Raw genomic sequence first — 72,089 nt, 5'->3', positions numbered from 1 at the left:
AGTTCAGTCATCCTTTGTCATGAAAATGTACAAATTGGATTACCTGCAAATTACTCAACCTAAAATATATTATAAAAGATAAAGTATATTATCATTATTTCTCGTAATTAATGGTAGTAATCAATTTACAATTTAATTTGTTGGGAATTCAAGTATAAGTTTAAGTCTTATATTAAAAAAAATAAGAAAATTGAACACTTATAAATTCATTTTCTTAAAATTTTTAGTTGAAAGTAGTGTCAATCACTAATTATAAATTTTTTATTTATAATAATGACTAATATAAAAATCAATAATTTTTAATTTATAAATTTGTATATAAATTAGTCAACAAGTGACCTATTGTTCTTTGTCTCTATTATTTAAAAATTTATTTTAATGCATTAACATATTATACTAATTATATATAGTTTTTTTAATTATTAGCTGATGTATAGTTAAAATTATACTAACATAGGTATGTCTAAAACTATTAGTATACTGATTATATATATACTAACACGCAATTATTATTGTTATACTAATTATAACAATGCGCATGATAAAAATTATTACTGTATTAATTATTAGTACTACTAATAATAAATAAATACACAAAATTTCTTATTTATGACATTCGAGTAAAATGGTTAGATCATTACTCTTCATTAAATAAATTCTATCAATACCAAGAAACAAATATTAGCCAAATTTATTCCGTTGAACTTCGCAATATTATCTTTATCGAGCTTTTCTATTCTCTCCATTTCTTTTCAACCTTATAGCTCATTTCCTATTCACCTAATACTATTATAGATTTCGATAAAACCATTAAGTGTTGATGAAAAATGTGCAAAGATTGTTAAGCCATCTAAATTTGTGAGCCATGGAAGGGATAAATAAGAAGGAAAAACAATTAACAAAATGCCACAAGAATAAAAAATCTTTGAACAATACATAAGAGAAAATAAAAGTTGGAGGAATTGTTGCTTAGGTTATATCATAAGTTTCTAATATTTAGAGTAAAAAGGAGGGAGTGAGGGGGAAATAGTGAAGTGTAGAATTGAAGAACTTTTTTTTAGAAAAGTAGAGTAAGTTCTGTGGATGAAAAGCATTATATATGAGGAAGGAATTAATTAGAGGAGTGCTCATTAAAAAAAAAGGTACTTTTTTACGTCTATTATTTTTTAGCAGTTTAATAAACTGTTAAAGATATTTTTAATTTTGTTCGTCATAAAAAATTTAAAATTATTTCTCTTTTAGTGCGGCCCTATTCATTTCTCTCAGGCGGTGGTGTGATTGCTTGGTTTGAAATGGCAAAAGGGTGAACCATTAAATACTCTTCTCCTTATATTCGTGTCATTATTAGTCTGTTATTTAAAAATCATAAGATGAAACTTCAATTAACCTAGAATTGCTTAATCTGCAAAAATTGGTTGACATGCATGGAGGTTATTTCAGAATCTGTAATTCAGTTGCATTTGCTTTACAGTTAATGTTTATTTAAGTTTTTTTCTTTTTTGTCGGCAATGGCTATTTAAGTTAATAATAAGGTTTTAAATAGTGAATGAGTGGAAAATAGGGTCTGGTATGAATATATCATGGTCGAAATATCTGAATTAACGAATGAAGATGAAAGTCACAAAAGAAAATTAAGAAAGTAAAAAGAAGAGTTGTATTGTTGTATGAGCCTCAACTTAATCAATGAACAACTTAATTACTGCATGTTTCTAGTTTTTCTAGCTTTCCTGTTTCTTGGTTTCTTTTCTGGCTTCCATTTCATTAACTTTGTGAGTCAACAACAATTTTGTTTTGCATGAAGAGGTGATAATTGCTTCTAGATTGAATAAAACAACTTTAATGCAATCACTGCTTTGAGAGGAGCTTTTAATTTAACCAATTTTAAAAGGAAAAACATTGAGAAAAAGAGAATATTTGGTTCAGAAAGGTATCAATATCATTTGAAGGTTTTAGTAATTAATGACTTCCTTTTTTGCTGCCTTATGGGATGTTATATATCCAATTCGGGGAGTAGTCGCTGGATCGTTTCTGCAGCACCACATAAAAAAAAAAAACAGTTCAAATGAATGAATAACATATTTATTATAGGAACGATAAGGTAGCTCGGTGACTATATTTCTTCTAGAAATAATAAGGTAATTCGGTGATTAGATTGTGACTATATTTTTTCTAGGAATGATAAAGTAGCTCGGTGACTATATTTCTTCTAGGAATGATGATAAGGTAGCTCGGTGATTAGATGAAACAGAGCCGTCAAAACGGATAATTTAATCTAGTTCGGTTCAGTTTGATCCATCACGGGTTGATTATTTAGTGAATCAATTCAACCCATCTTATTTATTAGCGAGCTAAATAAATTTGTACCCGATCTTATCCACCGCGAGTTACTGGATTAAACGGGTTGACTCAGTGTCTTACTTAATTAAAAAATTACAATTTTTTTCTTTAGTCTCAAAAAAACTAAATTATAATCCTGATTAAAATCTAAATAAACTTCAATACAACCCAAAAAGATGTTAAACTCCAAATACAAACCAAAATAAATAAAAAAAATACAAATTATCAATGTGTTGACTAAAAAAACAACATAACCTGACTCCAATGCAAAACCCAACATAAGAAAAATAACTTGTATGATCCTTTATTTGTGGGTTGGTAAGTCAACCCGTTTCATCACATGTTCAACTCAGGGAGCTAGGTTCTAGGTGGATCGAGTAAAAAATTAACATGTACTGAAATTTGTAAGCAATTTTCAACCTAACTCAGCGCATAACTGTGGTGGGTCGGGTTGACTCGCAAATTCCAATCCATTTTGACAACTCTAGATTGAAGGAAAAAGAGGGAAAAATTATGGATTTGATTCTTCTCTTAACAATTTAAAAAAATAAGATTGATTTAGGAAGAAGAGTGAGAGAGACTATGTGGGTTCAACTCTTCTTATCAAATATCTAAATATCTCATGAGGATTGGGTTATTTATAATGATTTATAGAGTTAGTCCTTTTTATTGGACATGTAAATATTTGTAAAATATGAACTTCCAAGTTTCTTCCCTTAACCACCACTCGAGTGGAAGGACTTTCATAAATATTTGAAAGTATAATGTTCTCTTATTTTCTCTTATTAGGTGTCGTTTACAATATTTACAAAATAGAATGATATTTGTATATAATACAATTAGACTTTTATTAAGAATATGATGAAATTATTATTATTATTATTATTTTTAAAAATAAATTTAAATAAAATAGATAATTAAAATATTGGCTATAATATGAACAAAAAATAATTGATAAATGTTTTTTCGGAATTTTAAAACATTTAAAAAAATTTCAAAATTTTTTTGACCATTTTTAATTATAAAAATATGATATATTTTATGGTAATTTTTAACTATAAAAATGTTAAAATATTATCAAGAATAAATTTTTAGTAGTTTTTAATCGCTGTTTATTTATTTTTCTTTTTTAACAATAATACCAGTTTTTAAAATATTTTTATTACAAACCATTTTTAACATTTGTAAGCGTGACTGTTATTTTAATTGTCAAAGTTTTTATCTGTGATGATTTTTAATCGTTAAAATTTATAACTTTTATTTTCACAATTTTCTTGATAAAAGGTCATGGGTAGAAGTGATTTCTAAGAATGCAAAATAATATGCTTTTACGTTTTGTGATTTGGACATACGGTTGTGAAAATGATATAACTATAAGTGAATATTTGATATTTGAATATATAATGAATATGAAATCTGGGGGTGTTGGATCCCATTCTGGTGACCTACTTTATGAAATGGTAAAATTGGATAAGGGTTTCTTTATATTCTTATTGTGAATGACCTAACACTAATATAAAAAGTGTCTATAACATCACCTACTTAATATTTATGAAAGAGAACAAAAATGTTAAAAGTTATCGATGACATGTTTATAAATAAAATATCAAATTTAAGATTTGTTTAAGACTATTCTGATGTCACTTAATGTCGGTTTCTTCCTGTCCCAATGTTAATCTAGTAAAACATTGGTCTCCTTTATGTCCAACGTCACTTGATGTGTGTTATTTTACTTATCTGATATCATTTAACGTTGGATAAGCGCAGAACCGACTTTCCGCATGTTTCAAGAACTTATTTTGAAAAGTTTTTCATGAAAATATTTCATGTTTCGAAAAGGAAAAAATTCAGAACACATTTTATGTAGAAGTATTTCGAAAAATTCATTCCCAAAGTATTATATGTGTTACAATAAGTTTAAGAGCATGTTTGGATCCACGTTGTCAAATTAATTTTAATTGACATGAATGAATTAATTGTAGTTGACGAAAAAGTTAGAATTAGTGACTTCTTTTTTAACTTAAATTTTTCAACTACAAATTAATTTTGAAAAATAAACCAAACATACACTAAATAAATCTGTTCCAGTAAACATCTATAATTATATATAAAGGGAATTCCCTCTTTTGTGTCCATATTTTATAACTCCAATTTTACCCTTTACAATTTAATTATTTATTAAATTTTAAAAAATTAACGTTACTTTTACAAATTGTTATAAAACTATTTACTTATCTCCTTCTTCTTTTTTTTCTCCTACTATTCATCAACAGTTATTTTTCTCATATTTTCTCCATACATTTCACTTTAATTTTTATAAATATACTTTTATTTTGTTCATTAACCTAATAACATTATAATATCATAAATTATTAATGTAATTCATAAAATGCGTACACACAGGCGCAATAATTTACTCTAGTATTCTAGAATGTTTCGGGAATTTTATTTCGAAAATCTCATTTCAAATATTTCATGAAAAAAAAATTATTTCAGAAAATTTCATTTCGAAGATTGTATTCCGAAACGTCTGTTCCATAATTTATAATTCGAAAATGACTTTTACAAGAATAAAATGACTTTTTCAAAATTATTGATGTGGCTGAAGAAATTATTGGGTGGAAGAAGTAATTGCCTGCAACATCTAATAGAAAGTTTAACATTGTGCGCAAATACAACCTTTTTATTGTAGTTGTGTTGAACGACATAGAAAGTTTCACATTTGAAAAAACAAACATATTAACGACAATTATTGTCACACTCGATATTACGTAGTAAGAGTATAGATTAGTTTTACTGCAAAAGGGTCTAGAACAATTTTATATATTTAAACTTGGACATGGTCGAATATTGAGAGAAAATGGTAGAATAATAAATAATTAAAGTCATGAATTTCCTAACCCTGATCGTGTATTTGATTTTTCTGTGAAAAAAATTATTGATGACAATATTAGTTGTAATTGAACGAAATAAATAAATATATTTTATCAATTTAAATACCGTCGACAATTTTGAAACGATACATCATTTTATGACATACATGAATTACATAAATCTTCAGGTCTACACTGTCATTAATTTTTTCAAAGAAATTATTGACAAATTTTTAGAAGGACATGTTTGGGAATAGGCCAAACTTTTGCTTTCAAATCACGTATGGCTGCAAGTCAATCAAACACGCCACTAAGAGATGCAAGTCGAAATCTACATGCTCATCGTCAGCTTCAAACCATTCATCCTCCTTTTTTATTTATTTTTTTCTACCATTGTTTGGTTTCCGAAGAAAACTGATTAAACTTTCACTTTCAGTAAATCCTATTTTTAAAGGAAAATGTTACAGTTACTACCCAATTTGACTACCGAATTGACTACCTTACGTGGAATTAAATTTTTCATTTTTTTTAATTGAAAGAAGTGGAGTGGCACGTGAGTGAAGAAATCTGAACTTAAGTGTCCCTTTCACGTGTTGCCGTCAACTAACGGGCATTTTGTGAAATAGAAAAAAGAGGGAAAAAGTTTCACTTCGCAGACATTTGCAGAAACTTCACGGGTTCCATACCAACACTTTTGTTCTCCACCGCTCCATCGCACCTCTGAACTGCCACACCTCTTTGAAGTCCACAGCGCAGGCACGAAGTCCATCTTCCATTTCGAAAATCCACCACCACGACGAAGTCCGCCGTCCTTGCGAAGACCACCGTGCCTGCGAAGTTCCCCGTCCCTGCGAGGTCCCCCGTCCATGCGCAGTCCACCGTTTTGGTGGTCTCCTTCGAAAATCCACCGCCCCTAAACACGGAAAGGTAACTTCTTTGTGCTGCTGTGTGTATGGTAAGTGTTTAGGGTTTTCCAGTGAAAGGGATGATTTAACATGACAGTGTTCTCCATTTGCAGGGTATTCTTCCATTTGGTTCAAGGTATGATTTTTTTGTTTTCCCCAAATCATTGACGTCGTGGTTGTATCGTTTTGGTGTGGCCTCGAAAAATGTATGTCTAATAATGGTGGATTTGATCAAAAATGTCTCTCTAATATCACTGTTCACTTACTTTTTTAAGATTTTCATGATAATCATTGTGTTGAATGTAGGTTTTGATTGGTAGTGTGTTATTTAATTGTAATATTGACGGGATGATTTCTTATGAATTTGTGGTGACTGCATTTGTGTTGAGAAGTATTTTACTGTTGGACTTAGCATCCTTATCCTAATACCTTCATAATTCATGCAGTTCACGAATCTGTAATAGAATAAATAGTAGGAGCTGTGACTACCAAGTAATTTACTCATTTTCTGTTGTTGTAAGCCTTACACCATTGTCAGTGATAGGAAATCATACCAATTCATGAATCATCAGAGAATTGAAATCCATATTTATGCTATCAGTTGGTATATGTAGTTTTGAATGAAAAAGAAAAGACTGATTTTAATTCTCCCAAATAGAACTAGTTCAAAACTATTATTTATTCATTCATAATGAAGTACCTTGTACTTAATCTAATTTAGTCATTGATAATGCAGTACCTTTTATAAAGAAGATAATCTAATTTTAACTTTGATATAAAAAATCTCAATTGTTAGTGTTTGTGGATTTTCACTTTAGATTATAAGTTTTTGATCCCATGAATTTACTTGAATGAATTCAGTAGTATGGATATTATTGATAATTAAAAGTATTATGTAACATTTTTTCGTGCTTACTTATCTATTTTGGTCTTAGTTATTAGAATTGATTAATAGTTGAATTAGTTATATGGCAGGGAAAAGGGAAGTGAAATCTTCTCCGCATTCATGGAATAAGGGTAAGAAGACGAAGATGGAGAAGGATGCCCAGGTCAATTTTCACCCCTTAGGACCATTTAAATGAAATTATGTTTACTAATTGTTTAACTAAATTGTACTGTCATGTATTATAGGTGATGATCGTGCATCGTTGTGATACAAAATACATTGTTGAAGTAAACAATGTACTCAAAGCAACCCACCGTAAGCGGATTGAAGGAACACCATTTAGATGGTGTTTGTCTCTGGACAAGGTGTTGGAAATAAATTGCCCTTTGATTAGGGAAGTTTTGAATCGGTGGGTTGTAGATGGGGAATTCATTCGTGTTGGCCCGCACTTAGTTCGCTTATCAATATATGATGTTTGTATATGCTTAGGTCTTACTATGGTTGGTAAATCTGTTCCATTTGATAGTGAAGTTAGTGGGTTAGTAGGTTCACTTTTTGAGAACAAACCTATTTCGGTCCGAGATATAAGTAAGAAGATTAAGAACTATGTTAGTAGTGATGATGATGATGTACAAAGTGTTTGTAGGTTGTACTTGTTACTTTGTTTCTCTGTCTTTTATTACAATAAAACTTACCATGTTGTTTATATCTCTTCCATTCATTTCTACACCAGTAGATTGTTTAGTAGAAGTCCCAAGGTCACCGTGATGGACTGAGATTCCATCCCTACATGCTTTGTTCCTTGCAGCCTTACGGTGACAAGAATGACCCTCAAAGCATGTGTGTAAGGGATGTTGAACCTAATAAATATTGGTGCCACATAATTGGTCCACATAAATTCACCACACATAAATTAGGTCTGTAAGAAATATCTGGTGACCACACAATTGATAACTGGTGACCTTCCCTGAACTTTTTGCACAACTTATTCACCCCTGCTATGTTGTAAGGATGTCCACAACTGATACCTTAAGGATGTAAGGGAATACCTCAATCACAATTAGAGTAGGTATATACACTCATAGAACAAAAAGGTCAGAAAGAATTAGCCCACAAGTGCTTCAGCACACACATCCTAACATTGACTGAATTACATGTTGACCCCTGATGTTTTATCTGCTGACCTGCCCACAACATTTTGTACAAACAAATTAATTGGGGTCTGTTGTAGGGGCAGCAAAAATTTTCCCCACTTACGGTGACAAGAATGACCCTCAAAGCAAGTGTGTAAGGGATGTTGAACCTAATGAATATTGGTGCCACATAATTGGTCCACATAAATTCACCACACATAAATTAGGTCTGTAAGAAATATCTGGTGACCACACAATTGATAACTGGTGACCTTCCCTGAACTTTTTGCACAACTTATTCACCCCTGCTATGTTGTAAGGATGTCCACAACTGATACCTTAAGGATGTAAGGGAATACCTCAATCACAATTAGAGTAGGTATATACACTCATAGAACAAAAATGTCAGAAAGAATTAGCCCACAAGTGCTTCAGCACACACATCCTAACATTGACTGAATTACATGTTGACCCCTGATGTTTTATCTGCTGACCTGCCCACAACATTTTGTACAAACAAATTAATTGGGGTCTGTTGTAGGGGCAGCAAAAATTTTCCCCACTTACGGTGACAAGAATGACCCTCAAAGCAAGTGTGTAAGGGATGTTGAACCTAATGAATATTGGTGCCACATAATTGGTCCACATAAATTCACCACACATAAATTAGGTCTGTAAGAAATATCTGGTGACCACACAATTGATAACTGGTGACCTTCCCTGAACTTTTTGCACAACTTATTCAACCCTGCTATGTTGTAAGGATGTCCACAACTGATACCTTAAGGATGTAAGGGAATACCTCAATCACAATTAGACTAGGTATATACACTCATAGAACAAAAAGGTCAGAAAGAATTAGCCCACAAGTGCTTCAGCACACACATCCTAACATTGACTGAATTACATGTTGACCCCTGATGTTTTATCTGCTGACCTGCCCACAACATTTTGTACAAACAAATTAATTGGGGTCTGTTGTAGGGGCAGCAAAAATTTTCCCCACTTACGGTGACAAGAATGACCCTCAAAGCAAGTGTGTAAGGGATGTTGAACCTAATGAATATTGGTGCCACATAATTGGTCCACATAAATTCACCACACATAAATTAGGTCTGTAAGAAATATCTGGTGACCACACAATTGATAACTGGTGACCTTCCCTGAACTTTTTGCACAACTTATTCACCCCTGCTATGTTGTAAGGATGTCCACAACTGATACCTTAAGGATGTAAGGGAATACCTCAATCACAATTAGAGTAGGTATATACACTCATAGAACAAAAAGGTCAGAAAGAATTAGCCCACAAGTGCTTCAGCACACACATCCTAACATTGACTGAATTACATGTTGACCCCTGATGTTTTATCTGCTGACCTGCCCACAACATTTTGTACAAACAAATTAATTGGGGTCTGTTGTAGGGGCAGCAAAAATTTTCCCCACTTACGGTGACAAGAATGACCCTCAAAGCAAGTGTGTAAGGGATGTTGAACCTAATGAATATTGGTGCCACATAATTGGTCCACATAAATTCACCACACATAAATTAGGTCTGTAAGAAATATCTGGTGACCACACAATTGATAACTGGTGACCTTCCCTGAACTTTTTGCACAACTTATTCACCCCTGCTATGTTGTAAGGATGTCCACAACTGATACCTTAAGGATGTAAGGGAATACCTCAATCACAATTAGAGTAGGTATATACACTCCTAGAACAAAAAGGTCAGAAAGAATTAGCCCACAAGTGCTTCAGCACACACATCCTAACATTGACTGAATTACATGTTGACCCCTGATGTTTTATCTGCTGACCTGCCCACAACATTTTGTACAAACAAATTAATTGGGGTCTGTTGTAGGGGCAGCAAAAATTTTTCCCACTTACGGTGACAAGAATGACCCTCAAAGCATGTGTGTAAGGGATGTTGAACCTAATGAATATTGGTGCCACATATTTGGTCTACATAAATTCACCACACATAAATTAGGTCTGTAAGAAATATCTGGTGACCACACAATTGATAACTGGTGAGCTTCTCTCAACTTTTTGCACAACTTATTCACCCCTGCTATGTTGTAAGGATGTCCACAACTGATACCTTAAGGATGTAAGGGAATACCTCAATCAATTTTAGAGTAGGTATATACACTCCTAGTACAAAAAGGTCAAAAATAATTAGCTCACAAGTGCTTCAGCACACACATCCTATCATTGAATGAATAATCTGTTGACCCCTGATGTTTTATCTGGTGACGTGGCCATAACATTTTGCACAAAATTATGAAGTGAGGTCTGCTGTTTGGGTTCCATTGCAAAAAATTATAAAATACAATATGTTGTATTCACTTCAATATTATTTCACAAACCAAAATATGTATCCTAATCAAAACAATTGAATATCAGTAACAAGAGTTCACTAAGAATTTCAACAAAGTTGTATGAAATACAATTGTTTCACAATTACCATATGTAAATGTCAAATTAACATATTCCAAGCTGAACTCTTAATAACACAAAACAACATTCATCTAAATCAACTATTGACTGCGTTTCCTCCTGCTATACGTTGCAAACGGAGTTCTTATTGCAATACTCTTGAAACGCTTCCTTGGACCATCCCTGCGTCTTACATACATATTGCTTTGTTGTATTTCCTTGCCATCATGATGTACACCATCTTCTTCTTTGCCAAGTTGATCCGTCGATGTCTCAACAAAATTACCTTCATCAATATCCCCATATTTATGTTCACCAATCTCACTGAATTTTTCTTCACCTATGTCAGCAACACTAGATTCATCCCATTGATAATAATTATCTTCAACCTCATCATGTCCTTGCTTCTTCCTGTCACTCATATTTGCTTTCAACTCAAAAACTTCTTTTTGAATTTCACCCAAGATTTGTTCTTGACGTTCAACAACTTCCATTAACTCATCTTTTCTGCCACCCTTACTTCCACGTCCAAATTCCTCAAAACCTTTTTTCACAAAGGTATTGTTGAGCTCTTCTGCAGAGGCAGCAACATCTGAAACAACCTGCAAGAAATTCAAAAAAACTCTCAATAAGTACTAATCACATAATTAAGAAAAGCTTAAGATCAATGATGTCAAACAGCCTACCATGTTTCTATGCACACTCCTTTTAATTACATAGTCCCCTACTTTCACTTCCATCCAATGCAAGATTCTAGGGAACTTGGTAGTTGGACGCCGTTCCTTTGAGTTGGACATCAGAAAATGGTCGAACGACCATAACTAGAACATTTTAAAGGAAAATTAGTCACAACTCTTCACCACTTACTTTTATCTCATGAAATGGAAAATCAACCAAGTTAAAGATACGGTACCTGTAACAAGTAAACACATCCCATAACATGGAAGTTTTTTGAACCTGGTTTGTCTCTCATCAACATTTTAGCTTCACAAATGCTTCCAACCAAATACTCATACACCACACCACCCCAATTATATTTCCCAATACTACAAACGTCATCAACAATGTTGAACAAAATAGAAAATACTCTGCCACTACGATTGGCTAACAAAAACTCAGAAATTCCTAACAAAAGATAAAGCTTACAAAAATCATTAACTTCTAGATGTTTACTATGTTTTAATAGGTAGTCATATACCATTTCAACATCAACAACTTTTTTAGGTCCAAATAACTTCTTACAATGACTATCTAAGCCTTCTCGGGTTAAATCAATGTTCTGCCCAACTACCCTCAAACCAAGACCAACACATACGTCTAATAAGCTAAAAGCAACAACTTTTGTACCCATGTCAAACCCCCCCAGCCTTTCAACCCACCGACTAATTAACAGACTCAACAGATTCCTAGATATCTTCACAGACTCTTTCAACTCAACCAACCATGCAAATGGTGTTGCCTCAATAAATGACTTTTGATCGTTTGTTAACTTCTTATTCAAACTACCAATAAATTTGGTTCGGCATGAATGCCTAAAACAAATCTGGATCAACACAAAAAAAAAAAAAAACTAGTTATAGCAATTTTAATCAAACACACATTCAAAACAAAATGAATTAAAAAAATATCATACCTTCCGGTCAACACTAAAATCGCTTCCTTCACTAACTTGACTCATATTTTTGACCTGAAAAAATGCAGTCACCACAAATTCATAAGAAATCATCCCGTCAATATTACAATTAAGTAACACACTACCAATCAAAACCTACATTCAACACAATGATTATCATGAAAATCTTAAATCATCCCTTTCACTGGAAAACCCTAAACACTTACCATACACACAGCAGCACAAAGAAGTTACCTTTCCGTGTTTAGGGGCGGTGGATTTTCGAAGGAGACCACCAAAACGGTGGACTGCGCACGGACGGGGGACCTCGCAGGGACGGGGAACTTCGCAGGCACGGTGGTCTTCGCAAGGACGGCGGACTTCGTCGTGGTGGTGGATTTTCGAAATGGAAGATGGACTTCGTGCCTGCGCTGTGGACTTCGAAGAGGTGTGGCAGTTCAGATGTGCGATGGAGCGGTGGAGAACAAAAGTGTTGGTATGGAACCCGTGAAGTTTCTGCAAATGTCTGCGAAGTGAAACTTTTTCCCTCTTTTTTCAATTTCACAAAATGCCCGTTAGTTGACGGCAACACGTGAAAGGGGCACTTAAGTTCAGATTTCTTCACTCACGTGCCACTCCACTTCTTTCAATTAAAAAAAATGAAAAATTTAATTCCACGTAAGGTAGTCAATTCGGTAGTCAAATTGGGTAGTAACTGTAACATTTTCCATTTTTAAATCATATATATATATATATATATATATATATATATATAGTGTGTGTGTAAAGTTGATAAACCAAATTATACTTAATGTGTGTATGTGTAAAGAAATAAAAGAAAAATTCTGCATTTACTTTTTTATGGGAATTATCTGTATATAATTTTTTACATAGAATGGACAGCTTTAAAAAGTTACAAAGTATGAGATAAGTCGTCCGAATAACACGATTTCAACATTATATTTCTTATTGAGGTGAGAGAACAACTTTCAATTTAATTTTTAAATAAAATTTTGGTCACAATATGCACGAATTTTACTTAAAATCTGTTTAATTGAAGTTGTATTAGAAGAGAACGTTTCTTAATTTATTTTTTTGAAATTAGAAATGGTTTTCAGGTTGCACGACTTATGTGCAAATGATTGAACTGAACTCGTTTGCGGTGATCACGATTTCAAGTCAAGTTAATTAACACAAAAAACGTATGAGCTATACACGACGTCTAATTTCAAGAGAAATTGAAAATCGTCTTTTCCCCAAACAACTTCAAGCAAACACATTTTACATTAAAGTCGTGCATTGTATACACCGACTTATGATTTGAGAAAAAAAAAATTGTGCTCTTCTCTGACGACTTTTAAGGAATAGGTGTACATAGAAATAGTGTATATTGCACATGACTTCATACTTTGAAATTTTAAAATAACAGTCATCTTTTAGACTAACAATTTTTATAAATTCCAACGCTGAAGTCGTATTTATTGGACACATTTTACTCAAAAGTTATAATTTGTTTTAAAACCTACCCATTCTGGTAATTTGTGTAGAAATATACACACCTAAAAAGAAAAACGTTTGTTAAGGTTCATGTATGTTAGGTAATGTTCATCATCTTCCCTTAAAAATTAATAAATGGCTTACGTGTTGGTTCGTCCGTCAATATGCATGGTAGAGTTGCATTTACAATAAATATTATATGGTCAATTCTGGAGGGTCAACGTCCAATTGGATCAATATAGTTTTCAAAATTTCAAAGAGGTTACATATAATTATTCTCCATATATCTCAAGTGACAAAGGAAGTGAACACATGAAATTATGATCTTCATTTAGTTTTTGTGTACAAGGAGTAACAAATATAAATAATATTAATTTTCAAACATTTCACTATATTAAGAAAATTATGTAACGGATGGAAGTTCTTGAAGATAAAAGTGATTAATTAAAAAAAAAAAAAAGAATAACAGCTATTGTGATTGAGTTCCTCTCTCCATTAAAAAAGAAAAAGAAGAAGAAGAAAACTTGTGCAGGAATTCAGGATATAAATGATTCTTAATCTGAAGTCTATGTAGAGAGATGTTGGAGAAGGCCTAATTGTGCGTGCTTTTTTAAATACAGTTTCATACTTTTCAAAAACTTACGAAATTGAGATCACATGAATCCACTTTAAAGAAAGCCTCAAAGAAAGGCGTGAGGAACGCACTCTTACAAAACTCAAACTCCACCCACTTGCTTCAGTGCGTGTCTACCTCCCCAATGGCCCCCATCATACTCCTCCTCCATTTCCCTTCACATTCAACACACACATCAAAATTCACACAATTCCAAACACCCTTTCCATGCCCATATCTTCAGAACACCCTGAGGAAATGGCCCTCGCCACCAAGTCCAGAAAATCCACTTCACCTTCAAACTTTTACTTCTGCACCACTCTTTTCTTCGTTGTCCTCTTCACTATACCTGTTCTTTTCCTCCTCCATACCCCAACCACCACCTCCATATGCACCACCCTTGCTTCCTCCAAAACTAAAACTTGGTCCGGTGATCTTCAGTTGGCTGAATTTGCATGGAACCGCCTCTCCTTTTCTGAGCACAATACACCACCCTTTGCTCTCAAAATCGCTGTCTTCTCCAGGAAGTGGCCTATTGGCACAACCCCTGGTGGCATGGAACGCCATGCTCACACCCTTCATACTGCTTTAGCACGCCTTGGCCATCAAGTTCATATCTTTACATCTCCACCCCAAGATGAAAGCACTTCGATTTCATTCGCTGAAAAAGGTGCACCTTCTTCCCCTTACATTCATTTCCATGAAGGTGAGCCTGGGAGGTGGCGCTATAACAAGGCATGGGAGCAATTTGTGGAAGAGAACCGGAGAGAACCGTTTGATGTTGTGCACTCGGAAAGCGTGGCACTCCCTCATTGGCTTGCACGCAACATGTCAAACCTTGCAGTGTCTTGGCATGGCATAGCCCTCGAGAGCTTGCAATCGAGCATTTTCCAGGACTTGGCTCGCCAGCCAGATGAGCCTATGTCCCCTCTTTTCAACAGAAGCATACAGGGTGTTGTGCCGAAGGTGCTGAATGAGATAAGGTTCTTCAGGAATTATGCGCATCATGTGGCTATTAGTGATAGCTGTGGTGAGATGCTCAGGGATGTGTATCAAATTCCTGACAGAAGAGTTCACGTGATTCTGAATGGTGTTGATGAGGATGAGTTTAGAGAAGATGTAGAATTGGGAAGGGAATTCAGAAGAAAAATTGGTATTCCAGGGAATGCAAGTTTGGTACTTGGTGTTGCTGGAAGATTAGTGAAGGACAAAGGCCATCCTCTGCTTCATGAAGCTTACTCCAGGCTTATAACCAAGTACTCTGACGTGTACTTGATTGTAGCTGGTTCTGGACCATGGGAAAACAGGTACAGGGATTTCGGAAGCCAGGTTCTTGTTCTGGGATCGATGAGTCCTTCCATGTTAAGAGCGTTCTACAATGCAATTGACATTTTTGTCAATCCCACGCTCAGACCACAAGGGCTTGACCTTACATTGATGGAGGCAATGATGAGTGGGAAACCTCTTTTGGCATCAAGATTTCCAAGCATTAAAGGGACTATTGTTGTTGATGATGAATATGGCTACATGTTTTCCCCTAATGTGGAATCCCTGTTGGAAGCACTTGAAGCAGTGGTAAAGGAAGGACCGCAGAGGCTAGCAAAGAGGGGCAAGGCATGCCGGGAATATGCTGCCAAAATGTTTACTGCAAGAAAGATGGCATTAGCATATGAGAGGTTATTCTTGTGTATAAAAAATCACACCTTCTGTTCCTATCCTTGAAGCTTAGGTTAGGCAAGACACTCCTTTTACACCTTCCTTTCTTACATTATTTTTCTTCTATTCAGAATGATAAAATTATATTCAAACTATTATAATTTCTTCAATTACTTCCGTCTTCTTGGTCTTGAATGCCAATGTTCTTGTGAATCTAATATTAAAGCCGTGTTTAGTTTAACTAAAAGTTGTAACAAAATATCTACTGATCGACGGGCAAATTGAGTCTCGTTATAAGTGGATAAACGGATGATAATTCATCGATACTTAAAAATGAGCAGTCACTTCGTCTCTTTTATCTCAACAGAGAACGCGCCAATGATTCAGAACATAATAAATATGAGAAATGAGTGGCAAAATTTACAAATAGTCTATCAGGAAGTATAGCATGACGAGTAATCAGAATTTGGAAGTCAAAATCTTCCTCCACCTCGTCGAGTGATACATAGTTAGAATTCATAACAGAACCTGCGAAAAAGGAAAGAGTCTCGCTCAAGGTCATACATTCAGATGAAGCTTGCTTCTTGTGATTCTCAAATACAAAATTGAACTCTCTGATGTCTGTTTTTTCTCTGGAAATGGAAAAACTGAAGAAAAAGAAAACAAGAGGTTTGAAGTAACTTGGGCACTAGAGCCACATGTTCATTGCAAATAAGAGTTTAAAGTATTAAATAACTATAGTTTTTAAAACGTCTTGTCTAATTTGTTGAAAGAACTCAATATCAAAGTAACCACAAAGTGTATGGGAGCAGCTTCTTTGGATCTAACATGCATCAAACTCGGCTACCGCATAGCTCTTGCTTCGACAGCTTTGTTCAAAGCAGAGGAATTATTTGCTAACTGTGAGCCAAATCATGGCTGCAAAACAGGAAAAAATTCTGGCTGCCCAAAATGTCGTTCTGTTTCATTGATGCATAGTTCTTCAGACCACTTCTCGCCGTCTTTTCTCATTTTTGTGTACTGTGAAAGAGTAAAACAAAATCTGTATCATCTTCCTTCTAAATCTACAACTCTCTTCGAAGACAATACATACATGTGTTCCTCAAGAATAGCTATAGCTTTGCTTCTCTAATGTCAACCTCCAAATGCAAATTCATCCTAATACAATGAAGTTTCCGCTACTGTACAAGTGAACCACACCAAGATCTTCATGGCCCATCAATAACAAAAATTAAGACACAATTGATTGTGTTGATTTACGGTGTTTCTCAAAATGTTCATATGCATGCTTGGTTCTTAAGAATAATAGGATGCTTGATGCTAGTCCAAGGACAGATATGCATCCCCACCAGACAAATGTCCAGAAGTAGCACTCCCTTCCGAGGCACACTACTGAGTCAGGCACTATCAAGTTTCCTGGTATTGAGTGTGCATTAGCATCATAAACTAGTGCAGCGAGAAAGCCATAGAGAAGAGAGCCAACAGGTATATTTGTTATGAGGATGTTGTGATTGACACCCACACTATTAGGTCCAAACAGCTCAGATGTAACTGACACGGCAGCTGCGAATATAAAACCAGAGCTCAATCCAACCAGTGCGGTGCCTGTCTGCAGTACCAGAAGACTGTCTGATGCAGCAAGGAGGAAGAACGCAACTGGGGTTGGTATAAGTGCAAGTGAAAGCCAACCAGTCCTTGCAAAGTAGAGTTTACTGCAATTCAAAAGACACAATCATCATATTTGCTACCATTTTATTTCTAAGATTCACTTCCAATTCAAGACAAAGACAAAAGAAGTTATTTTTTGCTATAGAAAGCTCCAGAAGTATAGTATATTAGCAGATTGAAGAGAATACTTACTTCCGAATATAGTCTGGTCCAGCTGAAAGCAAGCGTCCAAAAAAGGAAAAGGATGCATAGAGCGTGACAAGCGTAGAAGTATTTGAGCTCTGGCCCAGAGATTGAGCAATTTGTCCAAGATTATTGCTATAGACTAGACCAAGTGTACCTCCACAGAAGTATGTAATATAGTATAGCCAAAAATCCAATCTTCGAACAATTACTGCAGCTGGGTGCTCTTCTCCTAGCATTGCCAACTGATCCTGGCCAATTACCCTTTCGCAACATACATCACTCTCTTTTGCTTTCTGACTGCCATACATGTATCCATTGTCACTTAGCAGGTTGTAAGTGTCTCCATTGCTAACAAGACTACTGTGACGGCTATGGAGTTCTTTATGCATCTCAAGATCATCATCATGAACAAGAATGAAGCTGGAGCTTTCCATCCGAAAGCTAGAATGGATGGTATTCTGAAACCACGCCCGAGCATATACTATGCCAGGAATACATAATGGGAAGATGAGGAGCAGAATAGCTCCACCAAAACAGAGCCGAGCAGAAGCCACACCAGAAGTGGAAGAGCCAAACAGGAGAAGATAAAGGCCAGTTAAAAGGGCTAGGATGTTCAATATTAGAAATATAACTGAGTCCCGGTTTACTGCATCAGGAGGGAGAGGGTCTAAAGTCGGTTGGCGAAGAATAGGAACTAGTGCTGCTATGCAAATAAGAAGGGGAACGAGAGCATTCAAAAGCAGATAGAGTGCACTGGAGGAAGGGTCAATAGAATTGGCAGCAAGGGTATACAGTGCTGCACTGACGCCATTGAAACTCACAGTGAGCGCTAAGGCAAGGGCTCGGTTTACTGGGAAATTCCTAATGCAGAGAACAAAACATACTGTGTTGAACCAACAGATGCTACAGCCACCTAAAAGGCACAAAAGAAAGACCTGCAAATAAAAATTAAAGGGTAATCAACTAACACTGAGTAAATTTTCTGCATATTACAATCCAGTGATGTTTAAGAGCTTATCATCAACCTCGGTTTAATTACCATATGTAATCACAGAATTACTGAATCTCACCGTTTACATGTGTTATTTTAAACTACGGCATCTTATTATTTGGAATACAGCACATCGTGCAGAGAAATTATGGAAGTATTTTTTTTATATAGTATGAGACTGAGATACTTCCAGCTTAAATCAGATAACTAATTGACTATTTAAAGTTTTATAAGAAATACCATGTGAGATTAATGATTAATAGACAAAGTGCCGTGCTACAATGGAATTATCACCTCGCCACATGCAGCGTGTTCAAGCTTAGATCTCAGAATGGTGAATAAGCAAACTTGAACTCAATCATAACATCTCATGCAAATTTTGTTCTTTTTTATTCTGCCAAAGGCTTGGCATGAAAGTCAAAGGAGTCTGGTTCTCATTTCGCCAACGCATTTTGCAATCAGCAGAAAGAGCATTTTGAAGACATATATCATCAATCCGTTAAAAAATTGAAAACATTGGATTGGACCCTTAATTGAACTATCAGAAATAAGAAATGTAGATCAAAATATATTCGTCATCAATCGGGTCTTTTCTGGTGAAGGTTGATTGCAGAAGTACAATCACAATCCTACATCAATCAGTTAGATGTTTTAACTAGGTATTTGTTTCAAATGTAAGTGGTGAAGCGGAAACTTTTAATTACTAAGGAAAATTACACATACATTACTGATATAAAAATTATGCAGAATTTGAACGGTAGAACATGGCTGCTCTGTTGTTTAAAAGAACTATTTTATTATGCTCATAGAACTATGAATATAGTTGAGATAGGACTGCAAGCAATGAAAACCGCAAACAGTATGATATTAATATGGTAACTATTATAATATAATGCCTTTCAAAAAGTAAAACCTGATAAATTTCAAATATATGTGCCCAAGATACAACATTCCATTCAACAAGAACTTGCTAGCTTCAGATCAAAATTTTGATAATATTTACTCTTTTATATTTTAATTCATCTAATAAACCTTTCAGAGAGTATCATTTAACCAGAACCAAAATACCAATAACATAATCATTCAATCGTTGAAAAAAATAAAAATAAAAACTATCGTAAGGGTGTCATTTCACCAGAATCAAAATACCATTAACATAATCATCAATCATTGAAAAAAGAAATATAATACCGTAATTTTCAAGAAAGAAGTGTCAATATTGTTTAGTGGAACAGAGAATAACTGTTCCGGGAAACAAGGTAATTTGATTCTCGGACAGTGTTTATATAAAGAGTATATCAAGTAACTATATTTTAACCTGTGAATTACCTTAAAATAAGAAGAAAAACAAAATATATCTTTGTTAATTACATTAATACCGTCTTCAAAACGAGTTAAAGTAAACACGTAATGATGATATTTATTTTTAGGACTTGGAAACAAATTTTCCACGAAGAAATAAAATGAAATATTAAACCATTTTGAAAACAAAAATTATATTAGATATTAGAAATTTAGAAGTTAATAGAGTTTTACTCTATCATGTAATAAAACCATATGTAAGCTAAAAGTATTAAGTTTCCGTTAATTACTTTCAAAATTAAATCAATTGCCATTTATAAAAAGAGAAAAAAACCATTTATTTACATATATCACAAGTTATCTAATTATAATTTATAATAAATATTAGACTTATTGCAAATTCTGTCATTTAGTTATCATTTTTGCGAATTTTATCCGTGAAAATATTTTCTCATACATTTTATCCATTATCGTATTTATCAATTTTCTCATATTATACCAATATGTTGATTTTGTGATAAAGTGTTGATGTATCTATAAAATAATTCACATTTACGATAATTTATTTAAAATAGTGGGACAATCGGATACGGATGATAGTTATTCACTGTTCGTCCGTATAAAAAAATTCATCTGACTATTCTCTTGAAAAATATTTACAAATTATTTTGTATCAGTGTGTATCATGAATATTTATCAAAAAATTAAAATTAATGAAATAATTTTTCTAAAAAAAAACTAAATAGGTCACCTTACAAAGTATAAATTTAAACAAAAGAAAATTTGACTTCATAAATAAAACATTATTATTATTGTTTTATTCATCGACTTCACTTTTAGTAAGTTAATATAAAAAAGAAACATCCAAACAAAAATCATTAAACACAGGGAACGAATATTAATTCTAATAAATAATTAATCAAAATATTTGTATCTATAATTATATACATATATTCATAAAAAATATTTATCTCAGGCATCTTTTATCATGTCATTTTGATACCGATGCCGAAATACAAAAATAACAAAATAAAACTTAAACAATAAAAGTGAAAATTAAAAACTTAATAGTAGAACAAAACCAAAAAAAGAAAAAAGATTAAGAAATAAAATTATAATTGAACGGTACTAAAGTGTTATTATACTTAAATACTATAAAATCATATTAACAATTATTCAAATATCACCATTACGTCATTAATATGTATTTTTATGACAAAACATACCAGGAGCATGACTTCTGATATACATCAACGGTATATAAGTCTTAAACTAATATAGAATGCGTAAAAGAAAAATTGTTAAAAGCTTATTAATCTTATATTTTATTTTTCTTTTCTCAGAGACTACAAAACAAAACCAACACTGCCAGGGTATACCGGTTACGTAACCTAGCCACTAGCAAGCCAGCCATGAATGACTATTGTGAGAAGTCAGAAATAAATAATAATTAAAGTAATAACCACTCACTCCATAAATAAATAAATAAATTGGACGTCACTGAAAGAATAAAAAAAAGGCAAAAGTGAAAGAATAAAACATACCAGAAAATAAGGCAAATCGATGACTCCGGTGAGGAGGAGCCACTGGAGGCCGTAGCCGAAGAATCCCATGGCAGCGGCGATGAACAAGACGACCGATAGGGGAAGGTGCATGAGCGCGATGCCGGATGACCAGCCGAAAACCTTCCCCATGTCGTTGGCGGTGGCGAGATAGTTCAATTGCACCTGCGAGATGTTGAGCGCGGATTTGAGCGACGACGAGTACTGCGAGAAATCGAAATTGGTTCCGGTGAAGGCCTGAATCCAAATCGTTGCAACTAGGATCATCCATTTCCGTGATTGCCCCGCCATCAGAGCGAACAGTCGCGGCCTCCGACGCGGCGATTCGGAGCCTTCTGCTGAGGTTTGCAATTCCGAAGCGAATCTGCGCCTTTCACTATCCTTGCGTGGCCTCATGTTAAATACGTGATGTGCTCCTTATATATATACGAGGAAAAGAGAGATTGCAATGCGCTGAGGGAGAAATTTTAAATATCGCCCACCCCACCCAGGACAAGGGGCTGCGTGCGTCTCTTTTCACATCTCGTGTCACCCACTTTCATCGTCTTATGCCATTTTCCTTGTCTTTGTATTATTAACTCCTGTTTTGTTAAAAACAACAAAATTTAAATTATATTATATTCAATTTTGCTTCCTCGCGTAATCCATAACCTTTAAAATTATATGATAAAAAATAAATTAATTAATCTCTATAATTTAAATTGATTGTCAATTTGCAATATTAATTTTGATCATGATCTCACCTAACAAACTATTGAAGTACAGAGTCAACTGTTCTTAATGTTAATAAACGACTCAAGGATGAATTTCATTAAACAAAAATATTTTAAGATGGCTTGATAAAAATAAAAAAAACAAATAAACCTTAAAGATTGAAAAATTAAATTGTGGAAACCGAAATTTTTTTGGTCAAATTAAGTTAATTTCTACCTGGATCGTGCGTAATAATTTATAAGTAGGTGCGAACATCTGCTTATTTTATTTTTGTTCGGTAAAAACTCCTACTTAAAGGAGAATAAATATACTAAGTTAATATACTAGTATCAAAGTAAAGGATGATTTTTATCTATGAGAGTCCAGGAAAGTTTCTATGTTCCGAAATTCATTATGAAAAGGACTAGACGTCACAGATGTGGAAATATATTCGGAACATGCTCATGATAGGATTTTGAATCTTAATTTGTAATTTTGTAACTATAACTCTTGAAAGGCATAAGAGAGACATAATAGGCGCATGATCTTCTAGCCACTCAATACATTTGTCTTGCGTAAATAGGATTATGTATGTGCCATGGAGATGGTACAATCTGATGGATAATTGATTTGTTTTATTGAATCTTTTACGATAATAATGTTGTAAGGAGTATTGAAAATATTCACTAGCTTTTCACATAAACTCATCATTGCCATAACATGAATTTTTTATTAAAAAATAAAAAGAACAAAAAAAAAACATTGGAAACCACACCAAAATCATGAAAAAAATACATCGCACATATAGACAAAAAAAATACCTATTATGAAATAAAACTAAGTAAATACATAGATGAAAAAATAGTAAACCAATGCAACATTAAACAACAAGAAACTAAAACTCAATGTTCCTGTAGGGACTGAAACACACTATGAAGATTACGCCAACTCCTGGTCTTCCTTCTTCAAGCTCCTAATTGAGATGTCTCTACATTCAAGTCTTGTCTAAAGCTGAAACAGAGTGTGCTTGCAAAAGATACTTTGATGTTCAAGTCAGATGCATGCGCTAAAACAACAAATGCTATAATAATAAATGTGTAATTAATTACCTCGTGAACAATGTTACTTATATTAAGTTTATGGACCCTTACTTGATTAGGCCTAGACCATAGGTAATTACTATGATTAATCTTGTTTAATGATGTTAATAATACACTTTAAATCTTAATTATCTACATGTTGCAATGAGGTTGACATGATCTCAACTATCGCAAGGCAAGATGATCAAGGGTAAGCAGGGCCTAAGATCGTCTCGACTATATGCAATACCATAACCATCTCTATCTTGGTTGTTGTAGGCGTTGGAGACGATCCCAAAATGTGAGGTGGATGAGATGCTCTCGGTCACATGTGAAGCAATGATCTTGGCATTCTAGGTTGTGATGATGTCAAATAGGCCTTATACGTTCCTTGATGTGTTGGTCAAGATGCTTGGGCTTATATAGTACACTCAGTAATCAAGTTGCTTAGCACATTAAGAGATTTATCATTAATTCACATTTCATTAACGACCTTCAAAACTCAATAGTTCTTTTAAAAGTCTTTGCTCAGGAACATTTAATATTAACTTTCTTTGACCTACTCTATCGGGTTTCCTTGTTGTTTGAATTGTGGCACATCCTCCTTCTAAGAATTAGAACCTTCTCTCTACAAAGTATATTAGCCCACTTAGAAGCTAAGTTAAATTCATTCACAAAATGAGCTTCTTTAAACATCAAAGAATTATGAACGGCCTCAAAACTACTGTGAGGTGAATCTAGATGTTACAAACCCTGCAAACTATCGATAATTGGAGTGACATCCACCAAAGAAGACATGCCGACAAAGGAATCAAACTCCATTGACACACTTGTTAGTGAAAAATTAACACGACAAGTGCACCGGTCGCACATAGCAAGTAATAAGTATTTTATCGTTCTCTCCCAAGGGACTTGTGCAACGCATAACAACTCTCGCAATTCACGACTCAATTAGACACAAAGTTCACAAAAACACTAAGAAACTCTTTTTGTATTTTATGAAACAGTTGATGTGCAACAAGAAATTAATTAACATAGTGTATTTACAATTTTTCAAGATTAGACTTCAACCACTTCATTCTCATGCATTCCAAATTATTCCAATTCCATATTCATGTTAAAATCAATTCACAAGAATACTCAAATCCTATTCCTAGAGCCTCTGAGCCTATGATCACTCATCAAGTTTCAATTCCTTGAACCCTCAATAGGTGAAATCATACATTAGTTTCAAGAATCTAAGATTACTAATGAACCAAGTTCTATTCCTAGATACAAGCATCCATTAGGTATTTAATTTCAAATATAGATTCTAAAGATGTTTTCCAACACCTCAAGAATCACAAATCAAGCATGGGAGCAATCCACATCAAGCATTAAACATGGAAATCAAATACTAACATGAATTGGAAAAGCATATGAATTAACAACACAATTTTACACAAGAATTCAATGTTTTACATCTAATCTCAACAAATAGAAATTGCTCTCCGTGGTGGAGAACCTAAGGTTTTACAAAATTGAAGAATATGGAAGAAATTGGAACCATAAAGTAGAAACAATCATTCTCCCAAGGTTCTAGAATACTGCTTCATGCTCCAATTGTGCCTCACATTCGCATCTCCACCTCCAATTTCGTAACCCATCATCCTCTCCGACCCAAAAGGGGTAAAACCTCCATGGATGAAGAAGAATACCCAAAAAGGAGAAGGGAGAGTTTCCCAACACCCCTAATAGCCTCCAAAAGTCTCTCCCAAGCACCCTAGATGTTTCTATTCGTGAAAAATGAGGAATCCCCTAATACTCTCATAGAAACATGATTAAATAACCATATTCGCGTATTGGGGTTGGGGTCGATATTCTTGCCCAGTGGCTTCATTCTCGCCCAACGAGGCCTAAAATTGACGTTCTCAGACATGTAACTCGTTGGGCGAGCCATACTTTTGCTCAGCGACTCAAATACTGCAATTTTGGTTTATCATTTTCGCCCAGCGAGCCACTAGCTCGCCCAGCGAGTGACCCTGGCGCCCAATGGTCGTTTTTTGGCCTTCCAAGGGTGGTCTAAGGCAGTATATACATATAAGTGAGTCCTTTCTCCATGTTTACAGTGTTGGACTTGATCTCGATGCCCATCGACATGATTATTTGTGTAAAAGTCAATCTTTCATGTCCAATCATGCTTCCTTGAGTTTTAGCTTGTTTTCCTCCACGAGAATTGCTTCCTATTGTTTTATTTCACACACTCATAATAGAGATTAGAAGTAAAAAAAAGTATAGAACAACTAATATACGAAACAATGCAAAAACAACATAAACTAGAGGATTAAACAAGATAAAAGTTATGTAGGAGTTGATTTTATTCATGAAACTTAACATCAATAAAAGGTAGAAAACAACGTTATCAACACCACAAGTAGAAACATATAAATTATTAACAAAAGAATATTCATTCACAACACACAGATAACATGATTAACCACCACTAGCTCTGGCTATGACTAAACAACAACAATACTACAACAGATTGCACCATAGTAGACTAAACCATAAGCTCCACCACATACTCCATCATAGGTTCCAACGACTTTAAAATCAAACCTAAAGAGTCCTTATTCCCATCCTAGGCACCAACCACATTAGGACAATAATGTTGTACTTTGTGTCAACTGTATCCCCACTCTTTGCTTTGGGATTTTCCATGCAACTTCCAACATTTATCTCCTTTTCCATTCAACCAATAGGCAAAATGCACACTATGCAACTCTCCTCTAACCTCAGGCTTGTCTCCATTTTTTACTTTAGCCATGATGAAAAAATTGATACACACGTGAATTAGGATAAAAATACAACAATAAAAGTTGTAATTGTGTACGATAATGGAGACCAAACACATAGTAAAGATCAGAGGTTAAGTGAGCAACAATGGAGATTGCAATTAAGTTTAGATAACAATTAAGGTTGCTTAATTTTACACAGTCAGAAACACCCAAGGATCAAGAACTCTTATATCATCTCAAGAATAAAAGAGAATAAAATGATTCTCACATACTTTTTCACAATATACACATACATAAATCCTATATGACAATTTTAAAAATAAATAAAATATACAAAAGTAAAGCCTAATAAATACACAATTATAATAATAAATAAGAATTATTATCATAAAATTTCTAAAATATCTCAACAATATATTATCACATAATCAAATATATTATAAAAGTAAAGTGCATGCTTACTTAAGTATCTGATACGTTAATACATTTATTTAAAAAATAATAAGATATAATACGTGATATATGCATATTGAAAAGTATATACAAATTCTTAAAAATACGATAAATATATGATTGTTATTGTGTGAATTTAAATTAAATCATATTTATTAAATGTTGTCAAAATAAAATATATATAAATTATTATCATCATAAAAATACTATTGCTCTATAGACTGATTAATTCATTAATAAATATCAGTAGAATGTCTTAAAGTATAAGATATATAAGATATAGATACATATCAAATATAGATACAAGACTCAAATTAAAATATGGGTGTGCATCTTAGCTTGCCACTCTTGTCCTAAAAAACTCAGTCCAATTCTTTTATTTCTTATAATTTTAATATAAAACCGTCATTTCAAATATATAATTAGATAGTGTATAGTATGTATATTATATATTAATATTTTAATACCTAACTATATTTAATTGTCTAATAATTTCATTATAGAGAAGGAGAAAATACAATATGATATACGATGAAAAACAGGTTGTTATGGGACGAGGAACATGATTTATTTATTTCTTAACCAAATTTATAGCAGAGTTTGACAAATAATTAATACTTATTATGGTCTAATAGGAAAACCAGATTGAAATAAATTATGAAAGTTGTTGTGACGAGATTTTGTATTAACATGGGCACCTAGTTCTTGAATTTCGATATCTGTAGAGACCTTAGATTTTTATTTTTATTGATTTGTTTAATACAAATCGCTTGTGTATTAAACTCATAATACTCGTCTTAGCTAGCATAGCACAAACGGGAAACCGAACCCATGTGCTTCTGATATCACCAAAAGCTGAGAAAATTATGTTCTTTTTTTTTATCAGGAACATGACAGAAAAGCTTTGAACTAAAATTCGGAATATATAGTCTTCATACAATGCATATGAGAAATTGAATTTATTTGCTAGTATGAAAACCAGAGCCTAATGTAATGAAAAACCACTGCCACCTTAAAAAATAGTTATTAATTTTAAAGATAGAGTTTAATTTAAATGTAGAATTAATATTCTGTGTAAATATTGATTAGGAATTCATAACCTTATTGAATAGAATAGCGTAACTTATTAGTCAAATTTTATAGAACGGTTGTATAAAAGTGCTTAATATTTATGGTTTCTGAAAGTTTCATAATTTTTCATTTATTTTGTTCTTCATACAATTTTCTCGTAAACTTTTTTCACTCACGAGATCTGTTTCTTATATAGTTCATTTGATTTTGTTTATTTTATTGGTCGCATATATTTTTGATGGAGATTTGTCTATATATAATTGCTCTAATGTGTTCATGGATCTGATTAGGTCATCTGGCATTATTTTATAAAATTTCAAAAGGTTTAGTCATCATATTATTGGTCAATCAAGTTATTGGTCAATTAAGTGGTGTAAATTACTTCTTCTATCGACTAATTATCTTTAGGGATGACAAATAAATCTGTTTTTCCCAAACCCATTCATGTTTTGACAAAAATTTTTGCATTAACTGGGTATGGATATGGGGAATCCCCAACTTTTTTAACTGGTATAAAGATAGATATGGAGATGTACATATCGACCCAGTTCCTACCGCCAAAATATTTATTCCCGTCATGTCATCGTTTCTGTTTAAATTATTAAAATATTCATAATCAATTAAGTAAATTTATATATATATATATATATATATATATATATATATATATATATATATATATATATATATATATATATATATATATACACACAGAGGCGGATCATCATGGGTGCAGGGAGGGGCCTTGGCCCTGAAAATTTTTTTATATAGATATTTTGATTTTTTTATTATAAATATTAGGTATTTTGATTTTATTTTGTTTTAAATATTTTATTTCTTTTATAAACATAATAATTAATACTAATAAATAATAAAATATAAAATCAAATATAATAAAGATTAAAGATTAAAAAGATTTATCAAGATATTTTTTATTATTTGTTTTCATTATAGATTGTGTTTTTCATAAATTATTTTCATATTTCATTCTCATTTGGTTTCTTTTGTTTCTGAAAAGAAAATGATCTATTATTTCTTCTCTTATTTCTCCTTTATTCTCTTCCATCTTCGGAGAAGAAAAGAAGAAAGTAATTCTTTCGTCTCACTTGATAGTGAAATATTAATTCAATAATTTATTTAATGAGCTTCTTTTATATGTCTAATGTCTATGTCTTGAATTTCTTACAAATTGTTTTTATCTTCCATTCTTACCTATTTTCTTTTCTTTCGGAAGAGAAAAAGATTAATTATTTTTGCTTTCATCTCTCAATTGTTCTCTTCCATTCGAATAAATAAAGAAGAAGGTAATTTTCTTTTGTCTCACTTGATAGTGAAATATTAGTTTAATAATTTATTTAATGAGCCTCTTTTATATTAATTTTTTATTTTATCAACATAGAAGAAAAAATGATTGTACTGTGTGTTTTTTATAATTGAATTTTAAGTGTGGTTTGATTATCATCGAATTTTCTTTTGATATTTATGTCTCTCAATTTTTTATTAGATTATGATAAATCATTTTTTAGTATTATTTTTTTAAATAGGTATATTGATGAAGAATAAAGGAATAGATTATTTAAATAGGTATATTGATAAATCATTTTTGGTATTTATGTCTCTCAATTTTCTTTGTATACTTCATTTTTTATTGTGTGAGTGACAATAATGAAATGTATAAATTTTGGATGTATTATTTGGGCACCCCCAACAATGTTGGTCAAGATCCACCACTATATATATATATATATATATATATATATATATATATATATATATATATATATATATATTACACAATTTCTATTTTCTATTTCCTTTAATTGTTTGGTTTGTCATAAAATTCATTTTCATCATCAATATATTTTTCATTTTATTATAACTTTTATGCAATTATATTCAAATAATGTATGTCAATTAAATATTTTTTACGTCTCACATTTGAATATTTATATTTATTTTATTATTTTTATTTATTATATATTTTCTTTTCACATGAGAACTTTTAACACTCTCAATTTAAATGTAAATGTTCAATAGCATAAACTATTAATTTACTACGTAATATAAAAAATTATTTTTTTATTCTATTATTATTATTTTTTTCTTTTGAATAACTATTTTTTTTTCTAAAACAATTTTCGTTATTTTTTAACTATTGACTATGTTGATATTTGAAAAGTTTGTTTAGATCTCTAAATTATTTTTCATTTTATCACACTTTTAATTATATATATATATATATATATATATATATATATATATATATATATGATTTCATTCAATAGTCTCTCAAATTGTTTCTAAGACAAATATTTGATAATTTTTTAATTATTTCATTTGTTTTTTATTTTTATAATATAAAATATTATTTGATATATTTTATATAATTATCTTTTATTTTTTTAACTCATAATCATAATGTGATTTTGTCAATTGTATAAATAAATTTTATCTAATATAATATAAAATTTTAATGTAATTATCATTAATTTCTTTTTATCACCATCCAACATATATTGAAGTTTAAAAAATACAATATCTATATTAAAATCTTATTATTATTAGTTTAATGTTTGTTCTTTGTATTATTTGGATAGTGATTTATTATAACTTTTATTAGTGTATAAAAAATCTTCATGATTTAACATATATTTTAATCTGAATATTTGTTTTCCTTTTATATTTAAAAAAAAATTATCAATTACAATTATTAATGTTTGCAAATTTAATAGATGTTTTAGTTTTCATGATATTTTATTTGGTGTTCTAATTTAAAATGTATACAATTATAATATAATTTATTTATAAATATTTGATATTGGAGAAACAATCATCATCTTAATATTGAATATTTGATAATATTATTTTTCCTTTGTCATAATTTTTTTATCATTTTATACAAATTAATTAATTAACATTGAAACATGAAAGGGTACGAGTATGAGTACAAATATATACCCATTATCCGGTGAAATTGGGGACAAGACAAAAGTTTGATACCTGTTGAGTTTGGGTATGAGTATAAGGATGAAATTTTTCAATAAGATGCGTATGAGATAGCGAAACACGTCTCTACCCCATTATCATCCCTAATTGTCTTATTGTTCAATAATGTTCTCTTGTTGATTCCAAGTTATTTCTTGCCTTCTTTTTGTATTGTTACAAAGTGTTTTAAGTTGTAGCTCACACGTGTGTTCATTATATTTCTTATGCATCTCTTTCAAGTTCAAGTGAGTTTCAAATTTATTAACTAAGGATTTTGTTCATCTCATTAGTTGAAGAATTAAAACGGTGTGGCTTCTGTCAAAACCATGAGCTTTGAAATTTAGGAAAATCTTTACCAAAAGATCCATGATGGAAAACAAATATTCTTGGAAATGAACGTTTTTTATTGAGTTGTTGATGAGATGAATTTTTTAATTTTATTAATTTAGTTATTAATATTAATGAAGAATTAACTCTACACTAATGATATATAAATAAAAATTGAATACTCTTTACTTACAAATAATGTTCTAATACTTAAGTTATTTGACAAATAATAAAATAATGAACATAATATAAAATATAATATTCATATAAATTAAAATAAAGCTTCTTAAGCTTGAAATATTATTATATAAAACTTTATTCCTAAAAGTTAATAATACACAGGAATGATGATAACATTAACATTGAAAATATATTAAAAGATAATCATGTAGGAGTTACAAACTCTTTCTTTTGATAATAATTATTTTATAAGATATTTTCGTTATATAGATATAGATAGAACAAAGAAACTAATGGCTTTGAGTAATTGCGTGGAATATAACGATATTTATACAAGATAACATTTACAATTTGAGTTATTAGAATTGTCAATTGGATTCTTAATTCATCATTAGGGATTAGGAATAACAAATAAATTATTCATTGGTTGAGTTAGGGAAATATATATATATATATATATATATATATATATATATATATATATATATATATATATATATATATATATATATATATATATATACTTTTTAATTTAGACATGTACATTTTTTTTAAATATGCATCATATTATATTAGTTGGTGAAGATATTGTAATGTTGTTAAGTTAATATACAAAATAAATTTATATTTATTAAAAATAAAGTGAAACGAAGGAAGAAAATACGAGAAAATAATTATGGATGAATAGGGAAAAAAAAAGAAGATCGATAGTTCTATAGAAAACATGTAAAAGTATCCGTTAATTTTAAAAATTTGATAAATAATTACATTGTAAAGGATAAAATTGAAATTATGAAATGTGCACACAAAAAAAAAATTCTTTATATATAGTTATAGATTATTTTATTTATCTTTTTATTTAATGATTATTTGATTTTACCTATTGGTATTATAATTTGTTATATTGTTTATAGGGATGACAATGGGGTGGGACGGTGACGGGTTTTGCTATCCTATACCTATCTCCAGAGAAAAAAAATCATCTCATCCCAATACTCAAACATAATGACTATCAAGTTTTTGTCTCATCTTAATCCCTATCGGGTATCCGTTATATATTCGTACCCCGTATCCACACATGTTTTCTTATAGTTTCAATATCAATTAGATAATTTTTTATAAACTAATAAAAAATTATAAAAAAATACGGTGAAGAAAACATAATATTATTAAATATTAAATATTAAAATAAGTATTTCTTTCTTCAATATTAGATAGTTAGAAATAATTTATATTACAATTATATACATTTTAAATTATAATACTAAATAAAATTTGATGAGAACCAAAACATTTATTAAATTTGCAAGCATTAATGAAACCTAGCTGATAAATTTTAAAAATATTTTTTAAAAAAATATAAAAGGAAAATAAATATTCAAATTAAAAAATATTTTAAATGTTTATTTACTTCAAGTTTTTAAATTCTAATGAAATATATTTTTTAATATACTAAATAAAAGTTATATTACATCACTTGATCAAAATCATACAATGAACAAAGATTAAATTAATAATAACAAATTTTAATATAGATCTTTCACCTTTTGAACTTCTATATATGTTGGATGGAAATAAAAAAATCAAATGATTAATTAAATTATTATATTATAGTAAATAAAATTTATTAATAAAATTATGGTGATAAAATTACACATATGGTAATGAGTTAAAAAATAAAATTAATTGTATAAAAAATATCATAATAGTATTATGCACTATAAAAGTAAACCATAAATAAAGATACTAAAACTAAAACAATAATCAAATGTATCTTTTATGAACAATTTGAGAGACTACCGAATGAAATCGCACAACGGATAACAAATGTATAATTAAAAGTATGTTAAGATGGAAAATACCTTAAGAAAACTTTTCAAATATCAACCTAGTCGATGATTAACATATAACGAAAATGGTTTTAATGAAATAAAAAAGTTCTTTTTATGAAACAAACATTAGAATAAAGAAGATGAATTTTTTATATTACCTAATAAATGAAAGGTTTATGCTGTGGAACACTTACATTGATAATGTTAAACATGATATGTGAAAAGAAAATATATAATAAATACAAATATTAAAAAAGTAAAAATATTCAAAAGTGAGACATAAAAAATATTTAATTGACATACATCATTTCAACTTAATTACATAAAAGTTGGGATGAGACCAAAAATATATCAGAGATAAACGAATATAAGGTTACTTAATAGACAATGAGTATTTTAATAATTTAACCGAGAACATGGACATGGCGGGGATATGTATTATGGCGGGTGTAGGGACGGGATGTACATCCTCATTCCCATACCCAATTGAAAAAGTCGGATATTTCTCATATTCATGCCCAACCAATACGAGGATTCTTGTCAAAACGGGGACGAATTATTACAATACCCACGTACGATGGAATTATTTGTCATATCTTTTTTAGCACTAGATTACATATTTATTTATTTTTATTCAATTTTAATAAAAAAATTTATATATTTATATAACATAAATACATTTTCATTTATTTATTTTCCTATTATAACAATCCTAATTAATATTTTATAATAAAATTTTATTAAGATAAATTCAAATCCTATCTATCATTACATAATCTCTTAAATCTTTAAATAATAAGATTTTCTCCAAAGTAAATTGCAATCTTCCCTATCATAGTTGGACTGAATTCACATTTCTACCTACAATCTTTGCTCGCCAAATTTAAATCCTTTCGAGTATCTACAATCATAAAAGTCGAATTACTTGGTCCTTATAAGACCTTATTAGAGACAAGTTTGAAATACCTCTTTCATACGGGGTTTAGAAAATTAGAATAGGGTAAAATTGATCTTCACCCTTTGTTTTAAAACGAAGTATGGGGTTTAAAGAAGACGACGTAGTGGGCAAGAATGCCAAACCCCTAAAATAGATAAAAAAAAAAAAAAAAACCCGACAACCTTATTATTGGGCCGGGTTCAGGTTTTTCGTGAACCAGATGGCCCGTTTTTGATCCCCTTTTCGTCCCACGCTCACGGTGTTGCCTCGCTTCAGAGGCCAGCCGAATTTGCTGCGTCTTCTACCTTGACCACGGAACAGTTCAATATCAATTCCAAACCTGAGGGAACCAACCCATCAACGTAACCCTTCTATCACTCTCACACCCACCAAACCAATGGCTTCCACACCGCAAATGCACTAAAAACCATTTCCATCGCCTACCTCAAATCCATGCACTCAGCAATGGACTTTACCAGGCTCTCCTCTCCCAAATCTCCTCCCATATTCACGCGCCCCCTCACCTGGGTCACCTCCACCGCCTTCCGCCACCAACCCCGCCACCTTCCTCCGCCAACCCCCCCGCCGCCACCTCACCCCACTCCTCCGCAAACCTCTAACCACGCCCCTCTCACCCTTCTACCTTCTATTCTAACCAACAGAGTTCTAGATTCTTCCAAATGTAAATCCATTTTGCCCCATTTGTCCCCGCACGAATTCGATCGCTTATTCTTCCCCATCCACCACACCGTTAACCCCAAAACGACACTCGACTTCTTCCGTTTTGCCTCTAACCATTTTAAGTTCCGCTTCACCGTTCGCTCCTATTGCCTCCTCCTTCGCTCGCTTCTCGCTTCCGGTTTTTTGCCGCGCGCCAGGTTTTTGCTCAGTCGTTTGATCGACGGCCACGTTCCGACGTCGTTTCACGACCATGAGAACAGGCTCCGCGAAATAGCTTCATCGATGCTGGAGTGTAATCAGGCTTCGGATAAACGACACGGCGAATTGGATTTGTTGCTCCACATTCTCTGCTCTCAGTACAAGAGCTTCGGCTTCCGTTGCGCTTTTGATATTTTTATCATGTTCTCGAAGAAGGGCATTTTCCCGTGTTTGAAAACTTGCAATTTTTTGTTGGGCTCATTGGTGAAGGCCAATGAACTTCACAAGAGTTATGAGGTGTTTGATGTCACTTGTCAGGGTGTTGTGCCTGATGTTTTCACGTTCACCACGGCAATTAACGCGTTTTGCAAGGGAGGGAGGGTTGGGGACGCAGTGGACTTGTTCCGCAAGATGGAGGAGCTTGGTGTTTCGCCGAATGTGGTTACTTACAACAATGTGATTGATGGGTTGTCCAAAAGTGGGAGGTTAGACGAGGCGTTTCGGTTTAAGGATAGGATGGTTAGGAGCAAGGTGAATCCGAGTGTGGTGACCTATGGTGCACTCATCAATGGTTTGATGAAGTTTGAGAAGTTTGCGGAGGCGAGTGAAATGTTGGTGGAAATGTATAGCATGGGTTTTACTCCCAATGAGGTTGTGTTTAACTCACTCATTGATGGGTACTGCAGGAAGGGGAATATGATTGAGGCATTGAGGATTAGGGATGACATGGTATTGAAGGGCATGAAGCCTAATTCTGTCACTTTTAATACTCTTTTACAGGGATTTTGCCGGAGCAATCAAATGGAGCAGGCTGAGCAGGTATTGGGGTACCTATTGTCTAGTGGTTTGTCTGTTAACATGGATGCGTGTTCATATGTGATTCATCAATTATTGGAAAAATCTAGGTTGGATTCGGCATTAAAAATAGTTAGAGAATTGTTGTTTAGGAACATCAAGGCTAGCGATAGCTTGCTAACCCCATTGGTCTGCGGACTTTGTAAATGTGAAAAACATTTGGAGGCCATTGAGCTTTGGTTTATGCTGGCAGGTAAAGGGCTTGCTGCCAATACGGTGACCTCAAATGCGCTTCTCCATGGACTTTGTGAACGAGAGAGCATGGAGAAAGTTTTCGAAGTACTAAAACAAATGACTGAAAAAGGTTTGGTACTGGATAAGATCTCATACAACACACTTATTTTTGGTTGTTGTAAATGGGGTAAAATTGATGTAGCTTTCGAACTCAAGGAAAAAATGGTTCAGCAAGAATTCCAACCAGATACATATACCTACAATTTCCTAATGAAAGGGTTGGCTGATATGGGTAAGATAGATGATGTTCATAGGCTTTTGCATGAAGCCAAAGAATATGGCCTAGTTCCCAATGTATATACACATGCACTTTTATTAGAAGGATATTGTAAGGCTGATCAGATTGAAGAAGCTGTGAAATTGCTTAAGAAGTTAGTTTACGAGAAAGTAGAGCTAAGTTCTGTTGTATATAACATACTTATTGCAGCCTACTGTAGAGTTGGGAATCTGAAGGAAGCTTTCGAACTGTGTGATGCTATGAAAAGTCGGGGCATGCCACCTACCTGTGCTACATATTCTTCTCTAATACATGGAATGTGCTGTATTGGCTGTGTGGATGAAGCAAAGGAAACTTTTCAACAGATGAGAAATGAAGGCTTGCTTCCAAATATATTTTGTTATACTGCTCTAATCGGTGGTTACTGTAAGTTAGGTCAGATGGACAAAGTGGGGAGTATATTAATGGAAATGTCTTCAAACGGTATACAACCAAATAAAATTACTTACACTATTATGATTGATGGATATTGTAAATTAGGAAATGTGAAAGAAGCTACAAAACTTTTAAATCAGATGATAAGAAATGGAATAGCTCCAGATACCATCACTTACAATGTACTGCAAAAGGGATATTGCAAGGAAAGGGAGCTAGAAGTTACTTCTAACACGGGACTACACTTGGAAGAAGAAATTACTTATGACACATTGGTTCACAGGTTGCATCCACATACAGCAGTTATCAATAAAAAATGATGAGGAAACTTCTCAAACTTCTGATGCTTAGTTGATGCTAGGGCGTATATGGTTAAGCCTGTCATTGTTTAGTTTGATTATAAAACGCTAGCTATTTGTAAGATGAAGTTTCATATGCTTGATATCTAGATGCGTGGAGGACTAGCAACAACTAAAGCAACATGCAAGAACTTGGCTTCGTAGTTGAAAAAGGAGTCGTGCATTTTAGAGGTTAGTCATTTAAGATAATTTTTTTTTCTTTAAATTGTATTTTTTTTAATTGTTTTTCCTTTATTTATTTGATTTAATTTGATTCTTTAAACAATTATTTGATAATAGTTTTATAAGAAGATGGATGTTTTAAGCATTTGCTCCATAGGCAAGTATTTCCATTTGGAGTCGTTGATGCCGAATGAATATATGATTTATTCTGAGCTACCTTTTGGATAATATCTTAGTTTTGTCCAATTATTGATTTTAGGGAAATAGTGTTAGATTAAGGTTTGAGGATTTTGACCATCCTGGGGTTATAAACACTTCTTTAGGTTCCCTTTGTTAGCCGTGATTTCACTCTTGGTTAATTAGAGCAATTAATGTGTGTTTTTCTGTTAAAACCAAGCATTCTTGGTTCCACATTGTCTTCTCTTGATATTAATGGTTTTAATTATGTTCACCATCATGTTCTCTGGATGTTAGAAACATTTCTACTTTGTCCATCTTGTATATTTTTCATAGTGTTAAAGATCGATTGGTGCATTGATAATTATAACGGTAATATTACTATTTTGCCAGAGCAACTTTTATTATTTACATGATTATGTTTGGTTCCCTGTGATACCTGATGGAATGATTTCAACTTTGGACTCCTGTTTGATGGTATGTTTATTTTCACATTTTTCTTCCAATTTCAAAAACTAGTTCAGAAAAGGTTGGAAGCTATGTCTTACAATGTAGATTGACTACTTTTGTTGGAACAATTTGGTTGGAATTTATTGCTTGCGATTGCCGTGTCCTACTCTGGAGCAGATTCTAGTGATTATGAGATACAAAGGCAGCATGTAAACATTTAAAAGAGTAGACCTCTACTATTCAATTGGCTGTAATATACATTGTGTTTATGGGTTCCGCAGTATCCTGTTTTTAGCCGTTTCCAAGGGTTATAATTTTATGAGCTTTATTGCATTCTTGTTATCTTCTTGCTCTCTAGACTATAGGCATTGTGATTTTTCAGTTTTGGCGGATAAGATATCCTCCATCGGGTGTGCTTTCTCACCTTATTCTTTAATAACATTTCTTTCATCCAAAACAACGTTTAACACAATACTCCATATTGATATTGCATAACATTTACTTAATTTTACTTACTAAGGCATTTTTAATATGTGACTTTTATTCGATGGTGATTGAACAGATGTCATAGCGCAGGGATTTAGTTTCTGCTTATCCATGTTTCAGGTGATCTGTGGCAATCCACTCCTGCCAGTGGCAGACTTACCCTGATATGATGGGAACAAGAGGAGGGATATAGCCAAATGGTCAAACCGATATCGTATCCCTCTTTTCCGTTTGTTGTCTGGTGAGTGCCCTTTAATTGGATAGTTTCATTCATATCTATATGTCCAATCTGAGTTATGAGCATTTGGTTTTGTTTTGTGTATATCCATTATATTTACCTTCGCCTCTGAACCTGTCATATATCTCAAGGCATTTCCCGGATGGCAAACCTCATGGGTATTGGAGACAAATAAAAGACTTGAAGGAAAACAGCCAGGGGATCTTCAGTAGTAAACATGGTATATTTACTTGATCAACAGCATGGCAATGACGAGCATGACATGTCAGATATAATGTTACAGCTAGAGAAAAATGTTCAATCTGGGAATGGTAACTACGGTTTTATTTGCTCTTTTAATTTGAACTATAATTTTATTTAGTTTGTTTTCCCAACCATCATCACCAACTACCCACACGTACAAAAAGAAAATAATAAGAACTTCAACGAACAGGAATTCATATCCACCGAATGATTTTGCCATCTTAGGGCAGGGAGGGGATCATGATTTAGAAAAAGGGCTACTGGAATAATGCATAGACTATATTTGAAGTTTATACAGGAGAAGTGGAGACACTTTCTACCTTGAATGTGAGGGTTTTCTTTTCCTCCCTCCGAATTTTTCGTTCTATTTGTGCAATTTCTATGTATTTGATCTTATGTACTTATGAATTCATATTAATTTCTTCAGGTACGTGTTGTTGGATTTGGAAGCTTCAAGATGCCCCTCCATGTAAGGAACATGTGATTTTGATGATTGGTGGCTAGCAAACTTACAACTTGGAGGTGACGATTCAGGCTCTGGTAGATAGAGGTTTTAAGTACTAAATTTCTGAATTTAACTTGGCAAATGACCCTTTGGTTACACTTCTTCATTAACTGATCATCATATTCGTTATCAGATGGTTCCCCATCTGAGCCCTTTATGAATAAGGCTGGAAGAATTCTGGAAGAAGACAGAAAGAATCAATAGATATATGAAAAGAAAACCTCCGGGTAATCTTGAATATTGTTTATTTTAACGTTTTTATCCTTAAGTAATTAAAATATTGAGAGTGTTATACATATACCTTTAATTATAAAACTACTTACAGATTAATAAAATATTATACTTTAATTATTTTAAATTCTTATCCTACATAAATGTTGTGTTGAATTTACTTAATAGGGGAGGAAAATAATCTAAAAGATATTTTATTATGAAATATTAATATTCAAGTGGATGAAGCTAATATGAATTGTTTGTATTTAAAACTAAGTTCTAAACATGACCATTATTTACACCCTTGTTTTAAACTTTGAAATCTTCTAGCTTTTCTATTTTAAAAGCTTTCTAAATTATTCCAAAACCTAATTTGAAGATTTTAAGTCTTACTTCCAGTAAAACTTATCTCATATCATTTGGATGAGTAAAACGTGAAAAAAAAAAAATCACTTAGATAAAGCAGAGATATGCTTCGTTTATAATTTTTTTTACTTTTCAAATCTTCAATTTTTTTAAACATTTTACAATTAATATAAAAATTTAATGAAGTTGTGTTATTTCGTCTATTTTTTTTTTAAATGCATTAACTTTCAAGAATCACAGCTTCTTGATTTCAAAACTTCTTGAGTGATTCTAAAATCTAACTTCAATAGTTTTTAACTCCGATTTCCAACAAAACTAGTTTGATATACTTAAGACCAAACAAATGTCTCTTTATATGTACTTTTCCATATTACGCACTCCAAAAACATTCATTTAAAATAGTCAAGTATATGAAAAGTTATAAATTCTATACTGGCAAAGTTTATTGAATATAATTTCTTATGCTTCAATTGGAGTTAAACATATTAAAGAGAACAAATAATTAGTCCAATGCCTTAAAACATGTTAAACCTACAATCGAGTTTCTACTCAAAATAAAATTACATGTGTTTAATATACGCAACAACAACAAAACAACAATAGAATTAAAAAATTCAAATTATTATATAACAATATTAAAAACATCTTCCATTTTGGAAATGCATAATACTTATTTTTCTACTTTTGCCTTCAACCTAAGCTTTCAGCATGAAAGCATTTAAAAATTGTCACAAGTCAAAAATCTTTGTAATCTCAATCACTAAGATTAACACATGCCAGAACCACATCACTTGCAGCCATGTCAGCAAGAAATTTCCTGTTGTTTTAATTATTATAATTATTAGAATAAGAACAATTCAGCATTAACACAATACGATAATTTTTTTCATATATAGGTATGTTCATATTTATCATGATAACATTGTAATAATATTAGAATATGTATTAAAACTTTTTAGTACTAATCTCTATCAGATTTAAGATCTTGATATCTCCACTTTAAAAAGAGCAGATATTGATCAATGAATTTTTGAAAATAGTTGGATTATCAGATGTAGTTAGATCTTAAATATAATTAATGTGCAATTAATTTTATAATGAGTCTATCTATCAATTACACAATTAATTGGAAACACACCAGTTAAATAAACAGTGACATGAATTGAATTATTATATTGCAATGACTATTTTTTTTTTAACACATAACTCTAATAAATAAGAAAAATTATTGAACATCTTCTAACATGAAGCTGAAGTATACTTTTGCGTGGATATAGTTTAAGAAACTATCTTTCATAGTTTAATGGCTTTAATAACACCTACACGAAGATTGGTTGCAATAGCCTTTTCAATGTACATTATCAATTTCATTTTCATATATAAATAGCAACATTAATAAGGTGCGAAAAAGTCCAAAAGTTCAAGTTCATTTCATAATTATACTCATGTAAATCATTTTAACTAAATTTTGATGAATTAATTTTAAATCAAATTCATATTTTTAAAATTTAAATTCAGTCCAACTATTTTATGCTAATATTAATAATTTATTTCATGCTATTTTATTGCATGGGGTATCTTCTTAATCCTATCTTATTAAATTATCATATACTAATATTATTCAACAAATATAAATATAGCATATATATATATATATATATATATATATATATATATATATATATATAACCCTTAAAAAAATAATAATAATACTTTTCTTTTAAAAACAACAAAAAGGAATCCCTCTTAGTTTCAAACACATAAACCTTCTTTCTATAAACTACAATCCTCTACCCCCATCTCAATCTTTTTATCCAATTTCTTACTCTCACTTCATCTTCCTTATAATTAGAGGTAGGGGTTTCGATCGCCGCGGAGCCATCTTCGAATCTACCCGATCAATTTCTTCATTCGCTGCCTAAGTAAAAAATTTCAACCTCCTTCGATTCCCACTGCATTTTTGTTTTGTATTGCGATCTTTCTTGGATTTTATTCATTCTTTTAGGGTTTTGGTTTAAGTTCTATTCTAATCAGTAGTTCTTTCCTCTGGTCTAATCGCTCGTACGTTGTTTCTAGGTTGAAGAAAAGGTTTTGTGAGTCAAAGGGTTGATGAATTTCATAAAGTTGTTTGGGGTTGTCTTTCAAGGTAAGGGAAGCTAATGATTGTGGTTTAGTCTGTTTTTCGATTGAATTATGGTACTGTATGTTTGTTCTTATTTCAAATTTGGAATTTTCATTTTTAGCAAATTTGGGGATTCTTGTTAATTTATAATTAATTCCATGTATTGATAAGAAAAGTTGAGTTTTCAAAATGTTAATTGTTACGGAATTGATGCATCTATTCAAAGATGTGGTGGTCTATTTTATGAGAAATATATTGAATTTGGTGGGTTATAGTGTCATGCTGAAAGTTGATGTATATGAGATTAAATTATGGGTCTTGGAGAAATATGATTCTTAAGTTGAATGGAAATGAAATTGTTTTATTTTGACAGGTGATGTGTAATGTGGTATAAGGTTGCAATTGTTCAATTTGGTATCATTAATAAATCACTTTGAAATGAGTTTGGTTCTTTTTGCATTTGGTTCTTGATTCAACCAACTTTATTTTTAAAATCCCAAACAGTTCGTACAATGTGTTGTTAAGTTGGATTGGATAAAATGATAAGAATTATTGATTTTCAAGAGAGGCATATGTTGTATGGTTTCTAATATGTCTTTCAAATGCTTGTGTGAGAATGTAGGGGATTCCATGGAGGAAATCCTATTTGATGAAATTAGTAGTGTGTGCATTGATGTAAGGAGTCAATACTCGTGGTTTATCCTGATACTCTAATGCTTATTCAAGACTCATGTAGAGTAGAATGGGCTACGTAGTGAGAAGGGCATGAGGTCCTATAATTAAGAACGACCACAAGGTTCTTATGACAATTAAAGGAACTAACATTGTATGTAGTAGGGTGAAACTCATTGGCAATGACTTTATAGGTAGCAATGACCACCACAAGTACAAAAACCACCAAGAATCATACATCAATGACTATATCTGAATAATTGAGTCTAGAATGTCATTATGTGTGATGGGTTACTTGATATTGTTTAGTTTGGTGTATTTGGCGCATTGTTTTGCAATTTTATTCAGTGTTATATATGCGTTTTTTTTTTGTAATTAGCTTACCCTTTTATGTGTTTGTGTACTTGTGTTATTCTCTCCTTTTGCAATGATCACCATTATTTGATATGAACAAATGATAATTTAGGTGTTGGCTACCTTGGCAATGGTAATGATAGCGCAACTGTTTAGATTTTAGTTAACATTTTACTACTTGTTATCTTATAAAAAACTATGTAGTTACTGTCTTTTTAACTTATGTTCTTAAGCTGAATTTGAATTTATTTTGGTTATAGTTTAATCTTTATGGATGAGTGTAAATAAAACAATTTATATACTTTATGTATACCTTTTAAATAGTAATTATATAAGATCCTATTAAGCAGTAGTTTTTGACTATTATTTTTTAGTGTTATATATATATATATATATATATATATATATATATAAAGATATGGAAATCAAGTATTTAAAAGTAAAAAATCACAAACCGATTAGAATTTGACGATTTAGACCTTATGCAAGAATATGAAGAACACGGATGTAAAATAAATTCTTATATGTGGTTATGCACGGATAGAATTTGTAATGGGGAAGAATGAATATTCGTGGATAATGAATATGCGTATCTTTTATACTCGCATATTAATGATACAGACACATGTATTATAGTGGTTGTATAGTGAATATTCGTATTCGCTATACTAAAATTTAAATTAAAAAAATATGATTAAAATATTAACACATTATTTTTAATGGATTTTTATCAATTGGTTTTAAACAAACTTCATTTCTTTATTTAATTGTACTTTTTGTTAACATAAACTCATGTTTTAGACTCATCTACTTAGTAGCGAAACTCAGACAAAAATTCTAAAGGTACCAAATTAGATTTTTTATATAGAAATTATTATTTTTAATTGAAAAAAAATTCATTTTTTTCATTTTCTCTACTTAAAACAATCACACATGATAGTAAAATAAGAAAAATAGGACTATCATTCACTATCATATTATAAAAAAAAAAATCATAAAATAAACACAATCTCTAAATTTCAAATTTAGGATTATACTAATTTGGGAAAAAAATATAAGTATGATTTATGTCGATTTTATAAAAAATTCCTAAAATCATAATTAGGATGATTGATAATATTTTGGGAAAAAACTTAATTTAGGACATATCATATGAGAATGATTATTCAATCTCTTTGTGAAAGAATGTGTTTAAGAATGTGTTATTCAATCTCTATGTGAGATCATTGTGAGAATGCATTTTTCAACATATTTGTTTTTCAATATCTGTTTCTCAATCTATTTCTTTGTCTTTTTTTTTTTCTCTTCTCACAATTTCTTAATGGTTTATCTTATAACTAGATACATAACTATAATTTCTTTTATTGACAAAGGTATTTATCACATTAATTTTTATTTAATTTTTTATTATATTTTTCATAATATAAACTTAATAAAAATAAGGGTTAAATATGTTTTTGGTCCCTCAAGTTTCAGTGAAATTTGGAATTAGCCCCTCATCAAAACTTTTGACCAATTTAGTCCTTCATTTTTCAAAATGCATGAATTTAGTCATTTTAACCAAATTTTGTTAAGTTTATCTGATGTTTCAAGTGCATTTCATGATAGTATTTAAATTATTTACACTGTTTGACACATTTTTGCTTCAATATTAACTTAAATACTATCATGAAATGTGCTTGAAACGTCAGATAAACTTAACAAAATTTGGTTTAAAGGACTAAATTCACGTATTTTGAAAGATGAATGACTAAATTGGCATAAAGTTTTGATGAAGGACTAATTCCAAAATTCACTGAAACTTGAGGGACCAAAAACATATTTAACCCTTAAAATAATATATACATATAATTTTTAAAAATATATATAAATATATGTAAAAACTAAAACAAAAAAACTTTGGAAGAGCAGTCATCACCAAGGTCCACCGATGCATCTACTAAACTCGTGTTCTAAACACATTTACTTGTAGCTAATAGGGTTAACTTTGTGTATATATAACACACTTATTATAACATTTTATATACACTAAATAATATATAATCTCCTTCTTCGTATATTTATTTCTTCGTATATTTATTTGTTCTCTACACAGTACCAGGAACCCCAAACAATTTATGATTGAGACGGAATTTTTGCAATAATTCTCTCTCCTAAACTCTAAGTCGTTGTCACAAATTTGATGACCTAAGTCCTAAGTCCTTCTTCATATTTTTTTTTTGGTTTTCTACACTTTTAAAAATGAATTTATATTTTAAATTATTTTTAAAAAAATATTTCACAAATTACATTTTAAATATATTAATATATAAACAAATTTATTATACAGTATCGATTAAGTTATTTATAATCTTTCCACTCATTTCTTTCCTTTTTCTCTTAATCAAAAACAATTTTAATTTGTACTCTCTCCTCTTTTATTTGTTTTCTTTTTTCCACTTCCTCAACCTCCTCTTTAATCTAAAGTAACAACTAAAAAGGAAACTTATGTAGATTCTGAATACAGTTACATATGTAGTTAAATATTGTAAAACACAAATTCATAAGTTTTTTCTTTATAGAAAGTGGGAGAAAGACTTTTGGTAGCATGTGGGGCTGTTTCCGAACAGGACCGAATGCAACCGAATTTGATTTTGCTTTATTGGATGACAGCTTGGAAGTGAGAGACTCTGCATGCATGCCTTTGTCCGGTAACCTGTTATTTATTTATTGGATTCAAATTAAAATCATAATTTATTCAACAGAAGATTTTTTAATGAATAAATAAGGAAATTTATAATCAGTATATAATGATATGAATTTTAACACAGAAAGTTAGATTAATTGAGTAAAATAAATAATAAAAAAGAAAAAATTATGGGACAAACATCAGCGTTAAACATGTCAAACATGCATGCATGTCAAAGCGCGAACAGTATGAGAATTGTATTTTGGTGGGTCCGAAATAAAAAATAATCACCGACATGTGCGCGTTCCAGGTGTAGCCCCAACCAACGTTCTTCAAACCATAGATTCACGGCTTTCTTAATAAGAACAATGTCGATAAATGTTGACGTTGTGTCATACCTAATTAATAATTATGCATTTATACCTCTCTATTTAATTCTTATCTTCATTTTCTCTCTTCTTCTTTTTTTCTTTTCTTTCACTTTCATAAAAATGTCTTTTTGGACAAGGATGAAAAATTAGACGTAACAATTAGATTAATTGAAAATTTTTCAAAAAGTAAAATAGAATAGGATTAATAAACAAAATAAAATGCCCATAGTAAATATTAAACAACTGAAAGTTAAAAAAGAAAATAGTTTCAGAGTGTCTTTTTCTTTATATTTTAAGGAAATTTTAACTTTTGATGTTTTAGTTTACTAAAATAAAATAGCATAATAAACACATAGAAATAATAACTTTAATATTCTTGATTTTGAGAATCTTATATAATCTTATTATTTTTAATGATGAATGTTTAATCTTTATCGTATAGAGATATGTAATTAATTAATTAATTAGATAGCTAAAAGACATAAATTAAATATGTATGTATATATTTTCTTAAAGCATAACAAAATTAGCTCCCTCTAATTAGGGTCTTAAATCTTTCCATTTAGCTAGCAAGATCATGGTCGGACCTGATTTCGATAAATTAAATATATGTAATCAAATTTAAATTATTACAACCTTAGTTATTAGTTTTTGTTTGACAATTGTTATTTATAACCTGTAGTTTTTTTAGTAAAAAATATAAGTGCAATTTTTAGTTAAATATTACTTGATTTGTTGTCATTCTTAAAAGAAAAAACTAATCAAACACTATTTGTTCAAAATTCATAATTAATCACTATAATACATATTTAAAATCATTTGACATTAGACCTATTCACTTCTGTTATTCTTACCTCAATAGTACGAGAAAGGTTGTCATAATTTAGTAATTTACGTTAGAAAAAAAAAAGCACTCTTTAAGTTAAATTTGTTAAATAAAAACATAATTCTTTTACTCATTATCACTTCACTTCACTCCCTTTCTTTACGTCTTTATCTTTTTTCTGTCTATTCTTTCCCTCTCAGCAATAAAGATTCACGTCAAGGTGCTACGCGTTAACATAACCCATTCAAATAAAGCAAAATGTTTTTCCTAGGAAAATAAAAAGAAAAGAAAATAAAATAAATAAATGTGTATATAAGATTGTGTTCTTGCAAGTTCCAAGTGCATCAACACCACATTTATCTTCCTCAGTGAAGACTTGTCGTTAGCTGAAGCATTTTACAGGCCACCATTTTCCTCGACATCCTTTCACTTACCATTTAAGGTATAGCCCACTGTGTTTCATGTATATCTTCTTTGTTTCTTCATACTATTTTTTTTTTTTTAATAATTTCTCGTCAGTAGTTTGTGGGGTGGGAAGTTTCTGTTATGGGCATTTTGAATGCTGGAAAAGTTTTTAACTTTATCCATGGTGGAGAGTTGCTGATCCAGGAAGTGTTGGGATGGGATCCATTATCTGTTTTTGGTCTGATATTCAAATAGGGAAATGCTAGTTTGTGGATTTTCCGTTGTAGGTACTAATGGGGGTATTGGAGTGTGATAGTGTCTCATATTTCGTTTTTCTAGGCTGCTTTGTTGAATTGATTAAGCTTTCTGATGCCAAACGGATGAAGTTCTTTACTGATTCGAAGATTGTTCAATGGATTTAAAATGTTTCATCTTCCTTTGCAACAACGGTTCTAATAATAATATCTTGTAATTTATTTGTAGATCAGATTCTTCTAACTTAACTATGCATGTCTTTTCTATGTTGTCTGCATATTTCTCGTGCCTTTTTTAATCTGCATTTCTGTCGGTGCAAGAATTTAAGCCTGAAAACTCTATCAAAACAACATCAAAAGGTGCCTTTTTGCCAGTTCATGCTCAACTGAAGGATTTCCTCTGTCTTTTCTCATTTTATGTTTATAAAATCAAACTTATTGGTTGATTATTTTCGGGAAATTAGTAGAGTTGATCATTTGTTGGTAACTTGAATGCACAAGTGATGCGATGAGAGGATAGGAAAATGATAAAAACTTGTCCTTGTTTTGGTGTGATGACGCTGGTTTTATAAAAAGTTTGTACGACATATTGTTTCTTTATGTTAAATAAAGAACACACCCTATTGATACTTCCAAGGTGCAATTTCTCTTTTTTTATGCATAAGTTTATTGTTTGCTATTTGTTTGATTGGTGCAGAATGAAGGCCAGTAGAATGGGCCAATGGTTAAGTGTGCTAATATGTGTGCTACTATTACTAAAGGCAGAAGGGGTTCCTGTGGGAATCACTTTTGTTGAAAATGCAGTGGCAAAAGGAGCTGGTGAGAAATTTCTTCTATTTTTAGGATTGTTTATAGTAGGTTTGAAATTGATGTTTGAAATCTTGTGCAGTTTGTTTGGATGGGAGTCCACCAGCTTACCACTTCCATAAGGGTTCTGGAGCAGGGATTAACAACTGGATTGTTCACTTTGAGGTATGTTTCCTTCTGCAACATGGCTTCAATATCATGAGAGTCTTTTACCAACTCAGGAAAACATCCATTTTAATTTAAACTTTGAGTTTGTTCCATTTATGTTTTCTGAGTACGTGTACAAATATTGATTTGTTAAATTGAGAACTGGATCAGAAGGTGCATTTGTAATTTTTTATATGGGTTGTGTTTTTGCCAAGGTTTATGAAGGTATTCCCACATAAATGGGCATGGGAGAATTTGACATTTTTGTTATTGGTATTAGTTTATCTTAAAAAGTATCCCATGTTTTTCTTTGTTTTTGGTCAAAATGTTCCAAGAAATGTAATAACATATACCTTGAAACTTAGTCATGTATTTCAATTCTTAAGTCTCAAATTTGGTTATTGAAATTATAGGAATTAAGGATTTAGGTTGAGGAGGAGTGAAAGACAGAATGACTTTAGATAATAACCATAGAATTTTGTTCCTGTGCACTTCTTAGTTTCCACACTCTCACCCAATCATTAAAGACCGTGTTTGTTAAATATGTTGATTTTTGTAATAACTAGCTTAAAAGTCATTTCAAAATTATTTTATTGTTGACCTTGAAAATTCTTTTCATTACATGATAATTAAACTCAATATAATATAGCGTTGATACGTGATTTATAAATATTTGTTCATTTTTAAGTCTGACTCTCTCTGTATATACGTACGTTTTTCCTTATAAATTTTTTAGAGAATGAACCGATAAGCAAGAGTATATTTAAGAAGTATGTTATTAGCATATCTCTTTTAACGTTGTATAGATATGACAACATTGGTTAATTAGGTTGTCCTTTTTGGTGAAACCTACTCTTGATGCAATATATGAAATTTGGTAAGTTCTCTATTTTTGTTGATGATCTTTAATACAATTTCTTTTAGGGAGGAGGATGGTGCAACAACGTCACTTCTTGCCTTTCTCGTAGGGACACTCGATTAGGCTCATCTAAGAAAATGGATACCCAACTTTCCTTTTCTGGATTTTTTAGTAACAGTAAAAAGTTCAATCCAGGTAACGTCTACAAATTAATAAACAGTGTTTTGATTGTTTATCTCATGAATCTATACCTAAAAATGTTATATGTTCCAGATTTCTATGATTGGAACAGAATCAAGGTTAGGTATTGTGATGGGTCATCATTTACTGGTGATGTTGAAGCTGTTGATCCAGTAAGTTTTACAAGTTCAAAGGAATATTGCACTGTAAATTTGTAGGAAAATATTAATTAATTTTCTTTTTGCTGACGTTTTATAAGATTATTTTATAAATCAGGCAACCAATTTGCACTTCAGAGGAGCAAGGGTTTTTGCTGCCGTTGTTGATGATTTACTTGCAAAAGGAATGAAAAACGCTCAAAATGTATGGGACACACTGATGATTACGTACTTTTGTCTTCATCTTGAATAATTTTTAATTCACTAGTTGAAACTTGTGACTTTAGGCAATTATCTCTGGATGTTCTGCTGGAGGATTGGCTGCAATTTTAAACTGTGATCGATTCAAATCACTGCTACCTGGAACAACTAAAGTGAAATGCCTTGCAGATGCTGGTTATTTTATCAATGTGTAAGCTTCTTTATTTGCTTTGTAGTTATCCTTTTTACCTGAATTCTGTTGAAGTTTGTTAAGTCATGTAATGTAATGATTCAATATGTTTTTGTTTGTGCAACAGCAAGGATGTCTCTGGGGCACAGCGCATTGAAGAGTTCTACAGTCAAGTTGTTCAAACACATGTACTTGTTCTTTCTCTCATTATGTTTCCCTGTACCATCTCACAAGCACATGCTGTTAATGTTTTCACTCTCTCTGTTTAGAAGAAACTTTCTGAAGCTTTCACCAATGGTGACTAACCTTCTTTTTCTTCTTTATTTTAGGGCTCAGCTAAGAATTTGCCTGCATCCTGCACTTCAAGACTCAGACCAGGGCTGGTAAGTTTGTGAATTCCAATACTTTTTTTACCTTTGTGACTCTTTGGTGTTACTAATACTTCTTCTGAATAATTTGTAGTGCTTTTTCCCACAAAATGTGGTATCACAAATCAGTACGCCAATCTTCTTCGTAAATGCAGCCTATGATTCATGGCAGGTCAGATTATTCTCTTTCTCAAAAAAAAAAAAAAAACATCATTTTAATCCTGAAATGGTGTTACGTATTGTCCCAACTTAAAAAGGCCACTATGTTTATATTCATTGATCAGTTGGTGCTAGTTCTGACATTTATCTCAAAATTCATATATGAGGATTTATACAAAACAATGTGATTAATTTTGCTTAACTTTAGAGAAAATTCTACTGTCACAAACTGAGCCAAGGTTTTCCTACACATGATTTCTATCTTAGAATACTATATTATATATACCAATATGAACATTTTGTTTTCCAATGAGAACACTGTAAATGATAGATGATTGAAATTGTGAATCATATTTCCCCTCCAATGAAGTGCTCAATAACTCATCTCATCATAAAGTTAATGTTGCTACCACCATATTGCTATTAATAAGTGATGATATAATATTTTCTGTGATCCCTAACATATTACTTTGATTCAGATCAAAAACATTGTGGCACCAGGTGCTGCTGATCCCCATGGCACCTGGCGTGAATGCAAGCTTGATATAAAAAACTGCTCACCAAATCAACTCAGTGTAATGCAAGGTGAACATCTTCGGATCTCAGTAACATGTCACACTTAAATTCACTGATACCAAAACTCTAATTTATGATCTCATTTGATGCATGATTTCAGTATTCAGGACTGATTTCCTAAGGGCATTTGGTTCTGTTGGGAACTCTCCATCAAAAGGGCATTTCATAGATGGTTGCTATGCTCACTGCCAAACTGGAACACAAGAGACATGGCTGAGAAATGACTCTCCTGTGTTAGGCGGCACAGTAAGAAACTGCATAAAGATTTCCTTTCTAAAATATGTGTGCATCAAAATTTCTGACATATTTTTCTGAACACTTTGCAGACAATTGCAAAGGCAGTTGGAGACTGGTATTATGATCGAAAGCCATTTAAACAGATAGATTGTGCCTACCCTTGCAACCCAACTTGCCACAATCGTATTTTTGATCAGAATTAGCGTCCAGACGTGTAGATTTCAATTAAGCAGTATGTGAATTATCACTATAAACTATCATATAATAGTTGTTGGTGATTCTTCTCAAGTTGTTATAAATGAAGAAGATGTGTTTGATGATTTAGAAGCTTCCAAAGTAAGGGTATGCACCCTGATAAAAGGATGGTGGTAAATGTCACCATGCAACCACAAAAATCTATCATGATAGCTGCTATTGATAGCTAGTTATGGAAGCCTATTCAAATTGCACATGTTAGCTAAATCCTGTTTGTACTATTAAATTTTACGGTGAATAAATATTTTTAATAAGTAAAATTGTATTATAATTAAAAATCATAATATTTTTAAGATGCAAATTGTATTTTAAATTTATAACAACTAATAAATATTACAATACAATATTTTAGTTATTTATATTTTTTCTGTTGTAAGAGCTAGACCGTATCGGTCTGTTATAGCAGAAAATTAGGGCATTTTAATCCTGCGTTCTATCAAATTGCTCTTGTAGTTCATCATTCCGGATTTTATCGGGAATAAGAGTGGTGAGTGCTTTCCGGAATTGATTTAGTCTGAAAAAAAAAATTGGAAGAATAAATGAAGGGTGCAGTAAGAAATTTGATAAAGATGAAGAAAGAAATGGCTGAAAATCAGTGAATGTTCGTCTAGTCCATTTGGGGGTGAAACAGTCGAGAATAAGAAAAACAAAAAAAAAATGTTTCACAATGGTTCTAAGATCTTTTTTTTAAATTGTTATTTAGAGGTTATACATACTTGAAATTGTTTTCCATAAAAATAAAAAGTAAATATTCATCGTTCTGTTTTCAAAAAAGCTTATTATTTTCAGAGTATTGTGTTAAACCACAAGCCAAAATATTGTAAGAAATTTAACTTTTGTGTTTTTGAATATTAAAAAGTATATTGAAATTGAAATATAATTTAAAAATATAGATGAAAATAATAAATTGAAAAATAAAAGAAGTTAAGAAAATCAAACATTAACAAAGATAAAAGAATAGTGGTTTAACAGGGTGGTGAAAATATTGAGCTAATAGATAAATCTAATTTAATTCAAAATTATATTTAAAATTAATAAAATTAAAAGTTGAATTAAATTAAACGTATAATATATTCAGACACATAACTTCTGATAGTGATAAATGTTAACAACTTCTGAACTAAATTGTTAATAACTTCTAAATATGCTAAAATTTAAAAAAATAAAATCCTAAAAACATTGAAGAATAATTTTGAGAAACATATTTTTGTTGAGAATATAGATTTAGATTTAAAATATAAAAGTAGACAAATTCTACAATATTTAGGTACAAAATAATAATTGTAACAACATCTCTCCTGATTAGTTAGACTGAATAATTTAATTTTAATAATTTAGTTTAGTTTTGATAAGACTTAAACACTTTTAGTGATTTGGTTATAACATATATAACTTGTTTTATAAGAATGTATTAGGGACCTAGATCATCTTGGTCCAATAGGTCAGATGCATTTCGGTCCAATTTATGGATAAGTAGATATGGACTTAGATATACAAATGTATATTCTAGTATATATGAGCTCAAACATACAAACATCCCAATACACATGAGTTCAAGCATATAGGTGGTACATCCCAAATATATGTCGGACCATTTGCTCATGGGGAAGTAGTTGGTGCATGGGAAGGTCGAGGATACCCCAACCCATTGGCATTGAAGAAGTCGAGTACATCTCGACCCGTGACAGTTGTATCTCAACCCAATTAAAGGATATGTGATATACAAACGACATACAGGCACAAAGACGTGGATACACAATCTCAATTCTCGACAGTTATAATAAGGTATTTGTGGGTTTTATTAGTGTTTATGAAAGAATAAAAACGGTCTTGAAGGTAATAAAGTAATTATTAAAGTCAGGTATTATAAAATAAGATATACTCTTTAACTGTAAGATATCTAGTCTGAACTCAATGATTACACATCTTTAAATAACATCTTAGGAAGAGTCTTGTGAGGAAGAGATGAAAGATTGAAGACTTTTCGGTTCCATACAAGAACATATAATATTTGTATCAAGTTTATATCATATATATATATATATATATATATATATATATATATATATATATATATATATTAATTTATCTTTCTTCAAATCTTTTACAAAACTATGTTATAAATAAATAAAGACTACTCGATATTAAGCGCAAAAAATAAACGATAAAACCTTATTTCATTGTAATTATATCGGATTGTCTTGTGTAAAGTGATTTGATCACTCAAATATCAAATGCAATTATGATACAATGTGTCTATATTCTAAATGAACAAAATTTTGTAAGAGAGATCTTTAAGAAAAGAAAACACAAAACGAAAAGATAAAGTATCACATGAAAAAGTATCAATATAAGATACCGACAAATTCAAATAAAACACTAATACAAGATAAAATATTTGCACATGAAGGGATTATATAAACAATTTCACTAATCCAAACAAATATTTGAATTGAAAATATATAGACTTTGCATGCAAGTATTTTAGGTGAGTATTCTCTCAGTTATTGTAAAATTATATTAGACCATCTAATAGACATTAATTCTCGAGTGAGTGATATTAGCAAATATATATATATATTCTCCTAACTTAAAAAATATAATTATCATTCTTTATTAGTTTCAAACTTTATTTTTATAATACTCTTAAAAATATATAGGTACTCATTATAATAATAATTACTAATAATTTAGAAGTTTGATTAGAAAAATAAAACAAATATCAAAACCAAATAACTTAATTCTAAAAACATAATTACTTAATTGGCTCAAAAGAAATTTAATAGACTAAATTACGTAAGCAGACATAAAAATAAAATGAGTAAAAGTGTGGCTAAGTCGTTTCTTTCATCTCTCTGCATAAATTTAAATAAATATATTAAATAAGAGTATTATTTATCATTATTAGAGATTTTATATTTTCTTTCTTCGGATGATTTCTTTTTCTTAAAATTAGTAGATTTTAAGTCTAATTTAACTTTTAAATAGTAAATATTGAAGGTTGCAGCCATTTATATATTGTAAAATTGTTTTATCTCTTGTCCATGTAGGACTTCCAACACACCCTCTCACGTTAAAGTATATATATATATATATATATATATATATATATATATATATATATATATATATATATATATATATATATCTCATATTTTGAGATTAAACATTAATGGATGGTTCAATAACGGCCCAATAGCGGGTGGAACTATATGTCCAACAAACATAAATGTCACTAGGATAGACTTCGATGGCTCCGATATCATATTAAAAAGTGAATTTTAAACCTAACTCAACTTCACACTATTGATTTGTAAGATGAAGTTTATGCTCACTTATATATTATAAAATTATTTTATCTATGCGGTTCACATGTTCTCCTTTGTCGATGTCTGAAAAGGTCAATACAATTCATTGTTTATCATGTCAAAAAACACTTAACATTATCATGTCAGAAAACACTTAACACTTAACATTGTTAGACGTATTACAACTATGCATTTTTTAAATACAGAAACCTAATAGGATTAAAGTTTGAAATTTGGACGAAAATAAAATTAAGACCAAGACATAATTAACTCCTTATATATATATATATATATATATATATATATATATATATATATATATATATATATATATATATATATATATATTAAAATCAGTAATACTGTGTCATTAGAGATGGCAAATAAACCCGTGCCCGTGGGTATCACCCGAACCCGTCCCCGTTTTGACGGGGAATCCCCGCTTTGACTGGGTATGGGTATGGGTATGGGTAATACCCGAAATTTTCAACTGGAGATGGGGATGGGGATGGGGATATATATATACCCGCCCAAATACCCGTCCCCGCTTAAATTACTAAACTATTTATAATTTATTAAATAATCTAAAAAATATATATAAATAAATAATATATTTACACATAAAATATAATATAATATAATATAATATAATATAATATAGTATATATACATATAAATAAAATATACTTTTATATATATATATATATATATATTTACACATATACATGTAATATAATATAATATAATATAATATACATATAATATATATACATAATAATATAATATAATATATATAATATATACGTATAAAACAAATTAATCATTTAACTAGTGAGATCTTTTATAAACAAATTTATAACATTATAAATTTATAAAAATTTAAAAGAAATATATATATATATATATATATATATATATATATATATATATATATATATATATATATATAAAAGCATAAAATATCTACGCATATACATATAATATATATACATAATAATATAATATATATTATTATATTTATATTATTATATAATATAATATAATATATACTTAAAATAAATATATATCTATAAATATATATATATATATATATATATATATAAACATAAGATATCCACACATATAATATATATACATAGTAATAATAATATAATATAATATATATAAATAATTATATATATATATATATATATATATATATATATATATATATAAACATAAGATATCTACACATATAATATATATATATAGTAATATAATATATAATATAATATAATATAATATAATATATATATATATATATATATATATATATATATATATATATATATATATATATATATATATATATATATATATATATATATATATATATATGTATATATATATATATAACATATTTCTCATTCTCTTTGTTTTTTGTTATACACTTTGTTTACTCTCTCAATTGTCTGGTTTGTTTTTCAAGATTTAATTTTGAAGGTAATTTTTCTTCTTCTTATTACATAATTTTTACTCTCTGTACATGGTTATGTTCAAATAGGTGTTCATCAAATTCATTCTATGAAATAATTTTTAGGTTACACATTTGATTATCTTTATTTATTTATTTATTTTCATGAAAATGTTTGACTCTTATTTTGTAGCTCTTCTTTTTGTTACTTTGGTTATACACTTTTTTACTCTCTTTTAATTGTTTGGCTTGTTCTTTAAGGTTTAAGCAGATCTTCAAGGTACTTTTCCTTTTATCATAATCTTAATTATACATTTTTTTTTCGTTATGTTATGTTCAAATGGATATTCTCAAATTTGGGTCACACATTTAATTATCTTTACTCCTTTATGATAATTTTATTTATTATTTATTTTTTGTTTCATGATAATGTTTAATTCTCAATTTTGAAAGTTAATGGAGTGTTATTCATGATATATTGGCAATTGCTTCAGTTTTAGATCCAAGGTACAAGATGGACATGTTAGAATATTATTTTTATAAATTGTATGGTAATGATTTTGATCTGAAACTTAGTAGGATTCGTCAAATGTGCTATGATTTGGTTTTGGAATATCAATCAAAAAAGAATGAAACTTCTTCTTATAGAGCTACATCATTGGAGTTGGGAAAGGATGTTGATAATGATGCGAATGAATTTTTAGAGTTTATGGCAAAAAAGAAAAAATCTAGAACTACAGTTGTGAAAACAGAGTTGGATTATTACTTGGAAGAAGATAATTTGCCGGTTACACAAGAATTTGATATCCTATCATGGTGGAAAACAAATGGGTTAAAGTTTCCAACCCTTCAAGCAATTGCAAGGGATGTTTTAGCTATTCCAATAACAACTGTAGCTTCTGAATCTGCTTTTAGTACTGGTGGTCAGATATTAACTTCTCACCGTAGTCGACTTCATCATATTACTATAGAGGCTTTGATGTGTACAAGAAGTTGGATATGGAACTCAAACCATCTAGGTAAGTTACTCAAATTTATTAATATTTTTTGTTAGTATTTTTTGTGAATTCTCATCTAATATTCTACATTTGGTGTTTGTAGGTGTTAAAAAATTAAAAGGAAAAGATGTTCTCATGAGTGAAAATGAATCTGATGAAGAAGGTACATTATATTCTAGTAATTAAAATTTTCAATTTCAATTATTATATCATATCTAATTTTTCATTTTTTTCTATGTGTAGGTGGATCGAATGCAAATGAAACCACTGATCATTTGTAAAATTAATAAATATTTTGGTTATTATAAAATTTTAGTAATGTGTAATTTTTTAGCTTTTATATAATTATTTGAATTTTATTTAGTTGTTATTTGATACTTTAATTTGAGATTTATACTATTATAATATTTTTCTTAATATTTGACATCATGAAAATCAAAAAGAGTATGTTATTTTAATATTGAATATTTTGATAGTATCATGATTCCGTTGGTGTGATTTTTAAATTTTTTTTATAAAAAATATTTAATTGATATATGGAACAATAAAAAAATGGGTATGGGTATGGGTATAAGAAAATACCCGTTACCCGGTGGGGATGGGGATGGGTCAAAAGTTGTATACCCGTTGGGTTTGGGGATGGGGATGGGGATAAATTTTTATTATGGGGATGGGGATGGGATCATGATACCCGTACCCGCCCCGCCCCGTTGCCATCCCTATGTGTCATATAATTAATTTATAATAAATCTAAAATAATTCAAATATTCAAAACTATTTACCTGCCAAAGAAATATTTTTAGAAGGTGCTAGAATCAAACGACCAAATTCTAACTTCATATTTATATGCATATTAACTTGGTAAAAGCTTTGAATTTGATTCCATTATTGCAAAAATGATTTTTAGGCTAAATAATGTGTAAAGTTTTAATTTTGAGTGTTGGATATGTATGCACCCATAATGGGGTTTATCTTGGATTTGAAAATAATGGATTGGTGGTCTTCAATGATGAAAGAAGTTGGTGTTTTAGAATAACTCAAATAGCCTTCATAGTGACCAAGCACTAACCATGGTCCAGGCTTTCACAAACCTAGACACCACAAAAGTAAAAGAAAGAGATCAACCAAATTGAAGATCTAATCCGACGCAAAACGCACACACCAATCATTTCACCCAAATCAATGCCAATCAAACATTTCAAAGCTAGATTCCCCTCATCCAAATACATCACTACCTCACCAACATAAACTCAAACATACAAACCCATAATAAGCAAAATAACAAAAAGTAAAAACCACCAAATCCGAAAGTGTGGTCCTTTTTAGGTCCTATGCAGATACTCTAAACTTTCATTTTGTTCAAGAAATGTCAATTTGGAAATATTAATAACATCAACCTAAGTATAAATTTAAGAGTTAAATATGTTTTTTTCCCTTAATTTTCAGTAAATTTTGGAATTAGTCCATTTTTAAATTTTGGACCAATTTAGTCCTTCATCTTTTGAAATACATGGATTTAGTCCTTTTAATCAAATGTTGTTTAGTTTATTTGACATTTCAAGCGTGTTTCATAATAGTATTTGACTTAACATTAAAGTAAAAGTGTGTCAAATGGTATAAACAGCTCAAATACAATCCATAAATACGTCTGAAACATCACATAAACCTAACAAAATTTGATTAAAATGACTAAACTCACGTATCTCAAAATATGAAGGACTAAATTGGTTCAAAGTTTTAAAAATGACTAATTTCAAAATTCACTAAAAATTAAGGGACCAAAAATATATTTATATGAAATTTAATGGATTTTATTACATGTGGTTTGCATATATATGAGATATGAACTTTAACGAGGACATGATGTTTAACAAAGGAGTGATAATAATATTAATATAAATAAATAATAAATAACAATATAAATAGTATAATAATAATAATAATCTTTTATTTTTATCATTAAAATATTTTTTTAATCTATTATATTGATCAAATCATTCATTAATTTTCATAAACTTTAATATAAAATTTCTTTAGTTTTCATCATCTAGACCATTCATTAAATTTAGACCATTCACTAACTTTTACATACTTTCCTATGAAATCCCTTTATTTTTTTATTATATTTTCCTTGTTCAAAACAATTTCATTTTCATCTCTCTTTTCCTTCGAATCCATTCATTTATCCTCTTCAAATCTATCATCTAATCCAAAGTCCTCGTTACTTTTCTTTTTCTTTTCTTATTTTTTTCTGTCGTGATCTTCGTACAAATTGTTATGGTTCAAAATCAAGGTTCTAAGTTTAGGACACTTTTGCTTTCAGGTTTAATAGGCACCAAAAAGAGCTATTTTCAAGTGTTGTTAAGTGAGGACTAACTTGGTCGCTAAAAAAAGTCAAAGTCTTTGTTGGGTCTTCGTTGTTTTGAGCTATTTATTCAACACAGAATTCAATGGCAGTTATGTGGTCATTGTTGTCTTGGTCATACAGGTCAAAGGCATCGTGGAACTTCATGTTGGTGTTGTGGCTCAAACCTTTGGAACAGAAGGAGCTTTTACCTGTCTCAGCTACTTTTCTATCTATTGTCCAATTATGAACAAGCTTTAACATCTCAACTACTACTTAAAGTCATGTGCTACCACGTAGTTTCAAAGTTATTTAAAAACACATTTGCATGAACATCAATCAAATCATATCAAGTTTGAAAAAAAAAATACAATTTCCTTGTTTGATGTCTTTTAGTTTTCCTATAATTGTTAGTAAAATATGTAAATTTAAAGAAAAATTGCATTTACTATTTTCTCTAAATTTAAAGTCGAGACTTATTTTTCTTAAATTTCAAATAAAAAGATACTCATATCTCTTTCTTTAACTTTTTAGGAAAAAAAGACACTCATTTCTCTTATAATATTTTAAAAAAATTATTTGTATAAAAATTTTCTAATTTTATATTTTAAGACTTTAATTTTACATTTTTATATAAGTTTTGATCAATACAATATTTTTAAGTAAAATACGGGATGCGAATATCCTTTGTTAAAATTATTATGTTTAGCATGATTTTCTTATAATATACATTGAATTCAATGGATTTGTTATCACCTTAGTGGCGATTACCTCTTTAAATTAATAATTTTAGAGCAACATAGAGTGAATATTATAGCAAGTAAAAGTTACGTCTGTTTTTATATATATATATATATATATATACATATATATATATATATATATATATATACATATATATATATATATATATATATATATATATATATATATATATATATATATATATATATATATATATATATATATATATATATATATGAAACAAGTGAAGTGATAGAGATGTATGTTGATATTACATGTTTTTTTTTACTGGTGCAGTTTAATAATGTCGTCCAAACCACCAGACGTTAATTACTACGTAGTTAAGCTTTCACCTTAGTAATAATAACAACTTCATATTTTCTTGTAAACATTTAAAGTGTGCATTATGTAGCACGATACGTTTTATTCATAAAGGGTGGTTACGAATGATGTGCTAACAAAAACAACACTACTTCTGAACTAAATCAAATACTAAGAATTACTATGTTGCACTTTACACTAAAAGACAAAACAAAAATCCACCATACATGTTTTGTGAGTTTTATATTTTGCACCTTCAAGCATTTAGGTTCATCCATCACAATAATCCGTTAAAATTTGTTTTCATGGTGCCTTTTCACTTTCCTATAATCTTCCTTTTTAGCTCCCACACTTTTTTCCTTCTTTCTATGGTAGTTACTAATGATTTTTCTTCTTACCCAGAGAGATTTAAAAGTATAAGAAATCAAATTATCTCAAAACAATTAGTACAAACTTAATCACCCAAAATAATCTGTTTTTACTATATATTTGTCCATTTCAATCACTTTCCTTTGGTAATATCTTCAAGACAGTGGTTGTAGAAAAGAACTTACATGTATCTATAATATTAAAAAAACTAAGATGGAACGTGAAAAATAACTCTCACTTCAAAACTAAACTTAAAAACACACACTTAATTATATATATATATATATATATATATATATATATATATATATATATATATATATATATATATATATATATAGAGAGAGAGAGAGAGAGAGAGAGAGAGAGAATGAATGTTGCTATTTTCTGAAATGATAACTAATAAACAGAGGAGAAAGTGTTCCTTTACCAACTATAATTTATTTCTCTTCTTTAGATTAGATTGAAAGCCAAACTTTTCTTTTGGTTTGGTGAATAAAGCAAAACCAAATTTGGATGTGAATAAAAAAAAGTAATTTATTTCATTTAAATATTTGATAGTTTTCTTTTAACTATACATAACATTCGATAGCTATGTTTTGAGTGTTATATGGATGCCTAGTAAGTAGTTTGTCAATGACAACTCAATAAAATAGGTCTAGTCACTTCTTAAAATAAAATGTTTTTTTTTTGTAGTCATTTTATTAAAATTATATGTCTATTAAATATTTAACAATTTTTAATTAAATGTATGTTTTTAACTAGTTTTCTTTTTCTTTATCCTTTTAGTAGTTTTGCATCTTTTAAAAGCTGTATTTTAGTTCCTTTATTTTGAGTCAATTTCGTTCTTCTTAATATTGTGTGTTTTATATTTAAAATAATTAATTTTAATATAGTAATGATTTTAAATTATTATTATTAATATCTTTAGTGTCATGGTTCAGTCCAATCATATCATATCACCTTATCGGTTTCCACCTTATCTGTCTCTACATGATTGGTACTCTATTCATGTGGCAATAATGTATATTTAATGAACTGGTATTATCATTAAAACATTTAAATTACTTTTAATGATATTAAACGAATATCTTACTAATTGAAACAATAGCAGAAAAATATTCATATTGGAATAATTTTCTAAATAAGGGTGACAATTAGGTGTAAGGAAGAACACATTGACTGTTCTAATTCAGGTTTCTAGAACATTTTGGCATTCGTCATAAAAGTAAGTAAAATAAGTTTTGCACCATACTTGTTTATTTTACTTATTTATTTATTTACTTTTATATTTATATATAGGATAATATTTTTTTTATTTTTGTAGGAAACGAGAATAATTATAGAGGTAATGTCTCAAAATAAATGAGATGAAATAAATTTGATGATTCAAGAAGTTATTATCAAAATGGACAAATTTTTTTTCTATAAAATTTTAAACGAGACAGAAATAAAAAATGAATGATATTATACAATTTGTCAGCATAATGATCAAAATGATTTAGTAAAGATCAATCATCACAATTTGTAGATTGTATGACGATGATCTTAATTAATCATCGATCATAATATAAACTTGTAAATTGGATTATCAGTGATATTAATCACCTTATCATCCTATTACAATATAAAGTTGTTGATCAAATGACTAGTGATCTTAATTACCCATCACAACATAAAGTTATAAATCAAATCTCAATCACAACTTATAGTTATAGATTGAATGAATAATAATTTTAATCACTCAATCACAATCACAATGTAAAGATGTAGACAAAATTGTTAGTGATCTTAATCGTTCCATCAGAACACAAATTAATGATAAAATTTTTGGTGATCCTATAATTGATTGATCACAAGATTATCAAATTTTTTACGATCTTAATCCTTTAAATCAAATCATTGACGATCTCAATTGTCCAAATTAAAATTATTCACGATCTATATAAAAAAAAAAAAAAATTATGTCGAACTTCTCGGTTCAAATCCCAAGGTTGGGGACTGTAATGTTATGATTAAGGTTCGATCCTATCACCCTACCTATCTCTACCCTATTTATACTCTATTCATGTGGTAATATAATGTACAGCAAAAATTATGATATCAACATTAAAACATTTAAATTATTTTCAATGATATTAAATAATATCCTACTAATAAATATAATGAATGATTATAAAAGAAAACTACTCATGTTAGAATAATTCTTTAACGAGCAACGTTCTATATTTTCTGACTAAAATATGATTATGGTTTAAGTTTGATATAAATTTAGAAATAGTCATGAGTCGAAATTTGGTTACTGTATAGTTTTAAAATCATTCTTTTTTTATCGTTAAAAATAATAACCGACATAACATGTATTATTTAATTTTTTTTTACAACAAAAAACTATCATCATCATAGTTTACGCTTTTCACAAAAATTAGATAAAATATATTTTTGATTCCTGAAATTTAAACTTAATCTGAAAATAGTTCACAGTAAAAATTTGATCACTATTTGATCCATGCACATTCAAAATCATTGTTAATATTTAACAATAATACTACTATTAATAATGATAACATTATATAATAATAATAATATTATTATTATATTAATGTTAATAATAATATTAATATATCAATAATATTATTAATAATTATATTTCAGTAATATAATTATTTTACCCTTAATATTAATATTATTATTATTATTATATATTCTTATTAATTACTAATATTACTAATAATAATAATAAATTATTATTATTATATATTAATAATAATAATAATAAATAATAATAATATTATTAATTGTTATTAATATCATTACTGATATATTAATATTATTAATTATTATTTATATTATTACTGATATATTATCATTATTATTAATATTAATAATAGTTATAATATTATTATTTATTTTAATATTACTAATAATTATACATAATAATTATTATTATTATTAATAATATTTAATAATAATACTGTATTATTTTTATATAATAATAATATTATTATTATTCAATATACAGGGATGAAACAACGATCAAATTTTGATTAGGGACCATTTTCACATTAAATTCAAACTTTAGGGACCAAAAACATATTTGTTTCAATGTTCGGACAAGCGTCGACTAGGCTGGTGCTAGTTTTTTATTTTATAAAAAGTATTAAATAACATGTAACACTTCATTTGTTATTTTTAACACCGTATAGAAATAGGGACAAAAATAATAATTTTGAAAATACATAACTAAATAGTGACCAAATTTCGACAAAAATCATTTCCAAATTTAAGTCTTACTTCAGATACCAAAATCATATCTTTCAATTATTTATATTGTATATTCAGCATTGATAGTCATTGTATTCTAACACTGTTTAAAACGAGGAATAATTCATACCGATTCCATAGTTAATAAAAAATGTTAATGTTATCGTACTTTTATTTTATTAAGCGTTTAAATCGACAAAGTTCATTTAAAATAGAATATTATGGCTAGAGTTTCTTTTATGAGTTATCACTAACTACTTATGAACGCACGTCTTCATTTTATAGAATGTTTGGTTGCAAGTTGTCCCAATGTAAAATCACTTAAAAATAGGTGGTTGATGTATTTGTAATTTGAAATTATACAAATGAGTTTCTCTTAATTGTACTCTATTTTCCTCGTAACTTTTAATTAAGTTACATATTCATCAGTACATAGACATAAATATAACTAATATGTACTTATCATATACTATAAAACGAAGAAGGATCAAATAAAAAAATATACATGTTATATAAAATTAAAATATTATTAATTTATTAATTCATAAATTTAAATATGGTCCTATTTCTTGTAATGATGTTTTATTTAGGTTTAATTACTTTATTTTTATTATTTGGTGTATTTAATTTGATCTCATTATGAATATAATTAATCGAGTTTTTTTTAAAGTATTACTGATTTTAATGTAATTTATAATCGTTATAGTATGATAATTATAAACTTTGTTACATTAATTTTAACTTAATCTTAAAAAATTATATTTATAAACTAAGAAAAAAATGTAGAAAAATGGAAAGGGGAGTAAATCTTACCTAGATATACGTATCTCACACATCATCTTAACTAATTAAATAAAAAATAAATTTAAAACACTTACCACTCTCTCACATTTAATATATACATATTTTGGATATTTTATTATTATTATTGTACCATACCTAGCCAAACTCAACCAAGTAAACAGTGTGCATATCGAAACCATCTAGTACCCGGACATCACCAACATAAGCCATCTAGGCAAGTAGCCGGTCGAAACCGACTACTCCAATGAACTTAAACTAACATCAATGCCCCGCGTTCAATAGGTCTCAAGGGCCTGGTTTGGGGCCCAGGCCCATTCATGGCCCAAACTACAGCCCATGACAAAACCCAGCCCATGAAATGGTCAAACGTCATTAATGCCCTATAAATACACGTGGACCCCATCATTTAAAGGTACGCATTCATTAATCACTGATTTGACTCTCTAAGAGCTTTGACTTACTTGAGCTTCGGAGATTCTTCTGCAGGTAACCCCTCCTGGGTTCAAGCTGACATGTATCGACCGGGAAGAGGCCAACTGAAGAGATAGCGGACTACATGATAAGGTGACGCTTGTGTCTAACCTCTTGTTTGTTCTTCTGCAGGAACAATTGGCGCCCACCGTGGGGCACGAGACGAGCACCTTTAGTACCCGTTTTTCTCCGAAGATGGTTTCTACCCGTAGCAAAGCTGGAGCTAACAAGCAAGCGGACGCTGGTCCCTCTGGACCTCCCGGCAACAAGAGCTCGCAGACCTGAAGAAGCGCAGCGTTGAGGAAATGGAAGCGCTAAAACAAGAGAACTCTCGCCTCAGGAGAAGGATCGAGGCAGACGCCAACCTGAAGGGAAAAGCCAAAGAAACCTCTGAAGCTGTGAAGTCTTCGGCCTTCCAGCCTACAGAGGAAGAAAGTGAATACAATCCCACCCCCCACACCTTCACCCCCACCCAACAGACACCCCTTACCTCCACCCATCCCCATCACTTTCCATCCGGTCACCCAGGGCTCACAGCACCCTCAACCACCCACGCTCCCCACAACTTACCCCCCGCTCTCCACACCACATACATTCCACCCTACAACCCACAGTATCTTCCCACAACCCACATCCCTCCTCATAACATCACCTCCATTTTTCCTGCTACGATCAACCACCCACCCCCACCCCACATTCCCCCCCTCACCAGCCCAGACGCCGCCACCCATTCACAAATTTTATCGCTAACACCCCTCTCCCAGCCCAGTGGGAACCCTTCAACCTGGATCGCTACACCGGCGAAACCGACCCCGACGAACACCTGAAAGTCTACATCACCCACGTTGCCCTATACACATCCCAAGACGCAGTCTTTTGCAAAGCTTTCCCCACCACCCTCAAAGGCCCTGCCCTAGAATGGTTTACCACCCTCCCACCCTACTCAATTGATAGCTTCGACACCCTTTCACACATGTTTTCCACACATTTCGCTGGAAGCCGCCCACATCAAACCACCACCATATCCCTACTGGGTATCAGACAGGAACCCAATGAACCACTCAGAACATTCATCGATCGCTTCAGTAAAGCCGCACTTCGTACACCACACCTTAACCAGGAAATGATACTTCAATGTATGACCCTCACCCTACAACCCGGCCCCTTCGCCAACAACGTCTACCTCCACCCACCCACCTCCATGCACGAACTCAAGCTGCGCGCAGCTGACTACGTTCGCATGGAAGAAATGCAAACTCTTCACACCAAATTCTGTAACGACTACGCCGCCAACACCTCCAACCCCACCTCCAATCCCACCCCACAGCCTCACCCGCGCCCTGACACCCGTCCACGCGAACCCCGCCAACCTCGCTTCACCAGATATGCTCCACTCACGGTAGCCCGCTCCCGCATCTTAGACGAGGCCCTCCAAGCTGACCTCCTCCCCCCACCACGAAAGACAACCACCCCTCCTAACGCCAACATGACCAAGTATTGTCGATACCATCGCAACCACAGTCATACTACGGAAGAATGCAAAGCGCTCCAGGATAAAATCAAAGAACTGGTACGTGCCGGCCACTTTCGCCGCTTCATCCGTAGGGATGACCACTCCTCCTCCTCCCGATCCCGCCACCCTCCACGGCATGACCACAGACGACAACCAAGCAACGCCCACCAAAATAGCCACCCCACCCAACCCAACAACCAACAACCAGAGCCCGCCCACACCAACATTACCCCTGCCGACCCCCCCCTTACGAGGCACCGTTAACACCATCTCTGGTGGCTTCGCAAGTGGAGGCTCCACCTCGTCCGCCAAAAAGAAACACCTCCGCCATATACAATCCATCAACCATATCACTCAATCCCATCACAGACGACGTATGCCCCCCATCGTATTCACAGACGACGACTTCCACGGCCTCGACCACCAGCAGGACGACCCCATGGTCATCACCATCGAAATCGAAAACTATGCTGTTAAGAAAGTACTTGTGGATCAAGGCAGCTCAGTTGACATCCTTTACTGGGCCACCTACCAAAAGTTACAACTTCCTGACACCGCCATGATACCATATGATGAGCCCATATACGGCTTTTCCGGCGAACAGGTATCCACCCGAGGCTACATAGACCTCCATACCGTCTTCCGGGAAGGAACCCAAACCAAAATCATCCCAATCCGCTTCCTTATAGTCGATGCGCCAACATCCTACAACATACTCCTGGGTCGTCCTTCCCTCAATACCCTTGGTGCAGTCGTCTCTACCCCTCACTTGGCCATGAAGTTCCCAGCCCCATCCGGCGATATCCTGACCATCCACTGTGACCAACGCCTGGCACGCGAGTGCTACATGGCAAGCTTAAGACCGCAACTCCCAATCCAACAAACAAACCACATCGAACGACCACCTAATTCCCGCATAGCCCTATCCGGCGAGGACCTTGACCCCAGAATAGGCCGGGATGCCCGCCTCGAACCAGTCGAGGACACTACTCCCCTGGAACTCCCCAATGGCCATTCCATCAACTTGGGCACCGGTTTGAACTCTGATGAGCGTGCCACAATCACACTCATCCTCACCAATAACACAGATCTTTTCGCCTGGTCAGTCGCCGACCTCCCTGGAGTAGACCCCAAGGTGGCATCCCACAAGCTCTCGATATATAAAGAAGCCCGCTACGTATCCCAGAAAAAGCGCAAACTTGGGGAAGAACGCAGACAAGCAGCCAAGGTAGAGGCCGAGAAGTTACTGAACGCAGGGTTTATAGAAGAAGCACAATACACCACTTGGCTTTCTAACGTTGTCTTGGTAAAGAAAGCCAATGACAAATGGCGGATGTGCGTGGACTACACAGACCTGAATAAGGCATGCCCTCGCGACGCCTACCCCTTACCCAACATCGATCGACTCGTAGACGGCGCGGCAGGAAACAAAGTGCTTAGCTTTTTAGATGCATATTCAGGTTATAACCAAATACCCATGGCCACAGCAGATATGCACAAGACCGCCTTCATCACAGATGACGCCAACTACTTCTATAGAGTCATGCCCTTTGGTCTCAAAAACGTTGGGGCAACTTACCAACGACTAATGGACAAAGTCTTCAGCCATCTGACAGGACACTGTGTCGAAGTCTACGTCGATGACATGGTCGTCAAGTCCCCAAGCCATCATCAACACGCTAAAGATTTGGAGGCGGTATTCTCCGCCCTGCGCCAGTACAATCTCCGCCTAAATCCCGATAAATGTGTATTCGGCGTCGACCGGGGTAAATTCCTTGGTTTCATGTTAATCCAACGCGGCATAGAGGTTAACCCCGAAAAATGCAGGGCCATCATCGAAATGCGCAGCCCCACTACTGTCAAGGAAGTCCAACGGCTAATTGGCCGCCTCACGGCCATCTCTCGCTTTCTACCAAAACTAGCAGAACAAACTCAACCCATAATCCAGCTCCTAAAGAAATCTGCCCGGTTCACGTGGACTGATGACTGTGAACAAATCTTCCTGAAACTCAAAACATCCCTAACCTCACCCCCCATCCTCCACAAACCAGACATCAGCCAACCCCTGCTAGTATACATCACGACCACCGATCACACCGTCAGCGCTGCCCTTGTCCAAGAAGCAGAAGGCACGCAACATCCTGTGTATTTCGTGAGCAGAACACTACAGGACCCTGAAACCAGATACCAAATGGTAGAAAAACTAGCCCTATCCTTGGTCCACGCCGCACGCCGCTTATGCCCGTATTTTCAAAACCACACCATAACCGTCAAGACCGATTACCCAATCCAAAAAATACTACAAAAGCCGGATTTAGCCGGACGCATGTCATCGTGGGCCGTGGAGCTCTCTGAATTCAACATTCGCTATGAACCCCACGGCCCCATCAAAGCCCAGTGTCTCTTAGACTTCGTCAATGACCTACAACAAACACCTGTTGAGGACCAATGAACACTCATGTAGATGGCTCCTCAAACCCAAGGGGTGCCGGCGCCGACATCGTGTTGGAAGGCCCCAACGACATCCTCATTGAGAAGTCTCTTCACTTCGCTTTTAAAACGTCGAATAACCAAGCCGAATACGAAGTTATCCTCGCCGGCCTCTCCCTAGCCCGTGAAGTTGGCGTCAAAAAGTTAACATGCAAAACCGACTCCAAACTCACCGTAGGTCATCTGAACGACGAGTTCCAAATCAAAGACCCCATCCTTCAACAATATTACCATCTAGTCCGCGCAATTATTCAATCCGCCTTTGAACAGGTCTGCGTCGAACATATCCCCAGAACCGACAATGTCAGAGCCGACATCCTTTCCAAATTAGCCAGTACCAAACTCAAAAACCGTAATCGATCCCTACTACAGCAAACACTATCCACACCTTCCGTCACACACACTTGCCAAACGTTAACCCACACCCCATCAAACAGCATCACCCCCACTCAAAACCCAAACTGGACCACCCCTTACATTCAGTACCTCAAAACCGGTAACCCCCCCTCCGACGCGGACAAAACTTGGCTGGCCAAGGCCGCCAAGTACACTATGGTAGGCGAGGACCTCTACAAACGCGGAAACGGCCAACCCCTACTTAAGTGTGTCACGCCAGAGCAAGCCCAATATATCATTAAGGAACTACACGAAGGAATTTGTGGTTATCATTCAGGCACACGCACCATGGCCACAAGAGTTCTCAGAGCCGGATACTTCTGGCCCACGATAGAGGCGGACTGCCAGGATCACGTCAGGAAATGCAAACCATGCCAGAAGCACGACAACCTTATACATCAGAAACAAGAACAACTACACCACATACTGTCCCCATGGCCATTCGCTAAGTGGGGAATGGACATCCTAGGACCCTTCACACCTGGCAAGGGACAGGTCAAGTTCCTAATCGTAGCCGTTGATTACTTTACCAAATGGATCGAAGCCAAGCCATTGACCACCATCACGGCCCAGCAAGTCCAGCAGTTTGTGTGGAAGGACGTTATATGCAGATATGGTGTACCACATACCATCATAACAGACAATGGCCGACAATTTATCGACAAGGAGTTAGCGAAATTCTACACCGGCTTAGGCATCAAACACATCACAAGTTCTGTAGAACATCCACAGACCAATGGGCAAGCGAAAGCGGCAAACAAAGTTATTCTCGTAGAGCTACGTAAAAGGTTGGATACCGCTAGAGGCCGATGGCCCGAAGAGTTAATCGAAGTACTATGGGCCTACAGATGCACCCCTCAATCATCAACAAACGAATCTCCATTCAGCCTAGTCTACGGCGCAGACGCCTTGATACCAGTAGAAATTGGCGAACCATCCCTGCGCCGAGAACTATACGACCCAACTCATAACCACCAAAACATGGCCTTACATCTCGACCTCCTTCCCGAACTCAGAGAAAAAGCCCAAATACGCAATCTAGCCGCCAAACAACGAGCTGCCAGGAAATATAATGCAAACCTACACCCACGATCGTTTGTCGTCGGAGACCTAGTATGGAGAATGGCCAGCAGTGCTAGAAAGAAGGATGGCAAGTTCTCCGCCAATTGGGACGGCCCATACCGCATACGAGAAGACACAGGAGGAGGGGCTTATCGCCTAGAACAATTATCTGGGAAAGAGATTCCCAACACATGGAATATATCCCACCTCAAGTTCTACTTCAGCTGAACATGTATCATAGTCGAATCAATACTTGTAACCATGGGTGTACTCTTTTTCCTCACTTGGTCTTTTTTCCCTAAGGAGGGTTTTGGCCAAGGAGGTTTTAACGAGGCACCCCTATTTGAATAAATAAAAAGAATGGTTCCCTACTTTAGGACTCTATCCCTCTAACTTGGTTCATTCGTTTTAAGTTCCCCACCCTTACCCCAAGTAAGCGGCCTGGGTCGAACACCCTCTATCCTTGGTTCATTCGTTTTAAGTTCCCCACCCTTACCCCAAGTAAGCGGCCTGGGTCGAACACCCTCTATCTTGGTTCATTCGTTTTAAGTTCCCCACCCTTACCCCAAGTAAGCGGCCTGGGTCGAATACCCTCTATCCTTGGTTCATTCGTTTTAAGTTCCCCACCCTTACCCTAAGTAAGCGGCCTGGGTTGAACACCCTCTATCTTTGTTCATTCGTTTTAAGTTCCCCACCCTTACCCCAAGTAAGCGGCCTGGGTCGACCACCCTCTATCTTTGTTCATTCGTTTTAAGTTCCCCACCCTTACCCCAAGTAAGCGACCTGGGTCGAACACCCTCTATCTTTGTTCATTCGTTTTAAGTTCCCCACCCTTACCCCAAGTAAGCGGCCTGGGTCGAACACCCTCTATCTTTGTTCATTCGTTTTAAGTTCCCCACCCTTACCCCAAGTAAGCGGCCT

General features: G+C 32.0%; 3 protein-coding genes and 1 pseudogene across 8 annotated transcripts; 3 read left to right on the top strand and 1 right to left on the bottom strand.

Moving 5' to 3' along the window:
- The window catches only part of LOC114175448 (aspartic proteinase CDR1 pseudogene), a 1,041-nt pseudogene extending 1,040 nt beyond the window's left edge, over position 1 (top strand).
- A 16,338-nt stretch (positions 2–16,339) lies between these two features.
- Positions 16,340–22,232, bottom strand: LOC114178053 (protein NUCLEAR FUSION DEFECTIVE 4-like). The gene is made up of 3 exons (XM_028063733.2): positions 21,652–22,232; positions 17,821–18,749; positions 16,340–17,672 (listed from the first exon to the last, which is right to left on the bottom strand). The coding sequence occupies exons 1-3, from the start codon at positions 22,063–22,065 to the stop codon at positions 17,192–17,194; spliced, it is 1,824 nt and encodes a 607-aa protein (XP_027919534.1). The 5' UTR covers positions 22,066–22,232; the 3' UTR covers positions 16,340–17,191.
- Positions 22,233–34,222: 11,990 nt separating this feature from the next.
- Positions 34,223–42,991, top strand: LOC114178577 (Tetratricopeptide repeat (TPR)-like superfamily protein). Of its 6 annotated transcripts, XM_028064572.2 has the most exons (7): positions 34,225–37,153; positions 38,378–38,498; positions 38,627–38,806; positions 38,929–39,065; positions 39,166–39,470; positions 41,899–41,968; positions 42,567–42,991. In XM_028064572.2, exon 1 carries the CDS (start codon positions 34,457–34,459, stop codon positions 36,941–36,943), a length of 2,487 nt encoding a protein of 828 aa, XP_027920373.1. In that variant the 5' UTR covers positions 34,225–34,456; the 3' UTR covers positions 36,944–37,153; positions 38,378–38,498; positions 38,627–38,806; positions 38,929–39,065; positions 39,166–39,470; positions 41,899–41,968; positions 42,567–42,991. The 6 variants fall into 6 exon arrangements, with proteins under 6 accessions (XP_085527662.1, XP_027920373.1, XP_027920372.1 ...); XM_028064571.2 differs by having other exon boundaries at positions 41,899–42,991; XM_085671536.1 differs by lacking the exons at positions 41,899–41,968; positions 42,567–42,991 and having other exon boundaries at positions 34,223–37,153; positions 38,334–38,498; positions 39,166–39,558.
- A 4,139-nt stretch (positions 42,992–47,130) lies between these two features.
- Positions 47,131–51,891, top strand: LOC114174900 (pectin acetylesterase 8-like). The gene is made up of 13 exons (XM_028059634.2): positions 47,131–47,277; positions 48,192–48,313; positions 48,384–48,466; positions 49,373–49,502; positions 49,581–49,660; positions 49,764–49,850; positions 49,933–50,057; positions 50,164–50,224; positions 50,366–50,419; positions 50,499–50,576; positions 51,043–51,148; positions 51,240–51,385; positions 51,466–51,891. The coding sequence occupies exons 2-13, from the start codon at positions 48,193–48,195 to the stop codon at positions 51,577–51,579; spliced, it is 1,185 nt and encodes a 394-aa protein (XP_027915435.2). The 5' UTR covers positions 47,131–47,277; position 48,192; the 3' UTR covers positions 51,580–51,891.
- The last annotated feature ends 20,198 nt before the right edge of the window (positions 51,892–72,089 follow it).

The sequence above is a fragment of the Vigna unguiculata genome, chromosome 3 (assembly GCF_037176805.1).
Source record: "Vigna unguiculata cultivar grain cowpea cultivar isolate G323 ecotype 2 chromosome 3, ASM3717680v1, whole genome shotgun sequence".
Classification (NCBI taxonomy): domain Eukaryota; kingdom Viridiplantae; phylum Streptophyta; class Magnoliopsida; order Fabales; family Fabaceae; genus Vigna; species Vigna unguiculata.
Note: the sequence above shows the minus strand (reverse complement) of the source record. Positions and strands in the feature narration are given on the sequence as shown.

Bases quoted from the DNA above. Each gene is read 5' to 3' on its own strand.
- LOC114178053 (XM_028063733.2), bottom strand. From the start codon at position 22,065: ATGAGGCCACGCAAGGATAGTGAAAGGCGCAGATTCGCTTCGGAATTG. The intron at 18,750-21,651 runs GTATGTTTTATT...TTTTATTTGCAG, and splicing joins TCGATTTGCCTTATTTTCTG to GTCTTTCTTTTGTGCCTTTT. The intron at 17,673-17,820 runs GTAAGTATTCTC...TTTGAATTGCAG, and splicing joins GGACCAGACTATATTCGGAA to TAAACTCTACTTTGCAAGGA.
- LOC114178577 (XM_028064572.2), top strand. From the start codon at position 34,457: ATGCACTCAGCAATGGACTTTACCAGGCTCTCCTCTCCCAAATCTCCT.
- LOC114174900 (XM_028059634.2), top strand. From the start codon at position 48,193: ATGAAGGCCAGTAGAATGGGCCAATGGTTAAGTGTGCTAATATGTGTG. The intron at 48,314-48,383 runs GTGAGAAATTTC...AATCTTGTGCAG, and splicing joins TGCAGTGGCAAAAGGAGCTG to TTTGTTTGGATGGGAGTCCA. The intron at 49,851-49,932 runs GTATGGGACACA...TTGTGACTTTAG, and splicing joins GAATGAAAAACGCTCAAAAT to GCAATTATCTCTGGATGTTC.